Source organism: Zootoca vivipara, chromosome 4 (assembly GCF_965207765.1).
Source record: "Zootoca vivipara chromosome 4, rZooViv2.hap1.1, whole genome shotgun sequence".
In the NCBI taxonomy this organism is placed as follows: domain Eukaryota; kingdom Metazoa; phylum Chordata; class Lepidosauria; order Squamata; family Lacertidae; genus Zootoca; species Zootoca vivipara.
In genome coordinates this window covers 3,029,265-3,101,353 of record NC_142587.1, presented here as the reverse complement: position 1 = coordinate 3,101,353, position 72,089 = coordinate 3,029,265, and the positions used below count along the sequence as shown (strand labels likewise).

The following is a 72,089-nucleotide window of genomic DNA, read 5'->3' as shown; positions in this document are numbered from 1 at the left end:
CATTTCTGTGTAAGAAAACTAACCGACTAACTGCACAACAGAAAAAGGAAATATGTCTGTTTTATGCAACATGACAATATGCTATAGTTGCTGTGACGTGCACAGTCTAGTCTAGTGGGACATCAAACTTCAAAGGGGAGCAGGAGAATGTATCCCAAAGGACAAAAGAGGACCACCACTTTCCCAAGGGAGGAGGGGAAGATTCTGAGGCAGCGATGAAGGAAACAAATGTCTTTATGTAGTGTTATGTCTTTATGTAGTGTCAGTTGTTATGTTTACTGACTTTCCCTTTTTCTAATAATTATTTTTTTAAAAACAAACAAAACAGAAGCGTTTTTTTTTACACTGGATTAGAATTACTGGGTAGTTGAGAAAAAGATCCCAGGTACCTGTTTATCCTAAAGAAGCAACAGCAGGTAAGGTGGGGTTGGTGACTTGGCTCCCCCATTTTCATTTGCAGAATTATAGGACTAATAATATAAGTTGGTGATATCTCTTCACTTGTGCATAAGAAGCACGGCTGAATGAACGATCTCTAGGTTATTGATATATATATATATATAAACAGAAATCAAGGCCTATGATTGATTAGCTCTATTGGAAGGAATTCTGTCTTGCCTTTTGACAGCTTATTTGATTGTTCCAATCTAATCATTCAGGTCTTTCTTAAAATCATTTTTATATGCAATTACATTTCCCTTTTGCAGACTAAGCCTAGTACTTCTTGTTCTGCTCTTATCAACTAGGGGAATAATTGCTCCCCATTGGATTTAAAACAGTCATTCACAGATAGAAGGACAATCTTCTCTCTTTTCAATTTTCTCTGACCTAAGAGTATTCACATGCCAGTTCACTTAACCTCTTCTTCCCCACATGTATTGGTTTCAAACCTTTTACAGGAATGTCATTTTTTTTAAGTGATGCCCAAGCCTGAAGTTAGAATTTTAATCTAGGGTTTACTAATTTTGCTACTGAGTAACACATCATTCTCTTGAAAGCAGGGAAAATACACCTTTTTATCACTTTCCAAGACACCTGTATGAGATGCACCATAAGGACCTGGAATAAAGGTAGTCTTTATCCCAAGGGCTGTGGAAAAACCAAAGTGTGATTGGTTGTTTTTCCTAGTGCTAAGAGATTAGGCTCTCACCAGGGACCTGGTGAGAAGGTGGCACAGATTTTTTGTGTTGGCTGCAGATCTCCTTCTGTCTCTGCTGTTATAAACCTTTTTCTTTTTCTTTGACCTACTCCAAACCACAGAGCCTAGGGTTTGCCGATCAGAAGGTCAGCGGTTCGAATCCGCACGACAGAGCGAGCTCCCGTTGCTCGGTCCCAGCTCCTGCCCACCTAGCAGTTCGAAAGCACGTCAAAGTGCAAGTAGATAAATAGGTACCCCTCCGGCAGGAAGGTAAACGGCGTTTCCGTGCGCTGCTTTGGTTCTCCAGAAGCAACTTTGTCATGCTGGCCACATGACCCGGAAGCTGTATGCCGGCTCCCTTGGCCAGTAAAGCGAGATGAGCGCCACAACCCCAGAGTCGTTCACGACTGGACTTAACAGTCAGGGGTCCCTTTACCTTTGCCTTTCCTCCAATGATGGGGACGTCCCAATGAGACCCCAACTACCCACTACTTTAATTTCCCAGAGACACTTGTTTCAGTTTGGGTGGGGGACCCCATCTTGCTGGCACCCGTTGTTCAGTGTTAAGCACTGACAACTAGAATGTTTCTTCCCTCTCCAATATTGATCCTAAATTTGAATCTACACATCATACACATTATACATATGCAAATCTCACTCTTTCTTTCTTTTGTACTATTTCTATTGCACTCACACATCATGTTTGCTTTTGTTAGCTTGCGGAAATATGGGTGATAACTTTAATAAAGATAAGTATGCTTTCATTTGTGCCCCATAAAATTGTAGTCTAAATTTCACTATTTGATATTTATCCTGGCACTTAATTCACCCATCAAAGAGTGGAACTATTACTTCCTAACTTTCCCATTCCAATTCATCTGTTCATTAGAATCATTCCAGTTTCAGCTTTTGCCTCTGTGCACCTTCTAGTCCATCCAACTCTTAGCCATTCATCAGAGATCTGATTAGAGAGTGGGGCTTGGATTATGAAAGTTGCTAATAAAGTGCTTGCCTCAAAGTGGGAGTTAGCAGCAGCAGTGCTGGTCAGAGATTGCCCACTTGGGGAAGCTCCTCAACCCCTCCCTGGCCATTTGACACAGAACCACACATAATTACTCTCTGTGTGTGATGGAGCTCACAGTCAAATCACTACCTAATGCAGAGCAAGGGCTTCCCTTTAATCTGCCCTGCTTCCATTTCTTTTGTGCACCAAACTGAATGAAAAGCCTTATCAAAGCCAAGATACACTTCAGTCAGTGCATTTCTTGGCCTTGAACTATGAAATACTTCTCTCTTTTTTGCAATATTTTGCCCAGTTCTCCTCATAAATTTATTTTATTTATGTCAAAATCAATCCTGTATTTCTTGCAAAGGTTGCTGAGCCCCTTCTGCTGCACTTATCTTGCAAAATCAAAGGGTAAAGGGCCTGCAGAAGAGGGAGCAGAGACGGCATCACTGGACTCACAGAACACCATGGAACACCCTCCCCCCATGACAGAACATCGCACTTGAATTTTCCCTCTGTAGCCAATTCTGCACACAGATATTTTGGAATGCGTTCACCAAGGCTTTACTCAGAGTAAGACACACCAAAATTAATGGGTCAACTTAGTCATGTTTATCCATTTTAATGGGTCTCCTCAGAGTAAAGCTTAGTTGAATGCCACCCCACCAGCCAAATGGCAAGAGACAGTTCAGGCACCCTGAGATGCCTCTTGACCATTTTGCCAGTTGTTCCACATCCTGTGTTTTGCTTTGCTTTAGATAGTCTGTTTTGATGCCACATAAACTTTTGCCCAGCTTTCCATGATAGAGCTGTGTGTGACAAAATGAGCAGCCCTGGACTCTTCAGGAATCAGTGGGTGAGTGTTGTTTAGGCCTGGCCTACATAAGCCATGCATAAAACTGTGCCTGGACCCAGTATAGAGATAGGTGGCAGTTGAGCAGGTTGCACAATTTATGTATAAAAGCTGTCCTATACAAACAGGGCAGCCGTTTCCAGGTGCCCCCCTTAAAATTTGGGAGCCACTGCCCTGTGTGCCATGGGCTGGCTGGATGCAGTAGAGTGGTGGGAGGCACCAGCTGGGAAACCCCCAAGGGAAGAAGGCCCAGAGCCCAGGAAGCGGTGGTGGGATGGTGGGTAGTCAGAGAGAGAAGCGGGAGCAGACTGGGAGGAGGAGGTGTCAGAAGCTGAAGAAGTAACAGGGTTTGGTGAGCAGGAAGAGGCAGAGAGCAGAAGAATCAGAGGCAGAAGGAAGAAAGGAGGAAGGCCAAGAGGCAGAGATGAGGCAGGCTGCTGAAGAAGCCAGGCAGTCTCTCCCTCCTCTGCGACAAGCTCCCCTCCCCACTGGTCTCCCAGGACTAGAGGTATGAAGAGGGAGGAGCAGAGGCAGACATGCTGGAAGGGTCTCAGATTGCTTGGGAAGGATCCCGGGGAGGAGGAGAGATTTAGGCTGCTGTGGGAAGGCGAGGATCTTCAGCAGGCATAGGCAAACTTGGCCCTCCAGATGTTTTGGGACTACAACTCCCATCATCCCTAGCTAACAGAACCAGCGGTCAGGAATGATGGGAACTGTAATCTCAAAACATCTGGAGGGCTGAGTTTGCCTATGCCCAATCTTCAGCCTCCACACCCACCTCATAGGGGCTAGACCTACCGAGAAGAATTGCTGTGCTCATTAGGCCTGGCTGCCCTGAGCAGGCACTGCTTCTTCTATTAAAGAGTTAACTTCACATACTCTGTGTAATTTATTGCTGGCTGACTCTCTGACACTATGTGATTACAGGCTACAGAGTGTTTATTAGAACTATATTGGTGCTAAATGTTTGCCCACTTAGCTATTTGCCACAACATGAGCACATTTTCTGCAGTTGAACAAATGACTGAAAAGATGTTCAGTTCATCAAACGTTCTTGTTGTTTTGATATTGCTTGATGCCCTTTCATTCTCCTTGCTGCTACATCTTCCACACCATGTAATTTACATGGATTTTTTAAATGAATTGTATTTTATGCATTGTAAATTGGCTGTTATTTTTATTGATTATCATTTAGTAATGATATATTGTGATTGTTGAGAGTGAAATTCTTGTTGATATTTTGAGAGTTAACTTTATTCTGTATTATTGTATTCTGATGGATTACTGAATATTACTTTATTTTATATAAGCTGTTTATTTTAAGTAATATATTTTATTATGGCTTATTCGTATTGGATCAGATTGTTGTGTGACATTTGTTGCATATTTTGTTGATTCTTTAGCTTGTAGTCCACTTTGTGTATAGAATTAGGGAAAGGCAGTATGCAAATTAAAAGCTGAGATTATTTCTCTTGCCCACCCTCATTTCCCTCAGCCTTGATTGCTGTGACATCATTTTGTAGTTGTAGAATCATGACAACACCAGCAACATGCCATTCGTCACCCAGCCAATTGTATCATATGGCATAAAGGTAAAGGTAAAGGGACCCCTGACCATTAGGTCCAGTCGTGACCGACTCTGGGGTTGCGGCGCTCATCTCACTTTACTGGCAGAGGGAGCCGGCGTACAGCTTACAGGCCATGTGGCCAGCATGACAAAGCCGCTTCTGGCGAACCAGAGTAGCACACAGAAACGCCATTTACCTTCCCGCTTGGAGCGGTACCTATTTATCTACTTGCACTTTGAGGTGCTTTCGAACTGCTAGGTAGGCAGGAGCTGAGACAGAGCAACGGGAGCTCACCCCGTCACACGGATTCAAACCGCTGACCTTCTGATCAGCAAGCCCTAGGCTCAGTGGTATAACCCACAGCGCCACCTGTTCCCCTATCATATGGCATATCTTCCAACATTTTTGTCCCCAAAATCGGTACGTCAGCAGGGGTGTGCCTTCCAGTCCAGTGCTCTGGTGATTGTCTGCAGGGTAACCTCAGAGTGCTGGGAGGAAGGCACTTTGGCGAGACCCTGAGGACGAGTGCCAGAGCACTTTGATTATGGGATCAAAGCAGAAGCTGGGATTGTCTTCTGTGATTTGGGGTGTCCCGCCTAAAATGGGACACTTGTCGGGTATGATATGGTGGGGAAGACAAGGAAAGCAGAGGAAGAAACAAGGCGAGTATGGCTGAAACCCAAGAAAGTGGAGGAAGCTTCAACATTCCTGAAACAAGGCAAGATGTTTCAGCTAAGCTCTAATTATAAACGCTCTTTCCCTGATATGAATCAGGGACCCAGCATCTCTTGTTGCAGCTCGAATGTGCATGTCATGTACAGGAGCTATACATAGATAAGCTCTAATCTTTTCGAGTGTTATCTGATGTTTGCAGTACGAGGCTCATTAGGAAGTTATTCCTGGAAGAGTGAGCTCTCCATCAAGCTTCAAGTTGCAAATAAACAGGGGCGCCTAATCAGTCAATCAGATCTTTTGTTTCCCTGGCCTTTGTAAAGCATGGTAGTTTTGTACCCTAAGCAAGTTATCTATGAACCACATCGACATTTCCAGATCTTCTAGCATTGTTAGAGGTTTCTACAAATTCCCAGCCCTTCCAGGGACTTGCCCTCGAAATAAGTCACAGCCTCTCCAATAGCATTGGCCAAAAGAGCATTTAAATAAGGGAATAGCCTTTGTTCAAAATAAATGTTTTATTTCCTTCAAAAAAAAACACTAATTGACAGTTTCTAAAATGCCTTAAATGAACAGGTGATCCTGGGAAGTGCTTTTCTAGTTAAAAATCATGACTTTTCTAAAGCAAATACATGGAGAAATATGATGATGATGATGATGATGATGATGATGCAATATTCATGAAATTAGAGGCATATTCAAAACCATTGGCTTAGTTTTTCTACAATTTCTGCAGTTAATTTCTGGTGTAAGTGTGTTCTTCCTGTTCTTCACCAGCAGAACCCACCAAATTCACCTAAAATGTGTACTTCAGGCCATGAGTAGAGAGCTGGATTCAACTAGCAGGTCAGATCCTCCTCTTCCCATTGGCATTTGTGGGTGGGGCTGTCAACCTGCCAATCACCTGATGTAATAATGATGTCAGGTGACCCATTTTTGACTCAAGCTTTGAAATTAAAGCACATGCGGTTTGTGGTGCTTCGAAGCCCTGCAATTTCTGAAGGCTTGGAAAAAAACCCTGTTTGTGGCACTATGCACATTGGCATTGATTTCACACCAATCAACTCATCTGCGATGGCTGCAAATCCAATGTTTTGGTCCGCCTATGTCTTTACCTGCACCACACAAGTGTAGGACAGGTGACCTCTGCAAATACGGAGCCCTGGGGGGCTTAGTTGGGTCCATGTGTATCAGGGAGGATTTGGAGGAGCATTGGACAGAGGAGTCAGAACAGGGGCTCAGGGATGCCCAGAGACATAGGAAGCTGAAGAGAGGGCGGAGAGTAGCCAGGCGGAGCAGGGGCTCAGGGATGCTGGGGAGCCCTGCAACCAACCAGAGGCTCCAGAAGGAACCTCAGACTCAGGAAGGGAGGGGGCTTTCAAATCAGCACAGACAAGGAGGGAAATGAAACGTAAGGATCAAAGATGTCTTGCGTGATTCCCACATCTACTTTGTTGGCGTGGGAATCGTAGGAAGCCACTCTCTGAATCTGACTCAACAGGTTCGGACGCGTAATTCTGAACTGTAGCTGTTTCTTGTATACAGTGGTGCCTCGCTTAACGAATGCCCTGCTTAACGAAATTTCCGCTTAACGAAAGGATTTTCCGAGCGGAGGTTGCCTCGCTAGACGAATTCGTTTTATGAAAAATCGTGGTTTCCCATAGGAATGCATTGAAATTCAATTAATGCGTTCCTATGGGCAAAATGAAATAAAATTCAATGCATTCCTATGGGATTCACTAGACGAATTTTTCGTTATAAGAAAAGACCCGTGGAACGAATTAAATTGTATGTAATAAAGACCGTAAATATCACACTGATTGTGCTGGAGTGTTACTCTGAAGGGGAAACACCAGCTTTACAACGTGCCAGAGGTTTGTCACTGCTGCTTCATTGCCCGTGTCCACTCTATTTGTGTGACAAAATAAAATAAAATTCCTTCCAGCAGCACCTTAGAGACAAACTAAGTTTGCCATTGGTATGAGCATTCGTGTGCATGCACACTTCTTCAGATACAGATACTTCTGTTTCAGTGTATCTGAAGAAGTGTGCATGCACACGAAAGCTCATACCAATGACAAACTTAGGGGGTCTCTAAGGTGCTGCTGAAAGGAATTTTTTTATTTTGTTTTGACTACGTCAGACCAACACAGCTACCTACCTGTAACGAGAACTATTTGTGCGAGTTCATTAAAGATCTTTTAACAGTGTTTGGTTTCATCAGAATGAAGAAGTCTGTTTAATTGAACGTGAAATGCTACAGGTTGGGACTGAAGTAAACTTTCCGTGCTTTCTGAATTTGTTCATCATCAGGATATTGCTACAGCAGATGTGATATGCTCCATACATAGGTAAGAGAGAAGCTGGTAATTTTCTTTTAGGAGAAAAAACATACTTTGGAATACAAAGCATCAGTTTTGAAAGTTATTTGTGTTATTCTTCTCCACCAGTCCTCCCCCTTTGCAGAAGAAATGATAAATTTTGTTTCTGTTATTCCCAGGCACCTGGAATGCACCACAGATGTGTAACCACACGCCTCTAGGGTATATGTGGAGCTTGAGGTGTTCAGCCCTAATTCCTGGGTTTAGGAAGCAGTGAGAGCAGCAGAGAGGGCCCAATCCATGGTAATCCATAGTTTCAAAAGGCAAGTGGAGGCCTTTGGATTTTGTCAAAACTTGTGGTGCTGAGTTCTCCACTGCTGATTGTGTTTATTTTTATATGTACTTTGAATGGGTACTGATTTACTTTTTATGGATTTTCAAGTACCATCTTGAGTAACTTAGTGGAAAGAAAAGAAGAAAACCTTGTTTGTTGTATATGCTCATTTACCCGGTAATCTACTTACACTCAGACGGAGCTGAAACATTTTCTGCTTTATGAGGTGTGATTATCTACAGCAAATTTTGAGAGCTACGATATCACTTGAATATTTGCCTGATCTCTGACTTCTGTTAACAGCTTGCTTCCACTATAAATCATATATCCTTTGGCTGCCAGTGTTTCTAGAGGTCCAAAACACGCATTTCTTAGTAGAAAGCTTATGTTGTAGATGAGAGAGAAGCAATGCTTAGATACCATCTGGTCTCCTTTCCCCAGCAAACCCCCCTGGCATCTCTCTAATCTTTGCTAAGTGTTATCTGATACCTGCACAACTCAGCAGGTCTGGACTCATTAGGAAGTTCATTTCAGAAAGTGAAATCTCCAGCCCTTCTCTGTCAAGCAGCACCTTGTAAATAACTACAAACCGTGCTGCTAATCAGTTAATCAGATCTTTCACTTTTCAAAGGCTGAGCCCTTTTTGAAAAACCATAACTTTAAAACAACCTGAGCAAGTTGTCTGCAAACTACGTTGGCAATGACAGGTCTTTCCATATACTTTGAGCTGTATGTAAGCAGTTCAAGTCATCTAGGAATTTAGTTGCCACTTGGGGGTGAGCAAATCTCTCAATTTCAGATTCTTTCAGTTTCTCATTTTGCTGGTCTTAAGTTCTCCGCATCAGTCTGCAACAACAACAACAACAAAGTCCTCATGGAAATTAACCACATTTTTTGTGCTAATGGTTCCTAGCATACATATATATTTGTGTGAAATTTTGGCTACATGCAAATATACAGAGTTTTGAAAAACAAATTGTCCATGTATGTTGCTTTCACCAACAAGAATTTGGCTTCCAAGAGGGGCCTCTGCCTTGACCAGCTGCTCCACAGGAGCTTATAAGGGATGCTGCTGTGGGTGGCAAGATTAACCCCCCCCCAAAAAAGGGATTTTCCCTTGGGGATTTCTATGGGGTAGTCCCCTTTTGGTAATACCATATAGTATGACATCACAGTGCAATTGGTATAATTTCCTTTCATTAAATATTTTAAACATAAAAAACCAATGAATTAAGAATTGAAACTTTTAAAGTGCCTAAGATGAAGGTATATAATTTAGTTGGCTTCCTTTACTTTGCAGCTGGTTCCTGGATGGATGTCTTGCGGAAACTATATATGTGAAACAATTAATGGAAGGCCTTTATCCTGCAGGTGTGGAAGGTTTGCCCAGGTCCACAAATCATGTTGCTGAACAGAGCAGCCTGGAGACTAGAGTAGCTGATGCTTTTTTTTTTTTCAAAATGAAAAATATAATCACGTTCAAAATATTTTGTTAGCAAAATAAACAAATTATTGTCCTTTGAAAATATGCAAGTCTTCTTATGTGTGGAGATAACATCTTATTAATGAGTAGGTAAAGGACTTGCATTGGCTATATCTATATAAATAAAAATGTAAAGGTTCATTTGTACAAAATCCAAAATCTCTTAAAGTTCTTGACCAATTGCTTTGAAATTTTGACACAATGTTGTATTCAAATACGGGAGTGTTTGCATATAATTAGATTATATAGATGTCACACCTGTGACAGGTAAAAACATGCTTTTTGGACAAACAGCGCCATCTGTTGGACGTCAAAGCAACACATGCTATAGTAAATTTATTACTCCCAGGACGCGGGGGCCAGATCCTGTCCCTTCACCACCGGCACCTCGCCTCTCCCCCCCTGCCCTCGGCATGTCCACCTTCGATAAGGAACTGCAGCTGGGCCGCCTGCCCCCCCGCCCACTGGGGGGGGTCAGGCCCTCCCCAAAATGTGCATACAGAATGTGAGGGGGAGAGAGAGAGGGGTCGGGGTTGAGGGTGACGTCATGTGGGGGAAAGATGTCACACACTGGGGGCAACAGAGAGAGGGGTGTCGTTACGTCATGTGCCCGTCCTGGGAAACGGGGGCCCTGACTGAGCCACAGCAACATGTGGCCAGGATACAACCAGTGTGTATATATATGCGCACCATGTCTTCTGAAATGGAACTGTGGCCTTCACAAGACATCTGCATCTTACAGGGGTAACAGAAACATTCTTTGATGATGCTTAAGGCAAATGTGTCAGGGCTAGAATTGCCACCTAAATGGAAATAATAATAAAAGAACTGGAACCCAAAGGGAATTTGTAGATTCTTCCTCAAGCAAGCAAAGCAAAACAAACAAAAAACCCTGAGGAATTTTGAACAGTTTTATAGGACTCCTGGAAGAACAGTCAGTCTCTGACTCATTTGCTCAGTATTCTTCTACATCCGTCCTGCCCCCACAAAACCCTTTGAGGTACAACCTGAAAAGGTAGGAAGAGGATCATATAATCATATAAACCTATGAAAAATCAGTATGTAAAGTAACAGGGTTCTAATGTAGCCTTTTCCATGATATTCTGTTTGAACAGATAACTTGCTTTTAATGGGGACAGCATCCAAATACAGGTGAAATTTGGAAAATTAGAATATTGTTGAAAAGTGCATTTATTTCAGTAATGCAACTTAAAAGGTGAAACCAATATCTGAGATAGATGCATGACATGCAAAGCAAGATATGTCAAGCCTTTATTTGTTGTAATTGTAATTATTTGTCATTAGGCGGGTCAATTATAAATGGAATGTAATTAATGAAATGTAATAGCAATGTTTATTTTTGTATTATTGTAACTATTTGTTTTATTACTGTGGAATTTCCAAAAGAAAGCATTTGTAAAAATTCAAAAAAGAAAAAGAAAAAAAGTTGCATTACTGAAATAAATGCACTTTTTGACGATATTCTAATTTTCCGAGTTTCACCCGAATGTGATTTCACCTGCATTCTGAACTGCTACATGTTTTATTAATCTGTAATGGATAAGTTCATCCTTACCTGGCAGAGCATACAGTCGCAGCTCATGGCAACATGTGGAACCCCAGTGGGCCAGCTACAGCCAAGGGGCAAAGGGCAAACTGCAACCCCTTGACATTGCCAGAACCTGCTCCATTTCCTCATCCAAGTGGCTCTGCTGCTTCCATCTGAGCATCACAAACTGCTTTTGTTTGATACGGAACAGGCTTCAAGCTGCATGAAAGGAGATTCTGACTAAACATCAGGAAGAACTTTCTGGCAGTAAGAGCTGTTTGGCAGTGGAACGGACTCCCTTGAGAGGTGGTGGACTCTCCTTCCTTGAAGGGTTTTAAGCAGAGGTTGGATGGCCATCTGTCATGGATGCTTCAGCTGAGATTCCTGCATTGCAGGGGGTGGGGCCTCTACACTTCTATGATTCTATGAAATGTTCTCCCATTACCTCATCATACTTATCAAGCACTATGCATTTAAAGCAGTATCACACTAAAAAGTCATGGTTTCTCCCTGCCCAAAAAAATCCTGGGAAGTGTACTTTGTTATGGGTGCTGAGAGCTCTCGGGAAGCCCCTATCCCCCTCACAGTTCCCAGAGTAGTTTAAGCATTATTTTCCAAAACAGTGCATTTTCCCGTCACTTTCCTTATTTGCAAATAGTCTGATTTTGGAGGGCTGGGGAAGCAAGTTTCTTGCACAAGAGCCCCAAATCAATTTTAATTGCACAGCCCAAACTTGCTGTTTGTTACTGAATTCCTCCTGTAAATGGCAACAGTACAGAAGTGTCCTTATTATAGACTAAGTATTTGGAGAATTACAGGATTAGTGTAAACATTTTAATCCACCATACCAGAAACATGTTTTAATAATCAGCAAACCCAACATTTTAAATTATTTCTGTGCACAACTTTCATTATAATTGACATGATAAAGGTCTTAGGTTTTTAATTTAGCACTACAACTTTTTCTCCAAAACAAATGTGTGGTTATAATTAATTAACATGCTACTATCTTTATGTCAAAACACTGAAGCAAGACATATGTCTTCTTCTGGTTCTTTTCAGAGTTTAAAACTACAGTGGATGTGTGGAACAAATTTAACATTATATGGCACTTGCTGCAATAGGCTTATAAATGAATTGCTATTTAGTTGTTTTGGAAATGTGCTTTCATTCTAAATAAAAAAAATAAGACAAGTTTCTGTATTCAGAGCATCCTGAAAATAGGTTTCTATGACTTTGTGCTTTACAAATGCTACATACGGTAGCTCTGATTGTATTTGAGGAGTGAGCAATTTATTTGTGGAGCTTGTTCCAAGCCATTTATTCATGGAAATGATTTATTGACACAAATATTATTAATACTTGCTTCAAAACCTATCACATAGTTCATTGTATGAAGGTAGGAAAGGAAGCTGGTTCTGGGGTTTGTGCAGAATTCCCAGGTCCAGCCCACCCAATCTGTTTCTTCAGATTGTGGCATCAGCATTTGACAGCATGCTCTGGATTTGCTAAGTGCTTGGTTACATGCAAACAATGGCAGCCTGCCACTTAAAATCAGACATAAATCAGACAATGTTCATAGATTCACTTAATCATGCTTCGGAGACAAAATGCATTGGACATAGCGCAACCCATGTCTTTCAGCAGTGTATTAGCAATTCAGTGTGCAATATTTGTTTGATGCAAACTCCTCAAAGCAGGAGACTCTGTTTGTTTAAAGGCATGTGCCTTTAAACAATTAGTCTATAAAATCCCTTACTTTGTCATCCAAAGAGATTTGTAGAAAACCTTCTCTGTATGGTGTAGTTAGCACCTTTCATATGGTTTGGTTTATGTTTGAACTGCTCTGGTTGGCTTTACATTATTACTTTGCTGAACATTCTTTGCTGCACCCGATGTTGGCACAGTTCTTAGTACTTTGCAGGATGACACAGATGTCAGGGAATGGTCAGAAGACGAGGACCGGGGAATACATTCTATAGCAGACCAGCTTCTCTCTGACGGAGAGCTGGAGGGGGAAGAGTCACCCCCATTCTCCACAGCATGTTCAGAAGCAGAGAGAGAGAGAGGAACTGAACAGCTTAGATTAGAGTTAACCAGTTACGAGATAATGACAACAGAAACAGAAGGGAGGGGGCAGCTAGCTGAGACATCACGTGAGAGCATGGGGGACCCCCCATCACCAAGGACTCGGAGGTTTGAACGTATCAGAGAGCAAAGGAGTCAGAGGGAGGGAGGAACTTCCCATTGGCGGCCAAAATGCTGTGGAAGAAGGAAGGAGGATTAGACTAGATAACTGCCCTCCTTGTGGAGAGAGAGCTGTGTATTTGTGCTTGCAACATGATGCTGTAATAAAAGGACTATAAATCTATCAACTGCTTGTTAATTCCTATCTGTGAAGTGGCCAGGCTGAAGCTTGCAAGCTGCTTGAACAGTCTTCTTAATAATAATAATATATATTTTACAGTTACAGGTAGGTAGCCGTGTTGGTCTGAGTCGAAGCAAAATAAAAAAATTCCTTCAGTAGCATCTTAAAGACCAACTAAGTTTTTATTTTGGTATGAGCTTTCGTGTGCATGCGTGTATCTGAAGAAGTGTGCATGCACACGAAAGCTCATACCAAAATAAAAACTTAGTTGGTCTTTAAGATGCTACTGAAGGAATTTTTTTATATATTTTACAAGCACTCTCACCCCTCCTCCTGGAGATTGGGACCCTCCCCTTGCCACCAGGGGGAGGGCAGGCAAAGCTGGAGACTTCTGGTCAGGCCTGGCTTTCTGGAAACCTGAGGTACAGCCCCAATGTTGATTTTGGAATTTGTCTTGTGGGCCAACATGGTACTTTTGTTTTGTATACAATACTTTTATTCTGTTAGTTCTGTTGCTTTGTATACTTTTAATAGTTCTGTTAGATGTAGCCACAGTTAAACTGTTCTGTTTTGCAACATGGCCCATTAAGTATTCACTATTTTTTAAATTATGAAGCACATTCAAATCTCCCCATTTCCAAGGAACTCAGACCTTCATCTCATACTGTAGGATCAAACTATGCATTTGTATCCACAGACTATTGAGCTAAAATTTCTCATTATCTCTTTTTTCCTAGGAAGACAATTTTTCTCTGAACTGCTTGGTAGATTTCATTTCATGTCCTTCCTCCATTTGATCAATTCTTTGTTTTGGCTTTTCTCATGTTCTTTTCCCCTCAGTGATGGTGCTAGATGAATAAAGTTAACCTCTGGCTGCTACTTTTCCTACATCCCCAAAGCGTCATTTTGGTTGATGTGGTCAAGTCAAAGGACAGTGAAATCAATGGCCGCTGTTCTAAATTCAGAAGAGTTTTATCGACAGGTGAATGTGGAACTGGGCAGATTGTTCAATTTCAGACTGCAATTACTTGAAGTACCTGGAAGACGTTTTCGCCACTATGGTTTAATGGAAGAAAGAAGTGCTGATCATGTAGAAAACTGACTACGATGCTTCCCTACCCCCAAGAGAACAAACAAGTAGTGGTTTGTTGAGTTGGGGAAGGAAGCTAAAATTTTCAAAGCAGAGCAACACCCTAAATTTGAATTTGCATACCATGTAAGAAGAAACAACAATAACGTGTTGAAATGCTGAAAACCTAAAGATAGCAGGGGGTCTTTCACGCAAGCCTTCCCCCGATAACCTTTATCCTCACAGGAGAACTTTGCACATTGAGCATGGAGGTCTATAGGGGACTTCCAACTGCATTCAGCTCAATACACATAAGCCTCTGCATGATTGGGAACTTTGCATTTTCAGCATGCTGGCACTTATAAGGCATGTTGAGAACTTCCTGCACCATATGAAAAACTCAGGATAGAGCACATGAGATGGAGATGTTGGTGGTAAGGACAGCCCCCCCCCCTGTCCCCTAAACCCACCCCATGTGGTCTGAATGCATTAGCTTGAGTGGGATGCACAAGTCCTTGCGGATGGGAAACAACAGCCGGGTGTGATTCAGTGCCTTCTAGAGATGCCTTCTAGGTATGGAGGCGGAACTACGTTTTCTGCCAGAACCAGCCTTTGCAAGTGAGAGCTAGGGAAATCCTCCCCACCTCGAACGGACGTTTCCTCCTCTACCGCATTTCTACAGTAATGTGGATTGTAGCAAAGAAGTGAATTACTGTACATCCCATAAACACACTGGCTTAAAGCAACAGTTGTGATGGCCACAGTTCATTATTTGCTTTTCTAGTCAGATGGGAAAAAACCAACAACAACCCTTTTCAAAAATGGCTTCCATGATCATTTCCTGACCAGTTCCATGCATTGTTGTGAGAAGGTGACTTCGCCTTTTGAACCAGTGGGTGTCTTTTATAGCTAACTGCTCATTTAAAGGTGTTTTTTTTTAAAAAGTGGCATTTATTTTTAAAACTGTGGATGCTAATTTTCCTGGAGTCATCAAACAAGCAATTTTGCATAGCACAGTTATTTTTGCCTATCAAACTGCTTTATTGTCCTTTCAGTTTACCAAACTTTAGCGCCATGCCCCAGGAGGAAGAATTCAGCAAAGCAGACAAACTTCAGAGCATAGCTACGAACAGAATATGAGAATTATAAAACTGTCAAAAATGTCAGAATCCATTGTAATCAGCAGCCCAGTAGCTGTGCTTGGAAAGCCGCCATTTATTCAAAAGGACCTTCTTTATGGTCTGATGAATTGCATTAATTTTAAATAAAATAGTAATGACATTTCGTTCAAAATAATATTTTAATAACTGCAGGTGCTTCCAGGATTCCGACATCTTATATTCCCTCCCGTCTTTCCTTTCTTTCCCTGCTCTCCTCCCTGGATATATACTGCACTGTGTTCATACTGCAAAACTAAACAGGCAGCTTTGCAGAACTGGTCTGATTCAGATGTTTGTTTGTTGTGTTGCAGGAATAAGAAACCGTCCTCTCAGCGGCCGTATATCTCTCATGCATTCTAATAAAGGGGTCCTCCCTTGCCAAGTCTCCATTACGGCTTTAAGAAGCCCACCATTCCCTCCTCAATCTATCCAGGGAGTAAAGCCCCCTTCATACCTGGCAGTTAATGGACTACTGCTTGCATCATACACTAAACATTCAGTTTAATCCTGTACTGGTGCTGTTCCAAATCTTTCTACCCCCCCTTAATTATTATTATTATTATTATTATTATTAATTTGTATACTGCCTTATACCTGCTGTCACGGTCTGGCTGGCGGGAGGTAGCAGTCCCGACTCAGGACGTCAGGACCAGAGGCAAGATGGCAGGGTGGAAGCAGGAACGGGAGTCCAGGTGGTGCAGGTCTGAGGGTCCCACAGCAGGCAGTCGCAGGGTCAAGGAACCGAAGGTTGGGAAGCAGGGCATCACGGAGGCGAAGGCCCGAGGAGCAAGGAGCAAGGTGGAGGCAAAGGAGTCTGGGAGTCGAGGAGCAAGGTGTCGGCAAGGCGAAGGTCCAATGGTCAAGGAGCAAGGCGTCGGCAAGGCAAGGGTCCAAGGAGCAAGAGACCAGATGCAACAGGGCAGGGATCACGTTGCTGTGGCAAAGAGCTGAAGGGAAATGCTGAGCTTTTATCCTTCCCAGCTCTTGCCACCAGGTGCATTGAGTTATGAAGTGGCCTCACCTGAGTGGCCACTCCTTGCTTCTCCAGCACAAGCTGAGGCAGGCCCGAGTCCTGCAAAGCACTACAGGCCCCAGAGCCTGACTCCTGCCCAGACTCCTGACACCTGCAGGTCTCAGGGCGGTTCACAATTCTCTATCCGTTAATGAGAAAATAAATGACATTTAAAATCATCAAATTAAGGGGATTAAATCAGAAAATACAAATAACAATTGGAAGCCATTCCTTAATTATATAAAAGATATAATAGAAAAACCAATCCTCATATCAGATATTTAAAAGTTCTGTAATCAATTAATTATTAATCAATTATTAATTAAAGATTTTTACAATACCATTTAGGTATGATACAAATAAACAATATGAAGATGAATTAGAAAATCAGTATGCAGAGATTATATATGGAATCAAAAGGGAAAAACTCAAGAACGGCTGAGAAGTCGTTGGGGACGGGAGGGAGGGCCCAGAGGGGAGGGAGGGAGGGGGAATTTTAAAAAAATAAAATAAAATAAAATAAAATCATCAAAAAGGAGGCAAATTCTCATGGATGAGCTTTTCCAGTTGCATGAAACTTCCTTTTTGTGGGGTTTTGGTTAAGCCCTTCCTATCCTTTCACAAATCATTGGGCAGCCATACTGGGTGCCCTTGCTTCCTGACCATCCCACGGCATCCTTAATTGTTGTTCCAAAGAAAGGTGGTGTCCTCCTACTGCAATGGTTTCCCTCTGTGGCACCATCTAGACCAGGGCTATTCTAACTGGCCCTGTTTATCGCCGCCACCTCCCTCACACGTCACTCTCCTATCTATCCATCTCTTCTGGAGTTTGTTTGGGGGAGGGGGTTGGACACTTCCTGTAGTGCAGAAGTGTTGAGCACAAGTGATGTTTGTACATCAAAAGTTGCATCCACCAAGGAGCAAATTAGTATGCTGGCCTTATTGCTCACTGCTAAGCTTCACATGCAGATGAAACACATCACCACATAGGTCAGTTAAAGAGGCTTCAAATTAGATTTGTGAGTCGAAAGTTTGAATAATAAAACTAACAGGACACAAACTGAAGCACAGGGAAAATGAGATTAATTATCTACAGCGCTCAGAAAAAAACCCCAGTTGCTTGTGTATTTTATTGTAGAAAAGGCCATTTAGAAATACACACATCTAAATTGGGCCTGAATGAAGCTTTTGAATGACTTTATAAACACAATAATATAGATGGCATTTGCAATATCTTAATACATTTTAAAAGTGTGTCTTTCACTTCAAAATTTCTCTCAGATTTTTCTTAATTGTTTTGGTTTACAGATGAGAACAAATCAAGGAAAATCCAGCTCTTCTCTTGAAATCTATAAAAATCAGGCAGTCTAATGGAGTAGTGCAATGCATCATTTTAGTATACATTTTCATTGCAAATCTTGCTGTTCTAGAGGTAGAGAAAGTGAGCAGTTCTGTACATACGGCTTCTCTTCAGCAACAGAAGGCACCAAAGTAAAAATTACTGGCAAAACTACCATTGCCTCCTCCCCCTGTCCTGATTGTTCCCTCTGTTGCACATTTCCCCATAGTTTCTCTCACACACTTGGTAAAACAAAGCAGCAAAGAATAACTAGGGCAACAGCAATGCCATTCATTTGAGCTCCATGAATTCTTATGTCCCCTGTGTATTCAGTTTCTGGCAGGCCTTTCCAAGACATTTGCCACCAATAAATGCATTCATTTGTGTCGTTTTAGCTCTCTTAATAAATAATGATGTAATTCCATTAAAATAAAACCCACAATATCAATATACACATATCACACATTTATATATTGTACAACACTTACAGAAATCTTTAAAAATACATTAAATTCTCATTTCTGTTTTTTAAAGAACAAAACCATCTATAAATATAGACCTGTCAGGTGACTTTCATGGGGTGCAGCATCCCAGCAGATATCAGGGAAGGTTACTTCATTAGGCAGGTGGGCTTCAGAGGCAAGAATCATGGGTAGTAGAAATGTCTTCAAATGGAGCTTAAAAAAACACAACCACCACCTTTGTTGCTGTTCTTTAATAAAAAACAAAGGAAAAAAAATCATCAACACTTTACAGTAGTAGTAGTAGTAGTAATAATAATTTATTTCTACTTCATCCATCCGGCTGTGTTTCCCTCCCCGATTCCCAGGTCACATCTTGAAGGTAAGAAGGGAGTCCTTAATCCACCCCACCCCCCAGACCGCAGAACCCCAGGTGGATGAGGGAATTTGGACTCAAAGGAGGCTCCTATCTCACCCTCTGAACCACAGAGTCCGAGAAGTGAGCCTTGGGGCCGACCCATCACCTAAAGTACATCACCAGGTTAAACCAAACTATTTCTTTTCCCACACCTAAACTGTGACTGAAAGGGGATGAATCCCTTTGCCCACCCCAAGAGGTGCTCTTGCACCCTCTCTGCAGGTCAGTAGGAAGAGGTTATTGCTGACATCTGTCACATGGACTCCCCCTGGCCTATACAGTTGAACCCACCAACCACAATGCCTTCATGGCAGATGACTTGACCTCACCAGCTCTGAACTGTGAGACAAACTACCCTATTGACACCCACAGCTGGCACTTCCTGCGAAGCTGAGCTGGTACCTGCCTCCAAGGTATCCAAACATGCTAAAATTAAGTTGACTGCACCCTGTTAGGCTTTTTTCTTTTTTTGCTGCTGCTGCTGAGCCCTGTGCAGCCCTGCTGATGCTGGCTTGGAAGCTGTGACAGGGGCTGAGTTCTGCCTATATGTTATGAACCACCCTGTGATCCTCAGATGAAAGGTGACATGCAAATGTAATCAATCAATCAAGAATATAGTGATTAGGAATATAGTGATTAAGAATATAAAGCAAACCATAAGAGCTCTAATTCCAAAATTAAAGCCAGCTTTGGAGAAACTTTGGGGGCAATATTTGCTCTGCTTTCCTTTGGACCACATCAGCGAGGCCAGGGGGTGGGGGTTGTGTCATCTGGGTAGCCCAAGACCTCCAGACATACTGCCAAGACTTGCACCCCTAGGAGGTCAATTCAGTGCTGTGGCTTGACTTCACCCTGGAGACACACTCCATTGTTGAGACAGACAGATGCCAGCAACAAGTGGAGATTAATGAGGTATCATGAGAGAGCCTTTTCTGCGGATGAACTAGTTGTTCCTGGAATGATTGAAGACTTTTCCCTTGCAGTGAACTTTTGATCCTGTTGCTGGTTAAGTGCTAAGTATTATATATTGGGACGCGGGTGGCGCTGTGGGTTAAACCACTGAGCCTAAGGCCTGCCAATCAGAAGGTCGATGGTTCAAATCCCCGCGACGGGGTGAGCTCCCGTTGCTTGGTCCTAGCTCTTGTCAACCTAGCAGTTTGAAAGCACGTCAAAGTGCAAGTAGATAAATAGGTACCGCTCCAGCGGGAAGGCAAACGGCGTTTGCCAGAAGCGGCTTAGTCATGCTGGCCACATGACCCAGAAGCTGTACACCGGCTCCCTCGGCCAGGAAAGTGAGATGAGCACCACAACCTCAGAGTCAGTCACGACTGGACCTAATGGTCAGGGGTCCCTTTATCTTTACTTTTATATATTGACCAACTTTCTCCCCCCCCCTATGTTGTTTGTTATATGTGTGTGTGTGTTTTAAAAATAATGATGATGTGGATTCTTGTTTTAATTCTGTTTGTTGGATTCTGTTTCTGCTTTGAGGGGAGGGGGGAAGTGAGGTATGAGAAAATCTTAATCTAAATAAATATAGTGGTGGTACAAATTTGCTAGAAGGAATAAAGATGCAGAGAGAGAGAGAGAGAGAGAGAGAGAGAGAGAGAGAGAGAGAATGTGTTGAAATCTGATGTGAATGGCAACCATAGTTTTTAGGATCACTGCAGCTCCCTTGCTACCATAGAATCATAGTTGGAGGGGCCACAAGGGCCATCCAGTCCAACCCCCTGCCAAGCAGGAAACACCATCAAAGCATTCCTGACAGATGGCTGTCAAGCCTCCGCTTAAAGACCTCCAAAGAAGGAGACTCCACCACACTCCTTGGCCGCAAATTCCACTGCCGAACAGCTCTTACTGTCAGATGGTAGAGTTCTAGATCCAGTGGGTTGTAACCAGTGGTGTCAGCCAATGGTGCTGAAGTTGGGCTTATTCACACAACAAATTACTGATAACTCCCTCTCACAGGATCTGGTGATGGCTTTTAGTGGATTAGACACAAAATCTTAGTCTATGCCCACACACAATTGCATTCAAAGCCACAATATTTAAATGGAACGCCTGTGTTCAGAAGGAGTATTCTATGCCTTGTTCCAATAAAAGCAGATGCACACTTGCTTCTTCTCCTGCTTGTGTACTTTCCAGAGGCAACTGACTACTGCAGGCAGGTTTCTGAAGTAAATGGAACTTTTTTCCAAATTAGTAAGGCTGTTCTTTTATGTGTATGCTTACTTAAAGTAGACACCAGCAATGCTCATTCCATTCTCATTTTCAGGATTTTTTTGAGACATGTTAGTGAAGCTTATGATAAAATGTTCTTTTCTCTCAAAAAAAAAGAAAGCAAAATTCTACATTTAAAAGATACAACTACAGGGGACAACCAAGTTTGTGTTGTGTATTTGTGTGTGAGAGATATTTTTTTGGAGGGGAGGGGAACATTCTTGCACAAGACTCCGTCATAGCTGCCAAGTTTTCCCTTTTCCCTAGAGGTCAAAGAGAACAATTACCAGACCTTTAGAAGGCATCTCAAGGCAGCCCTGTTTAGGGAAGCTTTTAATGTTTGATGGATTTCTGTATTTTAGAATTTCTGTTTTTTTGGAAGCCGCCCAGAGTGGCTGGGGGAACCCGGCCAGATGGGCGGGGTATAAATAATAAATTATTATTATTATTATTATTATTATTATTATTATTATTATTATTATTATTTTCTCGCGAGGAAGCCTATTCAGCATAATGGAATTTCCCTGAAAAAAAGGGATAACTTGGCAGCTATGGACTCCGTGGAGACACTCGATTATCAAAATGGAGCAGTAGTTTTCTTTCTTATGATCTCTCTCTCTCTGTGTGTGTGTGTTTCTCTCAGAAACTCTGGCTACAAAAACAGGACAGGATGTATTCACATGGGTGAATCTGTCCATAAACGACAGTATATGAAATGACAAGATGACTTTGAGAATATAGAAAGAGGTGGTTTTTGTAGTGGAATCCATTTGCATTACAAAGGAAGCTTTTTGGAAAGAAAAAAAAAAGTTATTAAAAGACACACAAAAATAGAGAAGGAGGCACTATATAGACCTAGTGAGGCAGAGAAGGGGAACAAAATCAGAAAATAACTTATTTAATATTTATTGGTACCCCAGAAATCCCAAGGAAACAGATGAAAACATTTTTTTCTGAGAAATGCCATCAAGTAGTCCTATGATGCTGTGGCACAATATACATTCTACAATATTCTAAAGCTTCTGTCCCTACTCTATTTTTGCATAATAATGTATGAGCAAATGTTGGATATTTTTCTCTCTGCCCACCCCACCCCCCATCCTGAATTCTAGAAGTGATGGTGACAGGCAGTCTTAAACATTCAGTTTCATGGATTGCTGTTTGCTTGGCAATGAAATTAGTCCAGTAGAATATCTTTGCTGCCGTTATATTGGCTGCATGAGACCTGGATGAGTTGAAAAATCCTGAATCCAATCTCAACCACAACATGGAATTGTTGCAGTCTTAAACCAGAGATGGGGGGGCCTCCATGTGGCCCTCTGGGCTGTTCTGTCTGGCCCTAAGCACTCCCCAGGCCAGACTCTTTGCAGGCCCCTTTTCACCTTCTCAGATGCTTCTGCCTGACCAGAATGCGCCATTGAACTTTAATAATGCCTCCTGCTTGCCTGGTTGAAGATGTATAAGTTTGAGTCTGGAAACACCTGACTTTGGCATCTAGCCTCTGGTACAAAGATGAATGTTTCTTATTGTACAAAGGAAAGAGTCCCATCCATTGCTCTATCCACTTAACTCTCTGGCCGGCCTGCCACTCAGATGTGGACCCTGGAAGATTCCAAGCAAGGGAACAAACCTCCCCCAAAGAAAGGAAGAAAGTTTCCGTGTGGAAAGAGATGTTTGTGGATGCTCTCAGCACTACCTGCCACCTTGTATCAAATGAAACTCACCTGCCTCTTTGAATTTGTTATCTGACCTCCTCCTCCCATAAGTGGTTGACAACACTTAATGCATTCTCTGGTCACCTTCTTTCTAATGCAAATGCATATTGCTTACAATGATATGTAGAATGTCCATAAAAGGTAGGTAGGTACCTGAGAGTCAAGATTGAAACAGTTCACATTGTGGGGTTTTTTGGAGAATGCCCCAAATGTTGCAAATGTTGGCACTCATATGTAACTGTTAACAAGTCAAACTGATTTTATAAGTATACCTGCAGAGGCGCCTATCTCCTTATTTTTTGGGATCTATACATGTGGATGCTGACATTTAGGTGACTGTCAGTATTCAAGGCTGTATTTGAGTTTTCAAACATTCACAAAGTTTGTCTGAGATTATCAACATTGACATGTGAATACTGACATTGATCCAAATTCAGACATTCATTGAAACCTATGCAATATCTCTGCAAATGTACATCCACCATCATTCCCACTTTTGTATATTAAACATTTGTATATCACAATGTTGTTCTCTGTTATCCATCTTTCACTTCTGGAAAAGCAAGAACATTCTTTAACCTGGCTCTTTAAAATTCTGTATGCTTAAATCTCTCCCACAAATGAGAATGGAATGTGCTTAATTTTGGCTGCACCATGCACTTTTCTTCTTAGAAGAACTCTTCTAAACCACCAGGTATTTGCAACGGCATGTCTGCTGGCTGAAAAAATATTGCATTGGATGGCTGGAATTCAACAAACTTTGGAGGTCAGGAAGCTGGAAGAGGGCAAGTGGTGAATGAGGAAGAAAGGTGTTATTTCCATTTCTTCCTGTCTGTTTTCATATCCACTTACAGTCATGGCCTTTGTTGGGTGACTCTCTCCCTGGGCACTCCCAGAAACTCAGGTGCAAGCATGTTTCTGGTAAAGGCCTGTGCATGGAGAGAAACGCACACCTACGGTCACAGGAGCATGCCAGTCAGTAATCATACCGTTCAAAATTGGAGTTAAGTCTTTATTAGCAAAAACACGATCATCATAGACTTGGCTGAAAAGCCATGGAAATCAGAGACTGATAGTCTCCACCTCCACACTGCCGTCTCCAGAGCTTTCTCCTAAGCAATCGGAAACTGTGCCTGCATGCAGGTTTTTGCTGCTCCCCTTATTTCAGCCCCCTGGGAGATGCAAGGAGGGGAGCTTGTCACAGCAGGAGGAGGAGACACCCATGACTCTTCATTAGCTTGACATCTCTCCCTCTTGGCCTCCCTCCTCTCCTGCTTCAACTTCTGCCTCCGATTCTGGACTTCTCTCTGCCACAGTCTCTCCCCACTTACTAAGCCCTGTTGCCTCTTCAGCTTCCGATACTATATGATTACCCACAATTTTGAAGACAGAGCAGAGAAATAGATTTAGTCTTTGAAAGGAGGGAGGAACTAGGACTCTGTCTCCCCCTCAACTCAGTGACAGAGGGGTCTCCTCAAATGAACCAGGCTTTGCTTTGGGGGGGGGGCAGTGGAATGAGTTGGGGGAGAGGCAGCTACAGTTCCGGGGGGTGGGAGAAGCCGTCTTACACACATGTCAAAGCCTACCACCAACCAACTGGCTCTTCCTGGGGCTGGAAACAATAATCTGCTCCCTTCCAAAAAAGGCAGCGAGGGAGCCCACGGAGCACGGTGGGAGGTGAAGCTCTGCAGGATCTGCCATCTCTTGCGCTAAGGCTGCTTCTGGGGAGGAAACAGAGGAGGAGTTGCTGCTCTCCAGCAGCAAAGGGACATCGCTTTTGTGGGTCATCAGTGATTTTTTTTCCCCCTGGGAAAAATGGTGCTGGTACTGCCAGAAAATCACTGCAGATGGTGACAGCAGTCACGAAATTAAAAGACGCCTGCTTCTTGAGAGAAAAGCAATGACAAACCTAGACAGCATCTTAAAAAGCAGAGACATCACCTTGCCGACAAAGGTCCGTATAGTTAAAGCTATGGTTTTCCCAGTAGTGATGTATGGAAGTGAGAGCTGGACCATAAAGAAGGCTGATCGCCGAAGAATTGATGCTTTTGAATTATGGTGCTGGAGGAGACTCTTGAGAGTCCCATGGACTGCTAGAAGATCAAACCTATCAATTCTTAAGGAAATCAGCCCTGAGTGCTCCCTGGAAGGACAGATCGTGAAGCTGAGGCTCCAATACTTTGGCCACCTCATGAGAAGAGAAGAATCCTTGGAAAAGACCCTGATGTTGGGAAAGATTGAGGGCACTAGGAGAAGGGGACGACAGAGGACAAGATGGTTGGACAGTGTTCTCGAAGCTACGAACATGAGTTTGACCAAACTACGGGAGGCAGTGCAAGACAGGAGTGCCTGGCGTGCTATGGTCCATGGGGTCACGAAGAGTCGGACACGACTAAACGACTAAACAACAACAACAACACTGCCAGAAAAAAAAGCACTGCATATAGTTAGTGGGTTTTGGCACAGCAAGTTTTAATCAAGTTCTTTTTCCTTCATTCAATATTTAAAAGATTTTTTTATCACTCACTTTATTCAGTAAATGTTACATTTTGAGTCTGCCAAAGCATCTGTTTCCCATCTGCCAATCAGTGTCAGCAGCTGATCATATCAAAGTGGCTGGCCTCTTATGTCAGAAAATTAATTTATTCTCTGAGACCCATCATGGATCATGACAGGCGGTAAGTGTGTGGCCGCTAACTGGAATGTTTCCAGCATATGGTAAAATCCCCATCAATGAAAGCTGAAAGAAAGCCAATACCCTGGTTAAAAGGTGTCATCCAGTGCTGCAGAAATAGTTTTAAAAGTTGCAATAATGAGAACCTTGGTGTCATTTTTCAAACCAGAATTAAATAAATTTAAGAGCAGATATTCCTATCATAAGTCAAAGACCTCTATGTGGAACAGTTCTCAAGTGAACTAGATTAGAATACATAATATTCAATTGCAATGAATTCTCTGTTACAAGGAAGACACAACATGTTTTGACGGCTGCCTCTCCAGTCTTCAGTAAAAGCTATTTCTGAGGCCGTTCAGTGGTTTGACTTGTGAAAGCTGTAACTCAGTACAATATAGTAATTGAGAAGCTGCATTTGACAAAACTCTGAATTCTTTTTGCTTTTGTTAATTTCTGTCAATGCCTTGATATGATTTCAAATTCTGTTTCTGTGAATGCTGTTATTAATAATAGGAGGAATATTGACTTACTTTACTCTCTGAAAAGCTGAGAAGTTCTATACTAGGGGATCAAAGTGTCTGTTAGATATGGCACCTAATCATGTAAATGGTTGGAATTTAGTGCCCTTAATCTGACACGGCCAGTGGATTCTACCCATAGGTAGAACATACCTAGTTGGTTATGTATTCAGTGGTCTGTGTTTGCCTGAGCTTGAGTCTGGACTAAGGATTCTGAGCTCCTGTGTTCTGATTCGATACATGAATACCCAATCACAGAACATTTCAGGATTTGGGCCTCTGCCATTGGCCCTTAAACTATGAGTCATGATTCGCAGTTTGGAAGTTTAGACAGCCAATCACGTTGGGAGTGGGAGTGGCCCAGACCTTCAGAAATGCATATAAGCAGTGGCTTTGCCCTTGTTGTCCAGTTCAGTTAGTTCAATAAAGGTTCCTGCTGTTATCGCTGTGTCTTGCCTCGTGGGAATCCACCTACACTTCACAGTTCACTAATTCTCAAGCCACATCTTTAATCTACAGAAAGGTGACGTCACATACAATATTCTCACATATTTTCGCCAAGTGAGATAATGTACATTTGGCTATTCTAGCCATAAATAATAATAATAATATTATAATAAATTTTTATTTATACCCTGCCCTCCCCAATCAAAACCGGGCTCAGGGCGGCTGACACAGTAAAATTACAATAAGACATAATAGGGAAAAAACAATTAAAATAAAAGTTAAATTAAAATTTTTAAAAATGCAGCCTCATTTTTAAAAAGCCCAAATCAAAACCATAGGGAGGAAAACATAGGGGTCAGACTGAGTCCAGCCCAAAGGCCAGGCAGAACAGCTCCATTTTGCAGGCCCTGCGGAAAGATGTCAAATCCTGCAGGGCCCTGGTCTCCTGTGATAAAGCCTCTGGTAGGAGCCAGTGCTATTTTTCTAGAAAAAGAGGTGCTGGAACTCACCATGAATGCCTCCCTCTTTCTCTTAGCATGGCAATGGCACCCACTTGAGAAGCGCCGGAACTGAGTTCTGGCAAGTTCCTGCTGGAAAAAGCCCTGGTCTGAGCCTTCCTCCACCCCTCAAGGCCAGGAGAAGCTGTCAATTGACCTCCAGAGGTGGATCCTGTCCTAAGCCCCTTGCTTAGGGTGGGCAGGTGATCAGGAAATCCGAGGAGTCCCACCCAGGTCCTAGTGGGTTATAGGGACCCCAGGAGAAGTCTGATTTTGAAGATGCCTCCAGTGACCAGGGAGGCTGAAACTTCAATCTGGGGAGAGGGCTGAGCACAAAACACAATAGAAAGATAGATATGATGGGAAACTATTGAAATAATCACTTTCGTGATTATTTGTCTGTCACTTTTCCAGGAAATATATGCATGTCATTTTCCCAGGAAAAGTCTACCCAAATGATTCCAGAAGTTTAAATGCAATTTAAGATGAAATTTAGAGGCAAATACAGTGGTACCTTGGTTCTCGAACTTAATCTGTCCTGGGAGTCTGTTCGACTCCCGAAGCGGTTTGAAAACTAAGGCACGGTTTCCGATTGGCTTCAAGAGCTTCCTGCATTCAATCGGAAGCCACGTCGGACGTTCAGCTCCGAAAAATGTTCACAAACTGGAACACTCCTGGGTTTGCAGAATTCGGCAGCTGATTTGTTCGGGAGCCAAGCCATTCGACTGCCAAAGTACCAAAGTACTTTACATCCCTCCCTCTGCCCCACCAATAAACTGCTTCATAGAATTTCACCTAGGGCACATGCATGAAAAAGTCTAATGTATAAGCAGGCCCAGTAATATTGTAGTTTGGGTTTATTCCTTTCCCCCAAATGGAGAAGTGTATATAGTTTGGTTTGATATCACAAAATCAATTCTATGCTTTTGCTGTGAAAAAAGCATCTCTTTCTGCTTTGTTCGTATTTGTGAATTTGATTTATTGTGGAATTTTGCCATTTCACAGTAAAGCAGCTTTTGGGTGTGTATGAAATGGCAAGATTCCAGCTTCCAAAAGCTAAAGTGAGACCAATATAATAGATTTATTTTTATTTTACATTTGCTAGCAACAAGCATTTCCTTTCAAACCTTTCTGCCCACAAAGCACAGGAGGGTGGATGATGGCATAGATCCTCACCAAATATATATATATGCACATATTAGAATTATGTTTGTAATATCTGTAATGAAAAATTACTTGGCATCTTCAGACTATTTTATTTGGCTGCACATATATGAGGAGCAGAAGTGCACTGAGATATGGAGAGGAAGAGCATCAAGTTGAAAATGCTCTCAGCCAGTACTTGTTTTTCTGGGGGGAAGCAGGGGGACGCATATGCAAGGGTACGTATTTCAATATGAGTAGGAAAATGAGAGTACCCCTAAACACACACGTGAATGAAAAAAGCACTGTTCTCGGCTGACATTAATGGTGGGGCTTTCTGCATCTCTGCAACCGTGCATGTCAGACCCAAGACACTTGGGTGCCTGATGGAAGACTTCCAACCAAAGCTTCCCCTTCACCACAGATCTGGACCCACACCCTGGTGGGGTGGAAAGAGCATGCTGCCCAAGGCAGGTTGCCTCAGTCACCTCCTTGGTGCACCAGCCATGCTAGGGCAGCAATCTAGTTTAGGGGCCGCAGGGCAGACCACATGGCACAACTTTTTAGCCACCCCTAAGAATTTGCCTCCCGAGGCAGCTGCCTCTCTCTGCCTCACGGATAGGACAGGCAGGTGCTTGTGGTGACCTCTCATGAGCCAAGGCAAAATCTGGACCCATCTACTTCTGTTACATTCAATAGGGATTACTTTAGAGTTTTTAGAGAAGTCTCTTCTCCCTCTTAGATTTGCAACTGAGTGGCAGATTTCTGGGGCATGTAATGATATGATGCAAATTTTAAAAGTTGAATTTCCTCTAGAATGTCATATAGCAAATACGCTTCCAATCTAGAACAGAATTTTCCCGCTTCCCAAAGATCCTGCACAGTGTAATATATTCAAAACATAAAGGGGAAATTATGAAAGATTAAAGAGGTAGGGAAAAAAAACAAAGTATGTTTTCCTGTATTTTCTCTCATCAAAAATTGGTATTTTAGTGCCATACTTTAATTATGAACATGTGAGCTGATTAGAAATTCAGCATTGAAAAAGAGAGAGAAAGTAATCATGTATTCATAATGCTTACTGTAAATAAGTCAGAATATTAATTTAATTAAACTGCTGTGCCTGTAAAGCAACCTTGTAAATAAGTGAAAGCCTATCAAGATGCTGAACAGATAATCCGCTCTTCTCTTCTCTCCTCCACCTGCCACCACTTTTGCCTCCTGCAAGACGCTTTAGCAGCAAAGACAATGAAGAGCTAAATTACATATAATTCAATTTAACAACAACAAACAAACAAACAACAACAACATGCATGCATGCACATAAATCTCTAAATATTCAGGATTCTGCCCCCAGTTCCCCTCCAAGTTTCATAAGGGAGAAAGCTGCTTGGAGTGTTAATAGTTTTGTCTCTCGCTTCCCTGCTCCCAATCTTTCTCCTAGGAAGGGTCTGCTTCCCAACCACCCTGCTCTCTGGGCTGTCCCCTGAGTCCGCTAGATGTTATCGCGGGAGACCGTTGCCTCAGAAGAACGAGGAACATTCTCAGGGATGGCTCACACCCTGGCCAGCACCTTTTTAATCTCCTGCCCTTGGGCAGGAGATATAAAAGCATGATAAGCCCCACCAACAGGTTAAAGAACAGTTTTTACCCATGGGCTGTGAGGCTGCTGAATGGAAGACAGCAACATTGCAGCTGACGTTCATGGTTGGTGGTCATATGACAGCACAGAGGGCCTAGGGCTTGCTGATCAGAAAGTCAGCGGTTCGAATCCCCGTGACGGGATGAGCTCCAGTTGCTTGGTCCCAGCTCCTGCCAACCTAGCAGTTCAAAAGCACATCAAAGTACAAGTAGATAAATAGGTACCTCTCCAGCAGGAAGGTAAATGGCGTTTTCGTGTGCTGCTCTGGTTTGCCAGAAGCGGCTTTGTCATGCTGGCCGCATGACCTGGAAGCTGTACGCCAGCTCCCTTGGCCAGTAAAGCGAGATGAGCGCGCAACCCCAGAGTCGGTCACGACTGGACCTAATGGTCAGGGGTCCCTGACGCACTCTTTTCCTCCTAAAAAGTAAGAGGCAATGAGACTTCCGGTCTGCCGTGCTGGAGAAAGAAGACGCAGGGACTGCAAGCTCCGCAGTCCCCGGCATCGCGGGGGGGGGGGGGGAATTCCGCGGGGCGCGCAGATTCCCCGCGAGAACCTCGGGTAGAGCGTCCCGAGGGCTTAAAGTCTGGAAGGCTCCGTTTTTGGCGATTCCTCTGCTGCCCAGAGACCCAGTAGAGTCTCCGAGAGTCAGCGGAGTGGAGTCGCGGGAGCCATTTTGGACGACATCGTTGCCTCCGTAATTGCGAAGCCCCAAGTCTTCTACCGGGCAGCGGCAGATTCTCCTAAGAAAAGATAGGATTTCTACAAAGTAAGTTAAATCTTCATTTGGACTTGTGGATTCTAAAATTAACAATCGGGAAAAATAGGAGAGATCCAAAAACGGGAGTCGATCTCTTCCTAATGGTCAATTAAGAGGCGCATTAAACATTCCAAAGCCGAAAAAATGTTATTTTGTTTTTAGTACCTGAAAGAAACAAAGACTTTGTATCCCTTTACAAATCCCGGTGTCGCTACCTCCCGAGGAACAGTAACTGTATAAAGGGAAGAATTCATTTGACAGCTGTCAAAGCTGTCAAAATCGCTAAAAGACAAGAATTCATAAAAATTCGTTGAAAGTTTAATTGGCTGCAAGATTATATTAAAAGAGAAGTATTTGGAATTAAGAGATGACCTATTGTTGAAAATTAATGACAATGGAAAGAACGGGCAAGATGGAGGAAAGCGCGAGTAAATGGAAATTTCCAGTGTGCTCTGCCTCCTAATCTTCTGCCAGTCTGCGGTTAGAAGGAATGAAAACAATGTATTCACCAAGTTTCCAAGAGACAGTTCTGAACTATTTAGAGATTTTGAAGGACATTCACAGGACACTGCAACACTCCAGTTTAACATGTTCAGAGACTTTGGTTCAAGATCAGGACTCAGAGGACAATGTGGAAAGTTTACCTGAGAGCAATGAACAAGAAGTGAACTTTGCAAAAACTGAGGTGGATTACAAAAAAAGTGACCTGGAGGAAGAACAACAAGGACTTGAAAAGGAAAAAGACAGCTGTCAAGAACAACAAAATGATTTAAAGACTGAAGAAAAGAAGGCTCTTGGAGAGACTAAAAATTGGGCATGGGTGATTGAGGGAAAGGAAAGGCAGAGGGAGGGGGGAACAGAGGCCTGGATCTGGAAATGGGAAAGAATGGGTGTGGGGTGAAAATTTTTAGTTAAAAAACATTTTGGTGATTGATTAACGGTTTCTGAAATCTTGCCTTGATAAAGGACTGCTGATTCAAGGGGGGAAAGGACAGCGGGAGGAGAAAGGAGATTGAATAGATATAAAAATTTAGCTTTCTGGAGGGGAGTAGAAGAATGGCTTGGGAAACAATTTTTGGATTTGCATTAACATGTTTATGTTCAGATAAGTGTCTGGATGGAGGGCCGCCTTTCCCCCCTCTCTTTGCTCAGAGGCACCTGGTGGCAGAGGGTGCTCTGGGGGGGGGAGAGGGGGGGGAGAGAAGCCCAGACACAAAAATGGAACCTTTGAAGTGCTGCGTCTCGCAGGTTCCTCTTGTGGCAGGAGGGGACTTGTGGGGGGGCAGCATGAAGAAGGAGGAGGAATAAGTCAATATTATAAGGATAAGATTTGGAATTGGGATAGAAAACCCGCCATAATTAATTAGAGAAGTTAGGAAAACCAGGAAGATGAGATCTGAGGAAGTCATAATTACAATGTGAAGAAAATAAGAATGGGGAATTTTTAAATTTTTATTTGTTTTTTTCTTTTCTTTTCTATTTTTGTTTGTGCTTTTTATGTGTATTGTCCTTAAAGGAGCAGCTGAGGGGAAACCAACCCACAGAACCCCTCCGTCCTTGTCCTCTCAGTGGCAGGGGGGGATGAGGGGGGAGGGGAGGTCAAACCCAGCCTTATAATGGACCCCTTTGATTCTCAACACCGGCGGGGGCCACTGGTGGCAGAGGTGGACTCGTGGGTGGGGGGTATTTGAAGGGACAGAATTTATATTGTATGTTTCGTTTGTCTTGTTTGTATAAAAATTCAATAAAAATTATTTTTTTAAAAAAAGTAAGAGGCAATGTCTGTGTGTCTAATGGGAGAATACGTGGTCCCTGGAACTGAATTGCCCAGGGGCAAAAGGCAGATCGTGCTTTTTTATATATATAGAAAGAGCTAAAGGCTAACAAGAGGAAAAGAAAGTGTTGAAAGGAACCCACTCAGCAGCTGATTGCAAGAGATTGGGGAGGGAGATAAGGGAGCTAGCCCCCTTCCCGCCCTGCCCAAGCCCCTTGCCCAGGCCTCAATTGGTGTCTGCAGATGGAGGCTGTTTGTTTCCCTAGTGACATGTGACTGGCTGATTAGATTATCTGTCTGGAAACTGTAGAAATTGGTCCCTTTCCTTTCCTAGAGAAGCTGTAGAACTGTGAGTTGAACCCCATAAAAACAGGATTTTTCCCTTTGCAAGGAAACTCAACAACTTTGAGCTGATCCTAAAAATGGAGCTTTCCCCCTTTGCAAAAAGTATGCACAACTGTGAGCTGCCCCCCCCCCCAAAAAACAGGGCTTTTCCCATTTACAAAAAAGCTGCACAACTTTGAGCTGACCCTTAAAAAAAATGGAGCTTTCCCCCTTTGCAAAAGAAGCTTCCTCAAATATTTCATTTGGGGGGGGGGGGGAGAGGCACCTAGGCCTCTAGGAGTTGGCTGCTATGCCTAGGACAATTCAAGAAATTTTCTTGTTTTCCTCCTCTAAGAACTAGGTGCGTCCTCTGGTCAGGTGCGTCCTATGGAGTGGAAAATATGGTATTTCTATTTCTAATGAACTTATATGTATACAATAACATTTCAGATACTCAATGAATTGTCCCCAGCAGAACTTGCACTTTTACAAGCGTTCAACGTTTGCTAGGAATCAATCTTTTGGTTTGGAACTCCAAACCCTCACAGCCCTGTTTCAGATGCCAGCAGAAACTTTCCTTTATTTCAGAAATCCTATCCAGACATAAAACGTAGGTCTATATGCATGTTTTTAAAATTTGCTTATTTTATTGATAATAGTTTCACTTTATTTTAGAGGGGTTTTGTTCTCTGAGATCTACCAATGAAGGGTGGTATACAAATTGATTATTATTATTCCTACTACCACTACTGCTATTAATATTTGATTTGCTTGTACATTTCCTAAATAAATAAATAACTGTCAGGGGGACTCCTTACATGGACCCTCCCCCAGTCATCCTGACCAGCACTTCGCCCAGTGACAGCACTAGCAGCGGGTCAGGAGGAGGGAATGAGGAGTGGAGTGGGGTGGAGAGAGGGCTCTCAGATGTGTCAGAGTCTAGGCACTGACCCCGCTGGCCAGAGGAGGAAGGACAGCGCAGCAAGGTGCCAGAGTCTCTGCAACGCTCCAGCTGAATGACGGGAGAAGGAACGCAGCCCCTTCCGGCGCCCGAATTGAGGCACACACCCACACGCAGGGCTAGGGGGAGGCGCTTTGGGGTGCCCAGGCTTTTATGCTGGCCGAAGAGCCGGAAGCAGCCATTGCCAAGTTCTGAATTGGACTAGGCAGTCATGTTTTCTGATATCTCTACACTGTAAATAATACAGTATGCACAATAAAACTCTGAAAGACAGAGCGGACTGGAGCGTCTTTATTCGAGAGTAGCCACAACAATCCCCTGACAATAACAATATGGATTCTCCTGATCTTGTTGAAGATCATAGAAGCATAGATTTGTTAGGGACCACAAAGATCCTCTAGTCCAACTACCTGCAAAGGAGGAATCTTTTGCTTAACATGAGTCTTGAACCCATGACCCTGAGATTAAGGGTCTTATGCTCTACTGACTGAGCTCTCTAATAATAATAATAATAATAATAATAATAATAATATGATAGTAATATATGTTCTGCACGAAGCCTAAGGCATATGTTTAAAGCATTCTTCTACTACTTTAATCGTAATAATCATAGCTTCAAAGAATCCCAGAAACTGCACTTTAAGGGTGCTGAGAGTTATCAGATCTCCATGCAGTGTTAACAACCAAACCCTCTTCCCAGGGGACTCTGAGAATTGTGATGGAAATGGGGGGGGGGGTATCCTAACAACTCCCAGTGCCCTTAACAAACCACAGTTCCCATGATTCTTTGGTGGGAAGCCATGACAGTTAAAATTGTGTAAGCATGCTTTAAATGTATTGTGCAGATGGGGCCTAAGTTATGGCTGCAATCCTGTGCATATATACTTTGGTGAAAACCTTATTGAATTCTGTGTGATTTACATTGGAGTAAGCATGCATAGGATCCGGCTGCAAGAATAATTATTTGTTGGGAATGGGTATTTATTGTCTTTCACTAGCAGTAATTGATTCAATTAAGCATTATTGCTTGGAGCACACATTTGAAGTGTTTACACACATTCCCTCTGCTGCTGTGTGCCCCCCCCCCATGAGACAACAAAATGCAAGGGAATTTGCTTTTCCCTCTGGAAATTCCTCACATTTAGGATTTAAGGGGTTTAGTGTCTGCGCAGGTGGGCATAATTCATTCTGTAAAGCAAAGCAAGCCTGGCTTAGGAGACACCGACATAGAGGGAGAAGGAACATTATGAACAGTATTGGTAGTATTGATGGTCTGGTTTGCAACTTCCAGTTGTATGGATATCATAGGCTTTGAAAAACATAAAACAGAAATTACTTTGCTAGGAACTAGGGATGGGTGAATCTGCCCACTTCAGTTTCTCTCAGTTTTTGCTTTTTCCAAACCCAAATTCTACACATTTCCACATCAGTTGGAATTTTGTTTGCAAAGTCCTCATGAAAATTATTAGGCTTTTTAGTGTGAATTTCTCCCAGTAGACCAGGCATCCCCAAACTGCGGCCCTCCAGATGTTTTGGACTACAATTCCCATTATCCATGACCACTGGTCCTGTTAGCTAGGGATCATGGGAGTTGTAGGCCAAAACATCTGGAGGGCCTGAAGTAGACTCATGCTTGTATGCAATTTCCTCTGATATACACCTTTTTGCAAAACATGTTCACATCATATAATTCATTTTGTGTGTGTTATTTCACAGATCTATGCATTTTAAAGCACACTTTACCCCAGTATAAATATTTTTGTAAATGTGACTTGGCTGTAGAACTGTACAACAAAATTTGGAGATATGTGAAAGTCAAAAGGTGGCTGTATTCCAGTTCACATATTGTTTTGGAATGTGAAATGTGGTAGATTTGCCTTTAAATGCAAATAGCACTGAATTTCTCTCCCACCTCTACCTGGGGCACACCTGCACAACTTGTGACCCCCAAGCACAGCTATGCATATTCCATGTTTGTTTTTGCAGTCCAAGCATTTGTCATGGATGCTGTAATTGAGATTCCTGCATTGCAGGGATTGGACTAGAGGACCTCCGGGGTCTCTTCCAACTCTGCCATGCTAGAAGGAAGATAGCAAGGATAGGCAGGGGTGGTTCTCAAGCCTCAGATGGAGCTGCCATTCAAAGGACCTGAGAGCTCCAGGAAACTCCCCTCTAGTGAATTCAGAAATATTTCTGTCCCACACTCCATCCAAGACTGAGGAACTTTGGGTAGTTCTTTTCCAAGACAATCTGAGAACTCAGAAAAATTGCCCCCCCCCCAATCTGCCATTTCTATGTAATGGTTCTCTTCTCTGGAATCTAAGGAAGTGAAGCTATTGGCAGACATTAAACTAAACTGTGTCAGAATAAATAGGTGAGGGGCTAAATCCCAAAAGGGGGGAGCCAATCCCTGCCATGATGTCCTCCCTACTGTCATTTCCCACTAGGCCTATTTCTATGAAAGGCAGGTGTGCCACTCCTTTACACTGAATAGCATTGAGAGGTCTTTAAGGACCTTGGCAGGGAGAGATTTTACTTTCTTGGGCTCATTGATCACTGCAGATGGTGACAGCAGTCACGAAATTAAAAGACGTCTGCTTCTTGGGAGAAAAGCAATGACAAACCTAGACAGCATCTTAAAAAGCAGAGACATCACCTTGCTGACAAAGGTCCGTATAGTTAAAGCTATGGTTTTCCTAGTACAGTGGTACCTTGACATCCGAATGCCTCGACTTCTGAAGGTTTCGACTTACAAAGTCAGTAAACCCGGAAGTATTTTCACCGTGCGCGGTCTGCGCATGCGCAGAAGCACAAAATCGCGCTTTGCGCATGTGCAAAATGGACGCTTCAACATCCGAAGTTTCGACTTACAAAGAGCGCCGTGGAACGGATCACCTTCGTAAGTTGAGGTACCACTGTAGTGAGATGTATGGAAGTGAGAGCTGGACCATAAAGAAGGCTGATCGCCAAAGAATTGATGCTTTTGAATTATGGTGCTGGACTGCTCCCATGGACTGCAAGAAGATCAAACCTATCCATTCTGAAGAAAATCAGCCCTGAGTGCTCACTGGAAGGACAGATCCTGAAGCTGAGGCTCCAATACTTCCACCTCATGAGAAGAGAAGACTCCCTGGAAAAGACCCTGCTTTTGGGAAAGATGGAGGGCACAAGGAGAAGGGGAGGACAGAGGACAAGATGGTTGGACAGTGTTCTCGAAGCTACCAACATGAGTTTGACCAAATGGTGGGAGGCAGTGGGACTAAATGACTAAACAACAACAACAAGGACCTTGGCCACTGAAGACCCAGGGCGCTTGATCTCTGTCGGCTGCATCTAGGGGGGGGGGGGCAGCTGGCTGACAAGGACTTTGCTGAACGAGATCTCCTCTGTCCTGGCTGTGCAAAACATTCCTCACACAGGGAAGCCAGCAGTTGTCTTCAAGCATGTAATGGTCTCGTCTCCTTCAAGGTTGGCTTTTAGAGACCCCTGAAGCTCTTTTCAGAGCCTGGCTTAAGAGAACATTGCCAGCCCTCCGAGTACTGTGGCTGCCAGGCCACCGTTCGCTTTGGAGGTCACACGTTTTGCAGGCCTGTCCTTGGGGGGCATCATATATTTTGGGGGAAGCAGCACTCCGTTGTTCATTCCATTTATCAACAGTTTCACCACCACCACAAGGTCACTGTTATTTGCTCCCTTGTTTGCTTTGTTTTGTTTTTTTTGCCTTAAATGGTTTGGCTTTACAAAATGTAGCACAACTGACTTTGTGCGCTGCACTTCAAGAGGTTTTTAAATGCTAATTTTTATTGCTTTGCATTTGTCAATATTATATTTCATGTTGGTCCCTGTGTGACAGCCCATTTACAAATCAAATCCACATCCTTTTAAAGTGTTTCTAGCTGTGCAGCCTTCATTCAGCAGACTTCATTCTTGTCATCAGGAAATGTAAACAGGCTATATTTTTGTGTTTTATAAATAATATTTTTGTGTGTTATAAATAATAACGGGGGAGAAAATTCCATAAAGCAAAACTTTTAAGCGCCAGCCCTGGCGAGCATCTAATAATACTTTTTCAAATCTGACCTGGCTGCCAATGCTCTTAACTGTTTTCCAACCTGTTCTGTCTCCCCTGCCCTGAATCCTTTTGCTGCTGGTATGTTGTTCAAGCAGCAGCTTTCAGTGCAGAATGTTACCGAGGGCACTCTGAAAAATCAAGACACATCCCATCACACGCTCTGCCCTTGCAACCTTGTCAGTAGCTGTTTATGTGAGTTCCTGCCTCCCTCCCTCCCTCCCTGCCCCCCCCCCAGTCCCCACAGATAGGTGATGGTGGGATGGAACAGAAAGTCTTGTTCATGCTGAGCAGATCTCTCCTTTGCAAGTGTAAAAACATGTCCCTCTTATCTAATCCAAAGGGAGGGGGTTTAATTGCGGAAGGTGGGATCAGGCTGCAGGCGAAAATGAAATGCCTCCGTCACAAATCTGGGAAAAAACCGATTTATATAAATATACACTTCATAGAAGAGTAATTGGCCAGAGATATGGCAAGTGACCATTGTTACATGAATGCTTCTTAATCAGAGGATGGGGGATAAACTGTCACTAAGCGTTAATCTGCTTAGGCTTGAAAAGTGTAGCTCTGAGGGGAAGAGGGAATGCTTCCTTTCCTGATGATGCCCCAGCAAAGGAAAAGCAAGAGCAAGGAAGAGAGCCCACATAAGGGGAGCCATTCATGAGGGCACATGGCTATTTCCGAGCAGTCGCTGCATTGTTTATGCCAACCAAGTGGCATAACTCCCATTTTCTGCACAAATTACACATTTTCCATGCTTCATTGGCCACTCTTAACACAGGCCATAAATGGAGCTTTTCCATTAGGTGGTAGAAGGATTGCCATCATTACCCCAGCTGAAACTTTATTATTAGTATTAAAGCTCAGCAAAACATTTTGGCTCTCTTGGGGTTCTCAGGAAGGAGTAGAGAAAGGTAAAATATCACAAAGTGCCTTCCACCTCCACACCGACCACTCCAGATCACCTGGCTCTGCAAATGACCCTGGCCCATTTAAGGGGCTTCATAAAAACCTCAGAGAGCATCACCTTCAAGAAAGCACAGGAAGGTGCTAGCATGATGCCATCTCTACCCTGAAGAAGTGGCTGAGGGGGAAGCTGGCAGCTCATGTGTATATTGAATTTAAAATGGCAATGTAGTTAGACAGGGAAGCTTTTAAATTGGCCAGGTTTGCTGGCCAGCAACTACTTTTGAACAGGGTCTCTATTCTGAACTGAGCCAGGTCTGAGAGATCTGCAGCCATCTCTGACTTCTGCATGCTTAGAAGTAAAGAGAGGCAACTCCCCCATCCATGGCTTTGGAGGGAGGGATCTGGTAATTTTTTTTGGAGTGAGGTATCTGGTAATTTTCCCCATTGTCCTTGGCAAGTAAAGGAAGAATGATTCAAAAGAGCTTGAGTATAAAATATAACCATGCAAGTTCTGAGGTCATTTTGGTAGCCAACAGGTACTGTGCAGTTTTTGAAAAATCTAATGTACAGCTTCTGCTCAAAAGCTCAAACATCTGCTATCAAAGCCTATGCTTTAAAGGAAGTGGGTTGGCCAGAAAATTTTCAATGAATTATTACCTTCATCAAATACAATAATGGTGATTATTATCCATGCGGTTATAGCTCTGACCTTTTTGAATCTGCAGGCGATGGCCTTTACCTCACAATAAGGCTTTCTACCCCTCTTCCCAATATTTAGGGATGGACTTCATCCAGGTTTTGATTGGCCTTCAGATTATCTGTCTGATTTGCTGGCGAACCCAGGGCTTGAATTCATTGCCAGGTGCTTTTAGCAGACACCATGGTACATGGGAACAGCCAGCAACCTGGGGAAGGTCTTTAAATATCAAACCACTTCTTTCTATGCATTGTAGATGACTTTGTATCAGACAAAGGCAATCTCCTCTGTTGTTATTGGACCTGACTTCCATACAATTTCAACTGACCTGCCAGCCTACTCTACTCCTATGGATGGTGGCATATCTCAACATTCTACTCCAGGGGCTCCAAGCTTTGCTATTATCCTTGTTACAGGTATATCTGATTGACTGGCTTTTTTACTATTTTATGCTTATATCCTACTTTCCCTCAGAAATCTCAGAATGGCTTATACACAGTGATTTGCAGTTGAGTATATTGCAGTGCAAATTTCTTCAAGGGTCTCCAGTTGCCTCCAGTTACTTTCTTGCCCAACTGCTGAAAAACCTATGGATTGCTGGGAACTAATTCATAACTTTGTAGTAACCTTCTTCTTGAAAATTTCATACCGTCCAGTATTTGGCAGAGGGGAAAAGGCAATTTGGAACTTTGGAAGAAAAGAAAAAAAAAGCAATGCAACCCTCTGGGGGTCTCTGTCTCGGAGGGAGGTGGTTCTTCTCTTATTGAAAAGCATTGTATGATCACTTACATTGTCTCAGCTGTCATATCTCTATCTCTATCTCTCTATCTATATCTATCTACCATCTATATCTATCTACACACAGAGATATATAATCTTTTATTGTATGTTGCTTTGAAAAATTTGGTTTAAGGAAATGAATAAGTGAAATGAATCAATATTATTATTATTATTATTATTATTATTATTAGCATAATTTTTTTCTGCAATGCAATTGACAGCACCATGAGCTGGAAGGCAATGGAGGAGGAGTTAGCGCACGACTGTCCATGCGCCCCTCCCACCTGGCTTTGTTTTCAGAGCCCGCTGAGGGCTGCCTCATGCAAACCTGCACCGTTTTTCCTGCCCACTCGCCATGCCTTCTAGTGCCTCGTGTTGGCAGCTGTGAATCATCCCTCTCGTTCTCCCTGCTTCCCTCTCCTCTGGCATCTCCTCAGGAAATATTATCTTGGAATTACTACATTTCATTCAGTGGTGTGGTTTAAAAAGAAACCTAATTATTCTGTCAATTTTATCTAGCACTAGCAGATTTTATGCACCAAGCTCATAAAAATAACTTCCTGGCAAATAACGTTGCAAAGTACATTTTAGTATCTATCATCTCAAAAGGGCCTATTGACACACAGAACATGTAGTTCTTTCTAGCAGTGTATGGATGTAAAACCAGTTTAACTTCAAGGATCTCTGCCTTTATCTTCGCATTTAATCATTTAAAATGGAAGATGTGGGGAGCAGGGCTGAAGCTAAATTTTGCACACCTCTCAGATCTATTGATTCTGTCAGAGGAACGGCACTCAGTCCTAATGCAAATGGAGCTTCCCCTTTGTTTGGGAAGGAGGGGATGCGGAATTCCAGCTGCCTATAATGGAAGCTTCATATAATGGGAAGAATTTGGATTGCAGCCTTTATAAAAATGACAGGTAAAGGGGGGGGGGCTTCCTGCCACTGAGTCTGACCCATTGGTTCATTTGGCTCGAATGACAGGGCTTCTCCAGGGTCCTAAACAAAGGCCTTCCCCATTCCTGAGATCCGTACACTGGAGATGTCATGACCTAAAGGACATTCTTCTATATCCAAGGCTCCTCCACTTGTAGTTAACTCTAACCTGTAAAAAGTGTTATGTATTTAAGTTCTCACCCTGGCCCAGCAGGGGGGGGGGTACTGTACAGTGGTACCTCGGTTTATAAACACAATTGGTTCCGGGAGTCTGTTCATAAACTGAAGCGAACTTTCCCATTTAAAGTAATGGAAAGTGGATTAAAGAGGCGGACAAGGGTGGAGCTGTCGTCATCATGAACAAAACTGATTACATCCAGGAGACCCACAGACAACTTTCCAATACTGCCTTTTACATGAAATTGGACTCAGACCCCACACAAGCATACAAAAAAGAACTGAACAAGATTGTCAAGGAGCTACCCCTACACATCCAAGAACAGATCCTCACAAACACACCAGCGGAACCTCGGCCAGGAACTTTCTATCTTCTACCCAAAATACACAAACCAGGAAATCCAGGACGCCCCATCATCTCAGGTATTGGCACCATTACAGTGGGTGTTTCCAGCTATATGGACTCTGTTCTGAAACCATATGCTATCAGTGCTCCCAGCTACGTACGTGACACCACAGATTTTCTGAGGAAAATACAATCTTTGAACAATCTTCCTAACAATACTATACTAGCCACTATGGATGTGGAATCTTTATATACCAACATCCCACACAATGATGGTTTACAAGCCATAAGGAACACCATTCCAGATAAAACCACAGCGGACTTTGCTACCAAACTCTGCCACTTTGTCCTTACCCACAACCACTTCAAATTTGGTGATGACCTGTTCCTCCAGATCAGCGGCACAGCCATGGGCACCTGCATGGCCCCACAGTATGCCAACATCTTCATGGCAGATTTAGAACGTTTCCTAAACTCCTACCCACTCAAACCTCTCTTGTACCTGCGATACATTGACGATATTTTTATTATCTGCACACATGGACAACAGACCCTGGAAACCTTCCACCAGACATTAAATGACTTTCACCCCACCATCAACCTAACAATGAAACAATCTATGCAAGAAATACATTTTTTGGACACTACTATAAAATTACAGGATGGACGTATAGACACCACCTTATACAGAAAACCAACTGACCGACAAACATATCTACATGCTTCTAGCTACCATCCCAAACATACCAAACAATCCATCGTATACAGCCAGGCCCTACGTTACAACCGCATCTGTTCCAACTCTACAGACAGAGAATCTCACCTAAGAGATCTACAGCAAACCTTTTTAGAACTAAAATATCCACCTGATGAAGTTAAACAACAGATCAACAGAGCCAGACTGATACCTAGAGAGAACCTGCTGCAAGACAGACCCAAAAAAGAAAATTACAGAACACCACTAGTCATCACATACAGCTCCCAAGTTAAAACAGTACAACACATCATCAGAGATCTACAGCCTCTCCTGGACAATGACAGCTCCCTTTCTCAAGCTCTGGGAGGAAGACCTTTCATTGCCTACAGACAGCCACCCAATCTTAAACAACTCCTCACCCACAATAATACAACCACCAGACTTAACATGGACACTGGTACCAGAGCCTGCAATAAACCCAGATGCCAACTTTGCTGCCACATACACCCGGACAACATCATTACTGGCCCCAACAACATCCAACATACCATCTCAGGACTATTTAATTGCTCATCTTCTAACATTGTTTATGCCATCAAATGCCAACAGTGCCCTTCAGCTCTCTATATTGGACAAACAGGCCAAACCCTACGCCAAAGGATAAATGGACATAAATCTGACATCAGGAACCAGAAGACAGAAAAACCAGTAGGAGAACACTTCAATCTCCCAGGACATTCTATACAAGATCTCAAAGTAGCTGTCTTACTACAAAAGAATTTCAGAAATAGACTGGAAAGAGAAGTTGCTGAATTACAACTTATCACCAAGCTCAAAACCATGGAGGGACCTGGTTTGAACAGAGATATCGGATTCTTATCTCATTATACATGATAAGCGATCTTCAGCCATCTCAACCCTTGCTTTTTCATGCAAAACCATTTGCAGTCGTTTTCGGTCATCAACAGCTATCAGTCAGTCAATCACCCACTTCCACCACCCTTCTGAGTGATCCCCCCTCCCCTCCCCATCCCCACCCCTCCCCACCCCTTCTCTACATAAGTGCCTGGGGACTTCTATTTCACTGTATCTGAAGAAGTGTGCATGCACACGAAAGCTCATACCAAAATAAAAACTTAGTTGGTCTTTAAGGTGCTACTGAAGGAATTTTTTTATTTTACTTCGACCCAGACCAACACGGCTACCTACCTGTAAGCAAAATCATGTTTTTTAAAAGAATTCTTATGATGTTTTCTTTTTCTTTATTTCATTTGTTTTATATATTGTTGTTATTTTTTATTCTTTCATGTTATTTTTGGAAATATCCACCACTATCTGTATCACAGAAAGGAGGTAGAGATGGAACTACTATTCATTATTTTTAGGGTGCATTGTTGTTTATATTGGTTTTAATTCTAATTACCCATTATATATTTGGTCATAAATTGTAATGAGCTACCCCATCGCCTATTTGGTCCTAAGGTGGGATACTCTCTGATAAATGAAACAAATTTCTATTGCAAGCAATCGAACAAGAAGAAAATGTTGCTCTATTTTCCTTCTGCTGAACACTTTGTGCTTTTTTATTATTATTATTATTTTAAAAAACACCTTACATCATTTCCATGCAAATTACTCTATTTCCGGGATTCATTAAATGCTCTTTGCTAAGTCCATAACTGGATTCAATCCTTTCAAATTGCACATACTGAATATTGAAAGGGTCACAGTGGTTCAGCTTGCTACTTTATTTCAGGGAAAGGAAAAAGACCACGGGATTACTCTGTTCGTATTTCTGTAATAAAAGAGAATGGCCGAAAAGGGTATTGGTTCCATGTGCAAAATAATAATTAGAATTTAAGCTTTTTTTACAAATTCATGAAGTCTCATTACAGAATTTGTATTATAATTTCATGGCTCTCTTCTGATGCTGTGCTCTGATGCATCATCAAGTACGAAGATGCAAATCTCATTGCTTTGAGTGCTTGATTCAGTCCTGTTTGAACTCTCCCCCCCCCCCCTTTCTCTCTGGCTGAGGATCCTGCTCTATGAATTCAAAGCAGGTGTTCTATTTGAATTGATTCCTCGTCTTTTAACACCTAGATACAGTGATTGTGGAATATTTCCCATGTTGCATTATGTAAAGATTTCTTGGCATTATGTAAAGATTTCTCTATTGCACTCTGCAATGAAGCTCACATTTTGAGTATAACTTCAGTAATCAATAGGAAAATTAAACATGTATTAACAAGCATTTGTGATCCAATGTTTGTTTTATGCAACTTAGTAACTTATTAATCATTTAATAAGCTTTATCCTAGTTGGTAAACATATTGGGTTTGATTTTATTACTGGATATGTTGTTGTAAATTGCTTCAGCATGCCTCGTGGAAAGCAATTCAGTAGAAATAAAGAGGTGACAGGACAGAAGTGTATAAAATTAGGAATGACATGGAGAAAATTGATAAATAATGTATTTTCTCCCTCTTTCATAGAATTCAGGGTCATCCAATGAAGTTGAATGCTTGAGGACTCAGAACAGACAAAATAAGGTGAAAGCCAGCGTGGTGTAGTGGTTAAGAGCAGCGGCCTCGTAATCTGGGGAACCGGGTTCACTTCCCTGCTCCTCCACATGCAGCTGCTGGGTGACCTTGGGCTAGTCACACTTCTCTGAAGTCTCTCAGCCTCACTCACCTCACAGAGTGTTTGTTGTGGGGGAGGAGAGGAAAGGAGATTGTTAGCTGCTTTGAGACTCATTCGGGTAGTGATAAAGCGGGATATCAAATCCAAACTCTTCTTCTTCTCTTTTTTCTTCATGGATCACATAGTTAAACTATGGCACTTTCTCCCCTGGGTGGCAGGGATGGCCATGAACTTGGTTGGCTTTGAAAGAGGATTAGCCTGGCTCATGGAAGAGAGCCCTCTCAAGGGTTGCTAGCCATGATAGCTACGCTCTGCCTCCACGGTTGCATGCAGCAGGGCTTCCAAATGCCATTTGTTGGAATCATGGGAGGGGCTTGCAGGCTGAGGCAGATTTAGGGGCGCGTGACTAGTTTGGTTGCACTGGGAGGAGAGCCTTGGGGGCTCCACAAGGGGCCCCACAACTGTTCCACAGAATGGGGAGGTGCTGATTTGGGGCATTGCACAGGGTGCCACTGAAATTAGAAACCCCAAGGTCTGCCCATGGGCATCTGATTGGCCCCTGGATTAAATGGTTTGATCCAGCAGGGCTCTCCTTATGCTTCTGTTGTTCATAAATGAAATTATTATCATCATTATTATTACTCATGCAACATTAAAATGTTATATTTGCCTTTAAGAAGAAAACTAATTTAAGTTCTCTGTTGAATTACAATAAGCAACAGAAGGGCAAGGGCAAAACATGAAGGTGTTTGCCCTTGTCAGTGACCCCAAATATAGGCATTCTTATGCTTTTAAAATATCACATTTTTGGTTGGAGAATTGCATCTGTGTAGTGTATGTTTTGAAGGAGAGCTGTGTTTCAACCCATGTATTGTTCTTGACAGTACAAAGAGGTCAGCTGGCATTAAAATCTAAGCCAAAGTGAACTAACTCGCCCCCCCCCCCGACCAGTGCCCAGCTGCTTCACTTTGAATAATGGTAGGGTGGGCCCTGGTGCCTAGGCTCAAGATGTACAGACCGCCCTATTGGAAAGGCCAAACTGTGTGGATGCACACGAGGCTTTTTGTGAGTAGGTTTATTTGCAAATAAGTACAGCATGTGGACAAGAATCTGGTACAAAAAGGGTTAGACAAGCCGTAAATAAAATATTCAGTTAAGGCAATGAGACTGAAGCATGCATAATCATTTGTCAGGGCATGGCAATAGACGCACATTTTCATAATTATGTATACTTTATTCAATTCACAAAACTATTTTTTTTATTGCAGAGTTCCAGGATCGCCCCCATTCACTTTCATTTTCCTACCTTAGATTTGGAAGACTATTCTGTTTCAGGAACACACTTCTTCAGTATCATTAGATTAGCCTGAAACGTAAAGCAAGAAAGAATATAGAGAAAACCTGAAAAACTAGGGAGGTCCTAAATGTAGGACATCATCACAAATCACCAGAGGTTCTTAGTCACCACTGACCCTGACTAGATTTGACCCAATAACTTCAGAGTGAAATACTTTATGAAGCAATAGCAACTCTTTCAGCCATCCAGCCTCATCATCGACTTATTTTTAATGCTAATATTCAAAAATAAAAAATAAAGAGAGCAGTCTGTCATGGATGTACATGATAATTGACATAATAGAACCTAACGGCTACTTTGGAGCATAATAGATCCTGACAGGTTCACTGAGGCTTATTTGAGGGCTCCAAACAAGGGTTTGATGGATTTAATGTACACATGTTTGCTTGCCTTGATTTTTATTGTGGGGGAAAAATAGAATAAGAAAGAAAACTACAGCAAAAGATTGGTGAAAAGTAATATAGCCCAAGTGCTTTTCAATGAATGTGACCCCAGTGTTTAGTGTTTAAGAATCATTTGCGTTTAAATGTGTTTCTGCATGTCTGTGTGCAAAAAAACATCACCAAACACAGCATAAAGCAGAACTTTTGAGCTGTAATGTTGAGACTGTTGCTCAGGATAAATAGTTGAGAAATTTAAAGGGTGTCAGGGAGGATTCGGAGGAGCAATGGACAGAAGAGGCAGAACAGGGGGGCAGAGAGCAGTCAGGGGGAACAGGGGCTCAGGGATGCTGGGGAGCCCTGCAACCAACCAGAGGCTCCGGAAGGAACCTCAGACTCAGGAAGGGAGGGGGCTTTCAAATCAGCACAGACAAGGAGGGAAATAAAGTGTAAGGATCAAAGACATCTTTCGATTCCCACGCCTACTTTGTTGGCGCGACAGTCATAGAATCATAGAATCATAGAATCATAGAGTTGGAAGAGACCACAAGGGCCATCCAGTCCAACCCCCTGCCAAGCAGGAAACACCATCAAAGCATTCCTGACAGATGGCTGTCAAGCCTCTGCTTAAAGACCTCCAAAGAAGGAGACTCCACCACACTCCTTGGCAGCAAATTCCACTGCCGAACAGCTCTTACTGTCAGGAAGTTCTTCCTAATGTTTAGGTGGAATTTTCTTTCTTGTAGTTTGAATCCATTGCTCCGTGTCCGCTTCTCTGGAGCAGCAGAAAACAACCTTTCTCCCTCCTTTATATGTCGTAGGAAGCCACTCCCTGAATCAGACTCAATGGGTTTGGACGCGTAATTCTGAACTCTTACTGAATTATTACATAATTATATATGTAATAAAGATTGTAAATACCACACTGATTGTGTCGGGTGTTACTGCGGAGGGAAACACCACCTTTACAGCATTCAGGGTGTCTTTATCCCTCTACGCAATGACGGGGCAAAGGTGAGCCATGCAGAAGCCAGAAGCGAGAAGCAGCCAAGGGCACCAGAGGAGCCAGGGGTGAGCAGCCGCAGGGAGCCGTTGGAGGAGCCTCAGAACACAGGGCCGGAGGGCTGGCAGTGGAAGCAGTTTGGCAGCAGAACCTCCTTCTACAGGCACAAGGTAATGAGCTGGTAAGGAGGCTCAAGGAGCAGCGCAAGTTACTAGAGATGGAACAAGTGAACAAGGCAAGTAAAGCTGTTGCTATGCATCTCAGCAAGTTTGCAGAACATTTCTGGCAGAGGGCAGCCAGAAATACTCGAGCTTCTGAACTGAACTGCAGTATATGCTAAAGATTCGGAAGAATGGTTTTAAATCTGATGAGGAATGGGTGGCATTCATAATTGCGTATTTAGAAGGAAGCGCAAAAGAATGGAATGTCCAGCAATTTATAGACCTGGTGATGGACACTGTGTTCTTGAGTTCACTGCACACAAAAGTTGTTTCACAGCAGCTGCTGCGTTTGAAGCAAGGGAACAAATCGGTGAGAGCTCTCTGGACAGAATTTGCCATGCTAGCCCACAAGCTCCAGTGGAGAATGGACTCAGAGCCGGTGGAAGTCATTTTCTGGCAAGGGTTGTCTGGGGAGGTGCAGGATGAGCTCACACGATTGCCAGAACTGGCCTCCTTCGACGAATTTGTCAGGATCTGCCTGCAAATCGGTTTACGTCAGAAGAATTGAATGGCAGAGAGGAGGGACATAACCTGATGGTGCTGGCGGGAAGCTTGCATTCCAGACATTCCAGAACGTGAGACTGGCAGCAGGCCCAGACAGGAGGAGGAGGAAACAATGGAGATTAGGACAGTGTGCGCCAAATCTGCCTTTTCAAATGTTGCTTCCACTGGAGGCAGGGCAGAGAAGCAATGGAAGGAAACCAGGAAATGTTTTGTGTGCAGCAGTCCAGAGCATTTGGCCAGGCAGCGCAGAGGTGGGGGCCAGCAACGTGGCGAAGGAGCAAGAGCAGGGAAAAAAATGGCTGAAGGAGCAAGAGCAGGGAAAAGCCTGTCTGAAATCGGGCTGACAGCCAAGGGAAGGAGCAGTAAAAGGGCTCAAAACTGATGCACCGGTTCCAGGAATTAACACGACGGTGAAACTACAACTCCCAAATGGGCATCTACTGGATGTTAAAGCTCTAGTGGACTCTGGAGCGTCTGCAGATTTCTTTGACATAGACTTGGCACAGGAGCACCAGCTAGCCTTACGCCCCTTGGATTTCCCTCTGAGTCAAGACAATCGATGGGAGGCCACTGGTGGTGGGAGGGGTAGTGTACGAGACCCCGCCCATGAGGATGGAGGTGTCACGCCATGCAGAGACACTGTCCTTCCATGTGACTAAGCTGGCGGGACACCCAGTGGTGCTGGGAATGAGTTGGCTGGCCAAACATGACCCAGTGATAGCTTGGCACCAACGGTCATTCCCCTTTGTCTCTTTGCATTGTGTCCAGTATTGTTTGGGAGGTGGGGGGAGCAGGAAAGTGGAGGCAAATCAAGCTGAAGTAGTAGAAGGAGGAGGGGGAACAGGGACGGATTTGACCATTCCCCCAATAGGCGACCTACAGTGCTGTTTTCAGCTAAAAGGAAGCTAACAAGCTCCCCCCACCCCAAGACCATACGATTGCAAGATAGATCTAATTCCGGGGACCCAACTACCACCTGGGAAACTCTATTCTATGTCTGAAGCATGTTGAAGCATAAGGTAAAAAAACCTTATCTGCTCACTAGCAACGTCCAGCTCTGCCATTTCGCCCAGTACGCTCTGTGCGCATTTCTGCTGCCAAAGTCTCAAAAAACTTTCTTTCCAGTTCAAATCAGCAGAGTTTGATCAGCAGCCAGAAAGCTTCAGCCTCCGTGTCTGCAAATAACTGTTGGTGACGCCTTTCTCATTAAAACACAGGTGTTTATTTAGGAAAACTCCGCGGCCGAGAGTTTTGCTCACTCCCGGCTGGAGAGCTACGCACACCAGTACAGAATAATAAGGACGTCTCACACTACACAGAGAATGCAACAGTGCACAACATTCCTGGATGTAGACGTCATAGGCCGGCAATTGCAAGGCGAACACTGAGCTATTTAACCCTCTCAGCTGACAGATTGCCTAGCAGCGCTCTGGCTACCTTCCAACTCTTCCTCTTCTTGACCCCCCCCCCCGGGAAGGGGGGTCAAACTGCCCTTTCTCGACTCTGTCAGCAAGCTCTCATCTGCAGAGCCAGTCCCTCATTCACTTAGCTCAGTTTCTGAGTCTGACTCTTCCCCTGAGCTCTGGGGGCCACGTTCCTGACAGATCCACAGTTTAGCTTGAAATGGGCAGAGAAGCTGGGAGGCATTTCACCAAAGAGTCTCCTGAGAAGCCTGGTATTATCTAATAGTTTGGGGGAGCCAGGAAGCAAATTCTCAGACAACTCTTCAGGACACCCTCTGCTCATCAAGATAAAGGCAGTTTTCCGAGTCTTGCCTCCCTTCAGCTTCCACTTGTGGCAGTATAAACATTTCTAGGTTGCCATTCAACCATCCTGCTTTAAGGTGGTTCAAAATCAGTTTAAAACCCTAATATAGGAATAAACAAAGCCACTTCTGGAAAACCAGAGCAGCACATGGAAATGCTGTTTACCTTCCCGCTGTAGCGGTTCCTATTTATCTACTTGCATTTTGACGTGCTTTCGAACTGCTAGGTTGGCAGGAGCTGGGACCGAGCAACAGGAGCTCACCCCGTCACAGGGATTCGAATCGCCGACCTTCTGATCAGCAAGCCCTAGGCTTAGTGGTTTAACCCACAGTGCCACCTGGGTCCCTAATATAGGAATAGATGATGATGATGATTATTATTATTATTATTATTATTATTACTCTTGCTATTATTATTATTACCCCCTGGTGTTGGCAGGGGCTGGAAGTCGGACAGAATGCACATAATGTATGTTTTCTGTTCCTGAGCCATGGCCCCTTCCTCAACGGCAGGGCATGCGATTGGCAGCTGGAGGAAGTCCTGGCCAGGCAAGTGGCTCTTTACAAGGCTACATTAGACCCTTCAACTTCACATTAGTTCATTGGATTTAATCCCATTTTGTCTTTCCCTTTGAAGCTAGAAAGCTATTAACTTAGCATTACACTGTAGTTCCCCACTGATATTAAAGTTTCATTTCCCCATCAGGCCACTGAGAAACTTTGATATTCACTGCTTCAGTCAGATAAGTTCACAGTTCCATCTTTTAGCATTAATTAATCTACAAGCATGGCAGATCGATAGATGTTAACATATTTCTTTTTCTGTGTTTAGAAGAAGCAAATATTGAAACTAGAAATGTGCGATGAAAACACTTTTCCCTTCATTTTTTTCTGCTGTGTTTTTTTGGTTGAACAATAGAACAAAAATTGTCATAATTAAAGCATAATAATTAAAGCTTTCCCACTGAAAACTAAGTGAAACAAGGCCTTTACCACAAAACCCTGAAGTACAAGTAATTAGTAATTAGTGGGTTTAGAAATTATAATGAGAAGCAAAAGGCTTCACAATAATATTTTACAATTCCTATATAGGTTCTTTCTTTTTCTTTTTCTCACTTTATATCAAACACAAAGTCCATGTTAGATGTTTCCCTTTTACCAACTCCTTGTGTGCTACCTCTGGGAGACTCCCATTATGGCCTGTCTGAAACACCCACCCCCTTGAGGGCTGGCCCACCCATGAGCCAAGGGGAGCTGACCCTCTCAGGTAGCAGATCCAGCTGCCAAGGGATGTCTGCCTGCTGGGGCCACTCCCCCCCCCCCGCTCCTTGGAGGCTGGGGGTGGCACCTCTACAGCATCCTCTTGGCTGCAGGTCTTCCACCCTCATTCCAAGAGTAGCTAGTCACTCGCCGCTTCTTCCCTGGCCAGGGAGGTGTGCCATTTTAATTTACACTGGTTTTTTCTAGTTAGTTTGGCTCTGTTAATGTTTCTACCCCCAACTCTATGAAATTGAGACTCTATTTCTCCCCAGTCCTGGTATGTGTCCAATGCCTTCTCTTTAACCAGTTCATGAAGAATGTTTTCTGTAAGTGCAGACAAAACAGTCCTGGGTGCCTTACCGTACATAAAAGCCTGCCTTCCACTGGGAATGTAGACTTGGAGAAAAAGCATTCAAATTGCAGCATCTTGCTCCTCAGAGCTTGGTTGGGGATCACAAATACAAAGTCAAAGGAGGACCACACAATTCAAACAAGCTTCACACAGTTGGAAACACAAAGTGGAAGCAAGTACATGATGCAAACAGGTGAGCCCAGACGCAGGGAAACAAGTGTCCACTTGGACTAGGCCAAAAATCTACATCTAGTGTAGAGACACAAAGCAAGCCAAGTCCCAGATCAAGTAAATCCACGATTGTCCATACAATGCCCATCCACCTCCACTTTCTGTTGATCAACTGGTCAGTACGCTGACATCTGCAGATGTTTAATCAGAAACATTAAATATATTCACCTGCTTTGTCCTTTTGATAAGCTCCAGGGTCCATTTGATCCTGATACTTTTCCTATGTGCATTTTGTTTCTTTTTACACGCCAAATTACATCAATAATTCATAGAATCATAGAGTTGGAAGAGACCACAAGGGCCATCCAGTCCAACCCCCTGCCAAGCAGGAAACACCATCAAAGCATTCCTGACAGATGGCTGTCAAGCCTCTGCTTAAAGACCTCCAAAGAAGGAGACTCCACCACACTCCTTGGCAGCAAATTCCACTGCCAGACAGCTCTTACTGTCAGGAAATTCTTCCCAGTGTTTAGGTGGAATCTTCTATCTTGAAGTTTGAATCCATTGATCCATGTCTGCTTCTCTGGAGCAGCAAAAAACAACCTTTCTCCCTCCTCTATATGACATCCTTTTATATATTTGAACATGGCTATCATATCACCCCTTTAACCTTCTCTTCTCCAAGCTAAACATGCCCAGCTCCCTAAGCCGTTCCTCATAAGGCATTGTTTCCAGGCCTTTTACCATTTTGGTTGCCCTCCTCTGGACACGTTCCAGCTTGTCAGTATCCTTCTTGAACTGTGGTGCCCAGAACTGGACACAGTTCTCCAGGTGAGGTCTGACCAGAACAGAATACAGTGGTACTATTACTTCCCTTAATCTAGATCAGGCATCCCCAAACTTCGGCCCTCCAGATGTTTTGGACTACAATTCCCATCATCCCTGACCACTGGTCCTGTTAGCTAGGGATCATGGGAGTTGTAGGCCAAAACATCTGGAGGGCCGCAGTTTGGGGATGCCTGATCTAGATGCTATACTCCTATTGATGCAGCCCAGAATTGCATTGGCTGTTTTAGTTGCTGCATCACACTGTTGACTCATGTCAAGTTTGTGGTCTACCAAGACTCCGAGATCCTTTTCACATGTACTGCTCTCAAGCCAGGTGTCACCCATCCTGTATTTGTGCCTTTCATTTTTTTTGCCCAAGTGTAGTACAGTCAAACATCGGTTTGCCTCCATTTGCGACCGCTTCGGTTTCCAACCACCGCGGACCCGGAAGTGTTGACATCCGGGTTTCACGGCGCTCGGATGCACAGAAGCGTGCATCGGGGAGCGACCGATTCGGGGAGCGACCGGCTCCGCAGAACGGATTGTGGTCGCAAACCAAGGTATGACTGTACTTTACATTTCTCCCTGTTAAGATTCATCTTGTTTGCTTTGGCCCAGTTGTCTAATCCGTTACGGTCATTTTGAAGTGTGATCCTGTCTTCTGGGGTATTAGCCACCCCTCCCAATTTGGTGGCATCTGCAAACTTGCTCAGGATGCCCTCAAGCCCATCCTCTAAGTCATTGATAAAGATGTTGAACAAGACTGGGCCCAAGACAGAACCCTGTGACACCCCACTAGTCACTTCTCTCCAGGATGAAGAGGAGCCATTGATGAGCACTCTTTGGGTTCGGTCAGTCAGCCAGTTACAAATCCACTGAATGGTAGCATTGTCTAGCCTGCATTTTACCAGCTTCTTTACAAGAATATCATGGGGCACCGTGTTAAAGGCCTTGAGATAGGCTACATCCACAGCGTTCCCTTCATCTACCAGGCTTGTAATTCTGTCAAAAAATGTGATCAGATTAGTCTGACATGACCTATTTTTCAGAAACCCATGCTGTCTTTTAGTGATCACAGTGTTCCTTTCTAGGTGCTCACAGACCGTTTGCTTAATGATCTGCTCTAGAATCTTTCCTGGTATTGATGTCAGGCTGACTGGGCGGTAATTGTTTGGGTCCTCTCTTTTCCCCTTTTTGAAAATAGGGACAACATTTGCCCTCCTCCAGTCTGCTGGAACTTCGCCTGTTCTCCAGGAATTTTCAAAGATTATTGCCAGTGGTTCTGAAATCACCTCTGCCAGTTCTTTTAATACTCTTGGATGTAGTTCATCTGGCCCTGGAGACTTGAATACATCTAAACTAGCCAAGTATTATTGTACTACCTCCTTACTTCTGCTCCATATTCTTCAGGTCGGGCATTGTTTTTGTTTATTTTGGAGAAGACTGAGGCAAAGAAGGCGTTGAGGAGTTCTGCCCTTTCTCTATCGCCTGTTCGCATTTCACCATCTTCTCCCCTAAGTGACCCCACTGTTTCCTTGTTATTCCTTTTGCTACGGACATACCCATAAAATCCCTTTTTGTTGCTTTTAACCTCTCTAGCAAGCCTGAGTTCATTCTGTGCTTTAGCTTTTCTGACTTTGTCTCTACACGTGCTGGCTATTTGTTTGAAGTCCTCTCTGGTGGTTTCCCCCCTTTCCCATTTTTTGTACATAACCCTTTTAAATCTTAACTCAGTTAAGAAAGTTTTAACTCAGTTAAAAATTGAGAAAGAATATTTCACATATGATTGATCTTGCATTTGGCTCTTCCCCTCCCTCCCCCTGAGATGGGGACCCCATTGTTTGTTTTGTGATTTTTCCATTAGATTCTTTTTTTAGGTGGGGAGAGTTGGCAACTATGCAGCATTGTCCTTGTTAAGGCCCCATGCACAAGGCCTCAGCCAATTGCTTCCCATGCCCCCTTAAGAAAGGCCTGTAATGGTGCTCTTTGTATGAGTGATTTGGGACTGCAGGGGCCAAGTTCAGATCCTGCAACCATTCCAGCAAGTTCCTCCGTTACAGTTCTTGGTATTTGGTTGGGTTTTGCACCCTGTCAGTGGTTCTTTCCTAGTTGCATTATATTCCCTGGAAGCTGGTTTTGCTTCCTCCTTTGGTGTTTTCAGGTTCTTCTACAAGACTGCAAGAAATGCAGATGTTTTTGCTTTTTTGGTCCCAGAATGGGCTCTGCTGCTTCCAGACAAAACAAGGAGCAATTATTGTCCCTCTGAAACTCTAGATTCATGTTTGCTACGGTAATACAGAGACTGTTTTATTAGAATCATAGAATCTGAAGGGACCACAATGGTCGTCTAGTCTAACCCCCTGTAATGCAGGAATATTTTGCCCAATGTGGGGCTCGAACCTATGACTCTGAAATTAAAAGTCTCATGCCCTACCGGCCAGTGTTTGTCTTTGCCACATCTGACATAACTGTTTTGTGAGCAAGTTGAGGTGCTCTCCGCACCCTTGCCAAACCTCCTTGGCAAGGTTTCAGAGTAAACATATGCTCCTGAGCATAAATCTGATTATCTTTGTGCTGAATTTTGGCAGTAATTTTGGCAGATCAGTTTTATCCTCCTAATTGGAGACCAGGAGGGACCATCTTTTCTGTCATGAGTGCAACTGAACCAGTTTTCTTTAGATACGCAAGGAACCACTGAACTTTAAATCACCTTGGTATATACAAACTTTTCCAAGAGCTCTTCGGAAAAGTTCATTTGTTTCCTGACAGTTCCTTCCTGTTTTGCTGTTTAGTTTCCACGTGTATTTTTGTCAAAGGGTTGCCCAAGGTTATGCAGCGAGTTTTATGGTAAGGAAAGGTTTCCTTAAGAGCCAGATATTATTTGGAGATTCCAAGCCAGTGGGAGTAGTGAGGAATCCTTCTTATTCCATACCCTCTAACATTTCTCCAATGAAAATACAGTGGTATATCTGGATATGCACACCTCCGGCCGGTTGCTTATCCTTCAGGATGCGAACACGGCAAACCCAGAAGTATTTTTCTGGGTTTCGCCCTGCGCGCATGCGCAGAAGCACTCTACTGCCACGCACACATGCCCAGAAGTTTCCCTCTGGTTGTGGGAACCTCGGGATCCGACTGGAGCTCCAGAACGGATCCTGTCCACAACCGGAGGTACCAGTCTAGGGACATTCTAAGGAAAAGTGGGAATTTTTGCAATCAGAAACCAGGACAGCTTCTCTAAATTAGAGACGTCCCCTGGAAAATCGGGACACTTGGAGGGTCTGAAAACTGAAGGAAACCTTTGGGGGCGGTAGGCTGCATGCTGAGATCCTTCTAATTCCTGGATCCAGCAAGCATTAAAATATAAGAAAAGGTTCAAATTCCTGGAATAGCCTGGTGGGCTTCCTGGTGTGATAATGGCCCTATAAACAAGGGTTGTTAAGGCAATGGAAAACTGCAGTTGGCAGCAGTGTCCGGGTGGAAATCGGGAAACTGTCTGGAAAATCCAGACGTATGGCAGCCCACACCAGCAGTGTCTTTTTATAGGGGTTCACATTATCACATTCATTATGGCCCTTTGGGCCACTACCACAGTTGTTGTTGTTTAGTCGTTTAGTCGTGTCCGACTCTTTGTGACCCCATGGACCATAGCACGCCAGGCACTCCTGTCTTCCACTGCCTCCTGCAGTTTGGTCAAACTCATGTTTGTAGCTTCAAGAACACTGTCCAGCCATCTCGTCCTCTGTCGTCCCCTACCACAGTAACCCTGCCCAAAGAACAAATGGGGGCTCCCACTCACTCAACTGGCTAGTAGGTAGTGAGAAAAGAAAAAAGTCTAGAGCTGAGTTGTATGAGAGTCAGCTAGAAGATGGAGGAAGAAGCAGCTGGAAGCCTGAGAGAGAGAAACATGATTGATTTCTGCCAGAATCCAAGGCTACAGCAATGGATGAAGCAGGATCCCTCTTTGGGAAGAAGCTAACAACAGTGGGAAGACTGACACTCCAAATAAAATAGCAAATGGATAGAAAAATATCAGAATTTTTAAAGGTCACATGGACAACATTTATAAACTTTGCAGACATTAACATATGAATTGCAAGCAAACTATGTAAGCACAAAGTAATTTATTTAAATTACTATTACCTTAATAACCTAAATTCATCCTTTGGTAATCCTGGAAACAAAATTTGTATATTTGTTCTTCATTTATATTTAATCTGTAATTTGTAATTCATTATATTTTACATGATGCCTCCCATAACCATACTTATAAGAAGCAACTAACTTAACCATAGCTAAATGATAAAAATGACGCTTGCATTGCATGAAACTGTAGAAACCAGCCCAGTTGGTCTGTGGGAATTTGATACTTCAAAACAGCAGCATATGTCAGAATTTTAATTTGAAACATGGTGACTCCTAATTAATCTAACGATGAACTTCAGGTAGAAAGTGAATTGGGGGGGGGGATGCTGTGCCTTCAGTAGAGCAGACAAATAGGCAGCTATTAGTAGGCATTGTTTGTGAATATTTTGCCTCCTCAGGGATCTTACAATGGGACTGTTTGGCACTAATGAGTTTCCTTTGAATAATGATTGCTTTTGCAGATGTAAAGTGTGCAGAAAGGCCCTATTTGCCTGTAGACAATATATAACAGTAAATTGACTGTAAACTATATATTGGGGAGGGGCTCAATTTAAAATGGTGTTTAGATATACACAGAGTTGTTTTTTTCCCTTGCCGGTACTGTGTGGCTCTGAGTACCCCCAGGAATAAAAGCACTGAATATACAGTGCTATTTAGGAAACTGGCCCCATGCATTTTATTTGCTTGCCCTCTTTCCTTAACTGCCGTATTTTTTGCACCTAGTTTTTTGAGGAGGAAACAAGAAAAAAAAGGCATAGCAGCCAATTCCTAGAGGCCTAGGTGCCTTTGCCCCCCCCCCCCCATTAAATATTTGAGGAAGCTTCTTTTCCAAAGGGGGAAAGCTCCATTTTTTTTTTAGGATCAGCTCAAAGTTGTGCAGCTTTTTTTTGCAAATGGGAAAGCCCCCTTCCTTGGGGGGGGGGGTCAGCTCAGAGTTGTGCATCTTTTTTGCAAAGGGGGAAAGCTCCATTTTTTAGGATCAGCTCAAAGTTGCAGAGTTTCATTGCAAAGGGAAGAAATCTTGTTTTTATGGGGTTCAACTCACAGTTCTACCTACAGCTTCTCTAGGAAACTGTTTCCAGAGAGATAATCTAACCAGCCAGTCACACATCTCCCTCTGCAGACAACAATTGAGGCCGGGAGGGGCCGGGAAGGGAGCTAGTGTCTCTTATCTCCCTCACCGATCTCTTTCAATCAGCTGCTGAGCAGGTTCCTTTCAACACACTCATTCCCTCTTGTTAGCCTTTAGCTCTTTCTTCTTTTTAAAAAAGAGCACGATCTGCCTTTAGCCCCTTGGCAATTCGGCTCCAGGGACCACACACTCGCTCCATAAGATGCACAGACATTTCCTCTTGCTTTTTAGGAGGAAAAAAGTGCGTCTTATGGAACGAAAAATACGGTATTTAGGACACCACTGACTGTAGGAAGTGACTAGCTGTAGTCATACAAAAGTATTTGAGAAGACGGGGGAAGCTGGCATTCAGAAAAGGGACTAAGCTTCTCATTTTAACCTTATGGAATGCCTTGGGCATAAAACCATATTTAGGTACCGTGTTTCCCCCTTTTTAAGGCGTAGTCATAAAATAAGCCATAGCAGCATTTCTAAGCATTTGAGAAATATAAACCGTACCTCGAAAATAAGCCATAGTGATAGGCGCTGTGTGGAAGAGAGCACTGAGCTCCCCGAGTCAGCAGCAGCAACGCCGGCCGCAGCAGTGTTTGCTGAGTCCTTTCTTGCTTTTGGGACTTGGTTACTGTGCTGGCTTGGGATGGTGTGTGTGCAATTGCTGTTGCTGCTTCGTGTTTTTCAGCTGGATTCTCTGGGTTCTAAGCACTTTCCCCCGTTTGTTTGCGAAGCAGCACTCGGCTGCAGCCCCTGCCTCTCCCGGCGGCTGCATCGATCCCCAGGAGGCTGCATTTGATCGCTATCTCCTTTTCTATTTCTTTTGTCTTTGAGCACCCGGCCCCGCCCCCTCTCCCCTTCGTGCAATGAAGAACGGAGTTTTAGCAGCATTTCCTCATTATAAAAAAAAGGTCAGGAACTTTTACTTTAACCTCAAAAATGGGATATTTCCTCTCTCTAAAAACAACTCTGACCTGAACACCAATAAAACGGGGGTAGATCACCTCCAGTTTATAAATCCGCAAGTAGATCGCAGTCTCCTGGAAGTTGGGCTCTATACTTTGGCTGATTGCAAGCCTTTGCATCTTTAAAAAACAAAAACCATGCGCTTCTCAGTCTTAATTTTCCTTTAATTCATCCCCCTATACCCTCCTCCAACCATTGCCTCCTTCCATTCCTTACCCCCCTCCCTCTCTCCCCACTTCCCTCACTCCTGTGCGATCTCATTGCTTTTTCTGTTGTGTTGTCTATTTTATATTTAATATTATTACCCTTTATGATGTTATTTTTTCCCTTGCGATAATTATTTATTTTTTATCTTTAACTAACTTTCCTTTCCATATTTTTCCATATATAACTCAACACTTTCAAATTCCTTCTTAACTCTTTGGATAGAGTGCCCCCCCCCATTATTGTTGTTAATTTTACAATTCCTGGATTTTTTATGGAACCGAACAGCTTGGGTGCTTCAGAATGTGCCTTCTGTTGCTACAGGGCTATGGGGCTTCACTATTTGACCCCCCCCCCAGGTTGGGATTTTTAAAGTAGTTCTGTGGGTCCCAGGGCGCAGAATCACCCCCGATCCTTTCCTTTGTCTAAACAGACCTCTTCCCCCCCTGACTTTGGAAGGCTGTGCTTCAAGGGTGATACCAGGGGTTTTTTAAGACCTGCGCCTCTTAAGGATTGTTACGGTCCATAACTTCCATTGCTTTCTACAGGGTTGGGGGTTTAAAGCACTGCCACCCCCACCCCACCCTGCAGGCGCTCGGAACTGGCAGCGCCAACAACGCGCCCAGCAGCGTGCAGAAGAGAGCACCGAGCGTCCTGAGCCAGTGGGTCCCAGTTGTACCAGCACTTTTTTTAAAAAAAGACACCCCCTGAAAATAAGCCACTGTGTGTTTTTTTGAGGGGAAAAAGTTATAAGACGGTGTCTTAAAAAAGGGGAGACACGGTACTTAGCGCTTTAGTGTAGATGTTTATGGGAAACCTGGGTCTATCAGAACCATTTCAAATAGCCCAAAGTCAAGTCACACCTGCAGGCACACACTTCTGCACTTCTGCAACTGTTACCCCAAAAAGGATGCCGCCACTACCACTCCCTCTGCTACATACCATAAATAAGGTAAACAAAATATGAAACCTTGATCTAACTTTGTTCGTTATTTTTATTCCAATTTTATTCCCCCCCCCAACTATTTCAGTTGTTTTCATCCCCAACCTTCAAAATGGGCAAAACGCCCTCCCCAATTCACTCCCTGCTAATAGGGGGATGAACTGGGGGGTTGCTATTTTGAAAAGCTGCCGTACACTTTCAAGTAAACACAAAAAGGTTTAGGCAATTTTGAAAATAAAATAAATACAATAAAAATGAAAAGTGTGCATATTCCAAATAACACACACACACACACACACACACACACACATGGTATTTGGATTTTTTGGGGGCCTGTAGCATTTATTTTACTTGGCTTTTCTAAAGGAGCCCTTGGAAAGAATAAAAATATAAATTTAATCTAATTTCTCCATGTCCACAAGCTTGCCTTTAGATATGAGCATTTGATAAGTGTCTGATTATAATCAGGTCCTTAAATACAGTTAATAATTTACACATCTGAAGACTGATTGCTATCCATAAGTGACTGTGACTCTTTGTTCTTAGCTTTTCCCCATTTTTCCCTAGAACCATCTCTTTGAAATGTGTGAAAATTAAGAAAATGAAAAAATAGTCCCAAGATGCTTTAAAAGCATTAATATCAGGCTTTGTGTGATGCATTTGTCTAATGTGTTGCATAGCTTGATAGCGCAGGGGCAGGTTCTTTAGGGATGAGCAGGAGCTGTTTTCATTTTCCTCTCAGTTGGAATTTTGCTTGTAGGAAACGTGAGTGGAATGGGGTTAAAATAAAAACCAACATCCTCCCCCCTCCTCTTCTCATTTGCAGTACAGTCAATGGAAAAATAGCATCCAGACACAGCTTTAGAATTGAGAATTTATCTGAAGCTAGACGTTAGTTTAGACATAAGAATTAGCTTTGAAATGAGACATCGGTGACCAGCGTAATAAGTCCTGCAGTCCTTTTGTCAGGTCATTTCTCAGCATGTTTAACTCTTTTGAAAAAAGGAGGAAGGACGCCACAGAAAGTGATTCCTAAGTTCCATTGAATTCCTCAGCCAGTCCTCAGATTTAGGGAAAGTTAATGTAATTTGATATAAAGGAAGGATTAAGAGAAATTATGTGAGTTAAAGATATGATTTAGAAATTGCTAAAGATGAATGATAATGAACCGCAGATAGGGAGGACTTGAGGAAGCCACCCTAAAATGTGAAGGAAAGTTTATGAATTGAGAAAGTTATATTTTGTCTTTGTTGTTTGTTCTGTGTCTGTGTTTATTGTTATGCACTTGATGTGTTTTTTTTTATTTTTGATGTATTTCGTTTTATTATAAAATGATTATTTTTTGGGGGGGGGGGAATTCCTCAGTCACATTCCACTTTACCAGAAAGTCCCGTTCCTTGCTCTCAAAGCCCCCAATGCTGCACCCCCCCTTTACTTCTCCGCTCTCATGTCCAAACACATCTCTAACTGTGTCTTTCATAGAACCATGGAAGGGTCCTCAGCTGAAGCATCCAGGACAGAGCTTCCATCTCCCTGGCCTCCTCCTTCGTCCTGCTTCCGTTTCCATCACCCATGAGAAGAGCAGGAAAGAAAGCTGGAATGCGAGTGGCATGAGCCATGAAACCCATGGGGAAATGGCAGCACAAAACACCCACAATTTTATGAGTTAACAGGGTGGCAAACAGGGTGGCAAACATATTTTTCTGGGGAAAATAACATGGAAATGAGTTCTAAACTTCCACTAGAGTTCCAGAAGTGGCTTTTGCCTGATACTGTAAGAGTAAAGAAAAACCAGGAGAATGGAAGAAAGTGCTATCTGAATGCATCCTTAAAAACAGCACACTTGATTCATAGATCAGAACATAATTATATCTGTGAATTCTGATGTGAAAAAGCATGTAAAGGACGAGCAATGCATTCTTTTTCTGTTGTCTTATGGAATCTGTTTTGGCATCTTGCTTTTCAGTAAGCCATGAAGTGAGAATTTATAGAACTTTGAATCTCCTGGTAAATAGAATTGTGTTTCTCATAGTCATGCAGGAGGCAAGACACAGATTCCATTCTGTTTGCTTAGGGGATCATATTAAACTTGTTTAATGCTGTGCTCACTTGGATGTAGCTAACGACGGCCCCAAGTGTGCAATGGTATTTCTCAAAAAGCATATAAAGTCTCTTTCTGTGATATTGGTTCAATCATCTGAAGAGGAAAACAAAAAATACCCCAAAAGTTTTTATCATTCATCATAATGAGGGAAAGTTATTTTTGTTCCATCCATGTCAGTTTTGTACAGGTTCATTCCATCCTGTTTTTTTTTATCAAATTGAAAATAAGTAATTAAGTAAGTAAATTTTATATTCATTTATACACATTGCTCCCCTAAAATACACTTATTTGTATGTTATTCAGTGCATTTCCCCCTAACATGCCCTAACATTCTTTTTCATGAAATACCGTGTTTCCCCCTTTTTAAGACGTAGTCATAATATAAGACGTAGCAGGATTTTCAAGCATTTGAGAAATATAAGCCACACCCCGAAAATAAGCCATACCTAAGACGGCCCTGGATAGAGCTCCTGAGGGTGGACAGCCTCGCTATCGCCACCTCCGCTACTGCTGCCACCCCGCACGCTCTTCGTCCCCCTGTTGTTGTTTTAGTTAGTTTATTTTTTGCGTACCTGCCGCATTCGCAGAGCGCGAGAGAGTTTTTAGCTCTGCCGAAGCGGGCCCTCCCCCCGCTCCCTCTTCCGAAACCACCACCGAAACCTCCGAGCCGGGTCCGCAGCATGGTGGTAGCGGTGGAGGCGGTGGGTTTGTCAGGGGGCTGTGAAGGGAGGACGCGAAGGCAGAGGGAAGCGCCCCCGTGCTGCTGCCGGGCATGTGCGGCGCCCCAGGAAAATGGCAGAGGCGGTGTGAATCCAAGCGATGGGGGCAGCTAACAGACCCGCGAGCCACATCGCCGGCATGCTGGGTCCTTTCCCTTCAGTGAGTGCCGGCTGGTGGCTCCCGGGCCCGAGATTCTGCCTTCCGCTGGGGCTGCCGAGGAGCCTTGCAAGGGAGGAAAGGAGGGGAAGCCGGAGCCACCTCCCCCGCCTCCTCCTCCTCCCCCTTTGCCTCTTCTCCCCGCTGCAGCGTCTCCCGGGTCCCGCATGCTGAAGCGCGGGCAGATAAAGGTTCGCTCCGCATAGGATCGGCCTGCCGCGGCTGCAGAGCGGAGCACCGAGCCAGCGGCCTAGCCTCTTTCTCTTTTTTTGCCCAGCTGAGGAGGCCTGCAGCCCCGCCGCCGGAATCGGCGGCTGCAGGGCGGAGCGCTCCGCAGCGCCGAGCGCTCGGAGAGCCCTGCAGCAGGCGGAGCGCCGAGCCAACAGCCTGGCCTCTTCCTGCCCCAGCCGAGGTGGTCTGCTGCCCCGCCGAGCCAGCGGCCTGGCCTCGTCCTGGCCCGGCCAAGGAGACCTGCCGCCCTGCCGCTGGAATCGGCGGCTGCAGGGCGGAGCGCTCCGCAGCGCCGAGCGCCCGGCAGCGCTGGGCAGAGCAAAGAGCCAGCGACCTGTCACCTCGGTGCCTGGAACCTGCTGCTGCTGCGCAGAGCGCCCAGCAGCACCATGCAGAGCACCCAGCAGCACCCCGAGCCCTCGGCCCGGCCCGGCCAAGGAGGCCTTAAGGTACCATAAAAACATAATTAAAAAATTAAGACATCCCCTGAAAATAAGACACCGTGTGTTTTTTTGAGGGAAAAAAGTTATAAGACGGTGTCTTAAAAAAGGGGAAACACGGTATGTGTTTTGTGAGCATTTTTTCAACTGAAACCGCATCACAAATTTCACAAAACTGCAGAATCAAATTGATATAATCAGCATATAAATCCAGATCAATGAATAAGGTCAGTTCACATTAAAATACATACAAAACAAATGATGCAAACAAATTGCCTACAAACTCACACCAAGGAGAAGAAAATCCCCTCTCCCCTCTCCACAAATCTTGAGATCAAGTGGGCAGACTCCAAAGCAAAATGAACCAAATTGGTCTGTTTTCTGAAGCACCTGATCAGAGTCTGAGCTGAATCTTCTTGTTTGTACACGCCCAAGGCAAACACACACACCTTACACTCCTATTGTGCACCATCAGCATGTAGAGACCCCTGTCCTTCCTGCTGCTGTTCATGGCATTGTGGGTGGGACACTTGCATGGAGAATCTAGAGACAGAGTGCTGTGATCCTTTACTGGCTGGGAAAACGCACAAGTACGTAATGGGTGTGACTGTAGACAGGGAGCCTTTCTTAGTTTGGATACAACACATTAGTGTGGAAGGGCGAAACTGTTCTCTTATAACAGAGACATATGATCTGCAGACTGTCAGCTCCCAATTCTCTCTTAACGATGTTGGCTCAAACAGCAACTAGACCATCATACAAGGGCCATCCTGATCTCCTGCTGAGCCAGCAGATCCTGTCACAGCCAGGTCATGTTGGCTGAACTCTCTTGTCTTCAGGTTAGATGTTCCGGACGGGCAGTGGCAGTTGGTGAGGGCTAAACAGCTCTCCTTGGTGGACCGGAGTGATGACTTGGACTTGCGAGGTGGTGAAGGGGGGGGGGGTGTCAGACGGAGCCGATTGACAGACCTTACCGATGTGGCCCCTTCTGGAACACTGCCGACAGATGGCATCTCTGAATCGACACTTGCCACGTGAATGGTTGCCTCCACACCTGGCACATTCTGCTTTGTTTTTGGCCTTCAGTTTGAATTTCCCGCGCTCCTGCTTTTTTCTGGTGCACTGTCAGATGCCTCGTCACTGCTGGCCTCCTCATGGTGCACTGGGATTGGCTTCCTAGCGAGAGGCGGGCTGGCTGGCCTTGCGGAACACCTGGGCTTCTGAGGCCGCGGCCTCCTCGATGGCCTTCCGCAGTGTGAGATCTGGCATGGTGAGGAGGCACCGTTGTAGATGGTTGTCCCAGACTCCGCAGACGATTTGATCCATCAGGGCGTCTTCTAAGTCTCGGAACTGGCAGTGCAGGGCGGCCTTTCAAAGTGCGGTGATGTAGTTGTTGATCACCCTCTGCCTGATCTCAGTGGTAGAATGCATGAGGGGCAGCAATTTTGGACGGCTTGGGAGCATAGTGGTTATGGAGCTTCTCTTTGAGCGTGTCCCACGGCATTGCCTCAATGGCTAGAGGCATGACCAAGGCCCGGGCTGTCTCGAAGACTTCGGAGCCACAAAGACAGAGAAAAAGATCCCACTTCCGTTCTGCGGACACCGCTGTCAGCTCATTTGCTTGGAGGTAGCAGGCAAACCGAGCGAGGTAAGTGTCCCACGATTCAGAGGCAGGTGCAAATGGCAGTAGAGACACGAATGAAGCCATGGTTCCGATGCCGATGTGGAGGCGATGGATGGATGGAACACAGTGCTCTAGGCAGAATGGTGAGCTCTGAATTAGTGATTCACCTCTGTGATTTCAGCGCAGTGATTTCTCTATGTGAGCATCTGAATCTGGCGGTGCTCTGATGTCCATCAATCCCATCCTCGTCGCCAGTGTTAAGTTGTGGGTAGACATAGCAGACGACACAGCAGTTTCTTCTAGCAGCTCTTTATTTGGAGGCTGAAACAGAACTGAATTCCACTGCTGAGCTGGCCTGCTTTTATAGAGGCTGGCTCAAACAATGTATCAAACATAATTCAAAGTTCCCTCCTAAAACAACTGACGAGGACCTGACTGAAAACTATATACACCAAGACATAACAACCCCCTTCCCCAAATATGGGAATCAACCATGTGATTTGGACTTATGTCCTCTGGGTTCGTGTGCAGGGGTCAGCAGGGGGACTGAGGGGTGGAGCAGGCGCTGAGTGGACAGGATGGGAAGCGTCATTTTGTGGCCTGACCGGACAGAGAGAGAAGTGAGATTGTTGACAGAAGTGAAAGCTTTTTTTAAAAATTAAATATCATTTTAGCTTGGAGGCAAAGTGACGATCTAAGTATTGGTTGAAGTAGGAAATAATACAATGCCTTTCATGGTTGTGTTCTGATTTTAGAATAGGAATGTGAACTTCAGATAGGCAGACTTCTGTAGAGTCTCTGATGTTGAGGCTGCTTGTATGTATTGTATAAAATGTATAAAGAACAGGAGAGAAAAAGGTGTATGTGGATGTTTAGAATATATGAAGGTCATTAGCTGGGTATGAAATCAAGATAAAACAGCTGTAATGACAGTAATTAGGAACACTGAAACACCCTCATGAGTTTCTGTAATTATCTGTGCCTGCCTGAAGTTTAGGCATTTTTAAATTACCTTCCTGAACTCAGTTTAAAAAAAAGAAAGAAATCCTTGATGCCATTTTATAACAGGGCTTGCAGAGATTGTGCAAATAGACTCACATTTTCCCCTTGTTAATTCTTCACCATTACTAATGCAAAATGTGTCCTGATTTAGACAAGAATATAAAAGTCTTTGCTGTTAGGGTCTTCATTAACAACCGTTACATCCCTATTAAAACGGCGCACTTCTGTGGTAATTAAATATATTGAGCATATTTTCCTCCTATTTCAGCTTTACAGAATATCACAGATATAGTGACAAACGTTGGCCACTAAGGAAGGGGGCAGGGGAGTTGCAGCTTGCATTAGGCATCGTTAACTAGAGAAAAGAAAAAGGAAGCCAGAAAGTAAATATGGAATTCGGAACCAGAAGTTGGTTTATGCAGCTGCTTTCCTGAGATTTATTGCAGCTGCAGCCAACTAACTAACCACTGCAAAGAACAGCATATCATTTAAGCATCCCCATTGGTACATATGATCTCTGATGGACCAGATCAGAAGTCCCTGTAGTCCAATGTCCTGTTTTCAATAGTGATCAGCACGATCCCTCCAGGAAGGCTCCAGGAGGTTCGAGGCAGAGCCTGTTGTTTGTCCCCTGCTCCTCCTATGCTACGAACTAACATGGAGGTTCTATTGACATGCCAGTGCTAATTGCCATTGGTAGACCTTTCCTCCTTGAAAATGTCTCCTCCTTCTTCAAAGACCTCTAAGCTCATAGTTATTTAGGATTTCCAAGCCCTCGCGTCATCATGAAGCGTCTGTGCTTGGATCCAGAACTGAACAAGGAGTGCATCACCAACTTCAGCAAGGAGAGCCAGCCTATCCTATATGTCCACGGTTGTCACTCTGGAAGACACTACCGGGGGGGGGGGTGTTTCAAAAGAGTCATGGGACTGGCTACTCTGTCTTCCCCCAGTGCCAAACCCATCACCATTCACCCCAGAATCCCAGGTGCAGTAATCATGATGAGCCAGAGCTGAAGTGCAAACCAGAAGATGCAGCTCATGCTTGAGTGAATGGAAGAGAAAAGAGCCTTAATGATGCTCAGAAAACAAGTAGGGCAGTATGGTGTGAAGTTAAGACCATCACTGATAAAGATATGTGACAAGGATCCATTATATAATAATAATAATAATAATAATAATAATAATAATAATAATAATAATAATAATAATTTATTATTTATACCTCGCACATCTGGCTGGGTTTCCCCAGTCACTCTGGGCGGCTTCCAACCGAATATTAAAAACAGTACAGCATCAAACATTTAAAACTTCCCTAAACAGGGCCGCCTTCAGTTGTCTTCTAAAAGAAAAATAGTTACTTATTGCCTTGACATCTGCTGGGAGGGCGTTCCACAGGGCGGGCGCCACTACCGAGAAGGCCCTCTGTCTGGTTCCCTGCAACTTGGCTTCTTGCGATGAGGGAACCGTCAGAAGGCCCTCGGTGCCTGATCTCAGTGTCCGGGCTGAATGGTGGGGGTGGAGACGCTCCTTCAGGTATACAGGACCGAGGCTTAGATAAAGCTTTTTGCTTTTAGATGGAGCACATGACACATGGTTAAGATAACTGGATAATAATTGCATGTCATGCTAAGCAATGTGCTGCAAAAAATGGGCACCCACTTTTTCCACATCTACGTATGCCAGACGGTGCAAGTAGGCTTTGTGTGTCTCTGTTGTGAGCCAGGGGAATGCTTATTTCTCCTGGGAAAATACTGATTTATGTAGCCAAAGCATGTTTAAAAATCAAGTGACTTTCATTACTACAATCGATGTGCTTCATGTACAATGACTTGTTGATATCAACCATGACACCCATTGTTAATGTTATCTACATGACCAAAGTTGAAATGTTCAAACCACTTATTTCAAAATAGTAATGGAATAGTCCAATTCACTTCAATGGGGACACTCCAAAATAAGTGGTCCAGTGATTGCAAACTGAATCATTCAGTGCAGCTGTCAAAGGAGGGTCCTCATTCTCTGTGTCTAGAATCCAGATGTATTGAGACAGTATTAAGATACAAAGGGGAGAATCGAGAAAAAGCACACATATAGCTTCTGAAATATTGAGCAAAATGAAACATGATTTATTCCAGGTGTGCTGTATATTTTAACCCTTTGGTGAGAGTTACAGGGAATCCATACGAATAAATTTAGATTATTTTTTGGTGGTATGTTTCTTAATATGTATGAAATAGGAATTAATCTTTTACTATTTACTGTTCTGTGTTCTTTCCTTTTTCTTTTTTGTCACCGAACAGAACTGAAAGAGGTCCCCTGCTACATGATCATTTGAATTAACAGGATATCAGTTGAAGTCCCAGAAACTGACACATACATGTTTGTCTGAAAATGAACACACCATGTAGAATCATAGAATCATAGAATCATAGAGTTGGAAGAGACCACAAGGGCCATCCAGTCCAACCCCCTGCCAAGCAGGAAACACCATCAAAGCATTCCTGACAGATGGCTGTCAAGCCTCTGCTTAAAGACCTCCAAAGAAGGAGACTCCACCACACTCCTTGGCAACAAATTCCACTGCCGAACAGCTCTTACTGTCAGGAAGTTCTTCCTAATGTTTAGGTGGAATTTTCTTTCTTGTAGTTTGAATCCGTTGCTCCGTGTCCGCTTCTCTGGAGCAGCAGAAAACAACCTTTCTCCCTCCTTTATATGACATCCTTTTATATATTTGAACATGGTTATCATATCACCCCTTAACCTTCTCTTCTCCAGGCTAAACATACCCAGCACCCTAAGCCGTTCCTCATAAGGCATCGTTTCCAGGCCTTTGACCATTTTGGTTGCCCTCTTCTGGACACGTTCCAGCTTATCAGTATCCTTCTTGAACTGTGGTGCCCAGAACTGGACACAATACTCCAGGTGAGGTCTGACCAGAGCAGAATACAGTGGTACTATTACTTCCCTTGATCTAGATGCTATACTCCTATTGATGCAGCCCAGAATTGCATTGGCTTTTTTAGCTGCTGCATCACACTGCTGACTCATGTCAAGTTTGTGGTCAACCAAAACTCCTAGATCCTTTTCACATGTACTGCTCTCAAGCCAGGTGTCTCCCATCCTGTATTTGTGCCTTTCATTTTTTTTGCCCAAGTGTAGTACTTTACATTTCTCCTTGTTAAAATTCATCTTGTTTGCTTTGGCCCAGTTGTCTAATCTGTTAAGGTCATTCTGAAGTGTGATCCTGTCCTCTGGGGTGTTAGCCACCCCTCCCAACTTGGTGTCATCTGCAAACTTGCTCAGGATTCCCTCAAGCCCATCATCCAAGTCATTGATAAAGATGTTGAACAAGACTGGGCCCAAGACAGAACCCTGTGGCACTCCACTAGTCACTACTCTCCAGGATGAGGAGGAGCCATTGATGAGCACCCTTTGGGTTCGGTCAGTAATCCAGCTACAAATCCACTGAATGGTAGCATTGTCTAGCCCACATTTTACCAGCTTCTTTACAAGAATATCATGGGGCACCTTGTCAAAGGCCTTGCTGAAATCAAGATAGGCTACATCCACAGCGTTCCCTTCATCTACCAGGCTTGTAATTCTGTCAAAAAATGAGATCAGATTAGTCTGACATGACTTATTTTTCAGGAACCCATGCTGACTTTTAGTGATCACAGAGTTTCTTTCTAGGTGCTCACAGACTGTTTGCTTAATGATCTGCTCTAGAATCTTTCCTGGTATTGATGTCAGGCTGACTGGGCGGTAATTGTTTGGGTCCTCTCTTTTCCCCTTTTTGAAAATAGGGACAACATTTGCCCTCCTCCAGTCTGCTGGAACTTCGCCTGTTCTCCAGGAATTTTCAAAGATTATTGCCAGTGGTTCTGAAATCACCTCTGCCAGTTCTTTTAATACTCTTGGATGTAGTTCATCTGGCCCTGGAGACTTGAATACATCTAAACTAGCCAAGTATTCTTGTACTACCTCCTTACTTATTCTGGGCTGTGTTTCCCCTGCTGAATCATCTGCTCCATATTCTTCAGGTCGGGCGTTGTTTTCTTTCTTGGAGAAGACTGAGGCAAAGAAGGCATTGAGGAGTTCTGCCCTTTCTCTGTCCCCTGTTTGCATTTCACCATCTTCTCCTCTGAGTGACCCCACTGTTTCCTTGTTTTTCCTTTTGCTACGGACATACCCATAAAAGCCCTTTTTGTTGCTTTTAACCTCTCTGGCGAGCCTGAGTTCATTCTGTGCTTTAGCTTTTCTGACTTTGTCTCTACACGTGCTGGCTATATGTTTGAATTCCTCTCTGGAGATTTCCCCCCTTTTCCATTTTTTGTACATATCCCTTTTAAATCTTAACTCAGTCAAAAGTTCTTTAGATAGCCAGCCTGGCTTCTTTAGGCACCTTCCATGTTTCCGTCTCATTGGTATTGCCTGAAGTTGTACTTTTAATATCTCCCTTTTAACAAACTCCCAACCATCATGAACTCCCTTCCCTTTTAGTATTACTGTCCATGGGATTTCACCCAGCGTTTCCCTAAGTTTTCTGAAGTCGGCTTTCTTAAAGTCTAGAATTTGGACCTTAGTATGCTTGGTTGCTCCTTTTCGCTGGATAATAAACTCCAGAAGAGCATGGTCACTCCCACCTAATGATCCTGCCACTTCTACCCCACTAACCAAGTCATCACTATTGGTTAGGACCAGATCTAAAATGGCTGATCCTCTTGTTGCTTCTCCCACTTTCTGGACAATGAAGTTGTCTGCAAGGCCAGTGAGGAATCTGTTCGACCTTATGCTCTTGGCTGAGTTTGACATCCAACAAATATCAGGATAGTTGAAATCCCCCATTACTACTATCTCACTTCCTTTGGAATGCTTGGCCATCTGTTCCAGGAAGGCATCATCTGTGTCCTCAGTTTGGCTTGGGGATCTATAGTAAACTCCCACAATGAGATCACTGTTGTTTTTCTCTCCCTTAATTTTGACCCAGATACTCTCAATTTGGCTTTGAAGTTTTAAATCCTGGATCTCTTCACAGGTATACATATCCCTAACATATAAAGCTACTCCTCCTCCTTTCCTGTTTGGTCTATTTCTCTTAAATAGATTGTATCCCTCTATTACTACATTCCAGTCATGAGACTCATCCCACCAGGTTTCAGTGATGCCTATTATGTCATATTTAGTTTGCTGTACCAAGAGCTCAAGTTCATCTTGTTTATTTCCCATGCTCTGTGCATTTGTATACAGACATTGAAGACCGTTGATCATTCCCCCATGTCTCTTATTTAAGGATATTTTCGTCCCACCACTAGGTCTGCATGCTGCTTGCTCCATTTGGTCCTTGACATTTGGATGATCATCTTCAGCATTTGATAGACTCCTACCTTCAGGACCACTGTCTCCCTCCCCCACATAAGTCAGTTTAAAGCCCTCCTGATGAGGTTTTTGAGTTTTGTGGCAAAAACATTCCTCCCAACTTTTGTGAGGTGCAGTCCATCACTTGCCAGAAGTCCATCTTCAAGAAACTGCAGACCGTGATCTAGGAATCCAAACCGTTCCTGTTTGCACCATTTGCGAAGCCAGTTGTTCACTTCCCCTATTTTTCCCTCTCTCCCTGGGCCATGTCGTTCAACTGGGAGGACAGAAGAGATGACAATTTGTGCATCTAATTGCTTCAACTTCCTGCCCAGAGCCTCATAATCATTTTTGATCTTCTGTAAGCTATGGTTTGCAGTGTCATTGGTTCCCACATGCACCAAAAGGAAGGGGTATTTGTCGGTGGGTTTTATGATTCCTTGCAGCCGTTCTGTTACATCTTTGATCTTGGCCCCAGGTAGACAGCACACCTCTCGAGATATCTTGTCAGGCCCACAGATCACTGCTTCTGTACCCCTCAGTAGGGAATCCCC

General features: G+C 43.6%; 1 long non-coding RNA gene across 1 annotated transcript; it reads right to left on the bottom strand.

Annotated features, from left to right (window-relative positions):
* Positions 1–16,907: 16,907 nt before the first annotated feature.
* Positions 16,908–49,824, bottom strand: LOC148685830 (uncharacterized). Its single transcript, XR_015949438.1, has 6 exons — positions 49,186–49,824; positions 45,985–46,044; positions 25,214–25,426; positions 24,273–24,513; positions 23,539–23,615; positions 16,908–18,584 (listed from the first exon to the last, which is right to left on the bottom strand). It is a non-coding gene; the product is annotated as an uncharacterized LOC148685830 (long non-coding RNA).
* Positions 49,825–72,089: the final 22,265 nt, after the last annotated feature.